The sequence below is a fragment of the Miniopterus natalensis genome, chromosome 4 (genome assembly GCF_054644295.1).
Source record: "Miniopterus natalensis isolate mMinNat1 chromosome 4, mMinNat1.hap1, whole genome shotgun sequence".
NCBI lineage: Eukaryota > Metazoa > Chordata > Mammalia > Chiroptera > Miniopteridae > Miniopterus > Miniopterus natalensis.
The window spans coordinates 7,112,456-7,184,396 of NC_142084.1; the positions used below are offsets into that span (position 1 = coordinate 7,112,456).

The 71,941-nt window shown below is 46.8% G+C and overlaps 1 protein-coding gene across 1 annotated transcript; it reads right to left on the bottom strand.

The window, feature by feature from the left end:
* Positions 1 to 9,843: 9,843 nt before the first annotated feature.
* Positions 9,844 to 37,156, bottom strand: QRFPR (pyroglutamylated RFamide peptide receptor). The gene is made up of 6 exons (XM_016201489.2): positions 36,817 to 37,156; positions 20,216 to 20,374; positions 17,559 to 17,620; positions 12,632 to 12,867; positions 11,099 to 11,196; positions 9,844 to 10,368 (listed from the first exon to the last, which is right to left on the bottom strand). The coding sequence occupies exons 1-6, from the start codon at positions 37,154 to 37,156 to the stop codon at positions 10,028 to 10,030; spliced, it is 1,236 nt and encodes a 411-aa protein (XP_016056975.2). The 3' UTR covers positions 9,844 to 10,027.
* Positions 37,157 to 71,941: the final 34,785 nt, after the last annotated feature.

Below are 71,941 nucleotides of genomic sequence, written 5' to 3' on the forward strand. Positions count from 1 at the left end.
TACAGGACAGTGTGTGAAGAATGACCCATGCCTGGGAGAGGAGCTCAGATTGGGGGACTGAGGGAACTAATGTAGTATTTTTGAAGTATAGACAGTGTATTTTCTGTGTGCATTTGGTAAGGTAGTACCATCTTTACATGTAAAGGGCAGCTTTGTATTTTTCGCTGTCCACAGTTTATTTTATTTAAAAATGAGAAAAAGAAGGCATACAGAAATAGAGAAAATAGTAAATTTGGAAGGAACAAATCAAATCCAGTAGTGCCTGCATCCTGATTATTAAAAAGGGGTCCAGCACCTTCCAGATTGTGGCTGTAGGAGCAGCTTCCAGTCATGTGGTCTCAGAAATCACACCTATGAGAATAATTCTGCAAACACAGCCCAAAGACTGCTCCTCCAACCCCTGCAGAAATGTTAGGAGTAACCCCAGAGTTAACCTCTTTTTGCCTAAACTGACTAAAGGGTAACCTGTTGCTTTCAACCTAACCCTCCTCCATAGATTGATGACATAGACGTGAAGTGGACTGATGGGAGGGGGCAGAGTCAGTGCTCCTGGGTCCTGTCTGCACTTCCCTGAAGAGGCAGCACCAGCAGCAAAGCAGGGCCTCCTCCTGAGATTCAATTATGCTCTTAAATGATTATAAAGTCACAGTTACTGAGTTAGATACATAGAGGTGGTAGGAGTATCTCTCGGATACCAGGCTGATGCTAGGTCAAGTGAGTCTGACCTCAAGGGCATCTGGAAATTTGAAGTATATGTTATTTGACAATGATTTCCAATGGGTATGCTGAGATTTCATTTGATGATAAACCCTGGGGCATAGTTTATAATAAAGCCACTATTGGCAGCAGTATAAAAAAATGCTAAAATCACTTTCATTCTTCAAGCTTTATGCTTATGATTTGTGTTTTCTTTATGCGTGGTATACTCCAATAAAAGTTTACAAAAAAAAGAGAAAACTTCCAAGAGATTTCATCCAAATAAACTTGGACGTGGATGGACTAAGAGGCAAAATATTTTTAGGGAAAGAATGGGCAGTGAACGTAGGTATTCAGGTAGAACAAAGGAAGATCAAGACAGCTGTGTTCTGGGACTCTCCATACACAGAACTGTCTTTCAAGTCTAAGAGTCTCTTATGTTGCACTATAATACAAACAGATTCAAGTCACAAGGAAAATTGTTGCAAATCGCCATTCAGGGTTCTAAATTGGCTATTTTCCCCGCTGATTTGAGTGGAGATTAAAGCTTTTTTATTATAGTGTTCAACCTTTGTCATATAATGTGTTTCTTTTCCTGTTGGCTTCAAGTAAATATTTGTGTCTATGGCATTATATCATCATAGTCACAGACATTTTAAATGTAGCTATTCTTTCAAAATACTTGGACAGTAGAAGTACTTTTCATCTCAGAGATGTGTACTGATGGTGGAGAGAGGAAATGGAAGTAAACTGTAACTCAGAAAACAAAATAGGCAGCCATTAGGTAGACATGAGGTATGTGAGGAAGAGTATAATGAACTCTCTAAAATAGATATAAAAGCTGAAAGGACACGTTTAATAAAGGTATTACTGGAGACAGAGGTGTTCATCTAAGAGAAAATTACTCTTAAAGTTTACATATATTTTTAAGTGGCTCAAGTTATGGTGACTAAAATAAATTATAACAAAACATTAGGAATCCTGAGTGTGTCCCAGCAGAAACAACTGGAAGTGAATGAAACAGGGTAGGTGACAACCTGCATTCCGCTGCTGGTAAGGGTGGCCACGAGGCGATGGCTTTTCTGGGGCAGCTGTGGCAGAGGCCCCAGTGACTCCCAGTCCTGATCACCAGTGAATCCACCAGGGCTTCCCCATCCCCTAGTTCTTCCCACATGCCCACTGTGTACGACAGCACTCACACTCTGACTCAGACCTTTTGTTCACCTCCCTTCCAACTTCCTACTCAGGCAAGCACACAGTTTCAGTAATACAAAGAACATCTGAGACCTCCCATCAGAAATTCCAGGAATTTCATGATCAAGAGACATGAAATGTTAAATAAGAGAGCTTATTATATAATTCTGGAAAGCAGTGTTTCAACATCATGGTTATGTCCTTCCAATCTTGTTCTGCTACAGTCTTAACTCTAAGTATTGCACGTACTTTAGAGCTGCTGTGTTTCTGCTGGGCCATGTGACTCAGTTATTTATGAATACAGGCTGAGAATAATGGGAATTAAATAAGGAAACATGTCAGTTCATCAGCAATAAATACTTCACTACAAAATACTGTGCTTTATGCACCATATACGTTTAGGGATGTAGGTACCTTACCCCTGAAAGAACCTGCAGATTAGTTGGCAAGATAAGGTATAAATGCAACTCGCTACATTGAGCATGAAATTGTTAAACGGCAATTTCCTAAGCTCTTTAGCAAAGAAAATATTTAATACTTTAACCAGTATATTCAACTGGATATTTGAGATCTCTTGTAAGTTTCAAAAAAAAAACGGAGCAACTCAACTTGTCTCCTCCAGGGCCTTTGGTCCCAGTAACCCAAACTTCATCTGCCTTATATCACACGGGAACCTGGGGTCCACCCCAACACACCCACTCCCATAGTCAAGGAATGGCAAACCCTGTCCATTCTAACTGCTAAGTATCTCTGCAGTCTCTCTAATTCTTCCCATCTTGATTTTGATGTGTGTCTCTTTTTAATAGTGTCTGGCCTCCCCAGTAGACATCAAGCTCCACTAATCAGGGACCTTTTTTTTCTTTTTTGCTCACTATTCTCAGAATCTAACAGAATTTCAGGTACAGAACATGCCCTCCATAAGTGGATTAAATAAATGAATGGGTAAACACACAGAAAATAGCAAGGATCCATTTCCATTCTGAACTCCAAGCACTCAGTAACATAGTCGTTCAGTGGTTTTTCAAAACTTATGTTCACGTAAAAACCTGCACACACGTTTAAAGCAGCATTATTTGTTCAATGGCTTATATTTTTTCAGTTGCAAGTGATAAAGAAAAAGAGAGAGAACTGCTAGTGGCTTCAGCAGAACTGAACTGACTGGCACACATATTTGAGCATCCTAGATCCTTTCCCTTGGTGAAGCTTCCCAGAGAAGCTCCATCCAGGGCCTGGTTTCTCTTTGTCCCTTTCATGCCTTAGTTTTTCAGAAGAGACCTTATTCTTAAGTCACCGTGTGGCATTTCTGCAAGACGGCTGCCTCAGCACTTGTCCTGAGACCAGGAAGAAAGTCAAAGCTTTTCTTTTCCGAAACTGTCCAAGATGTCCTGGGCCTGGCTCTCATTGGCCAGGACTAGGTCATGTGCCCACACCTGAACCAATCACTGCAGTGCACACTACTCGTGGAACACTCCTGGAGCTGGGAGGACAGACAGTTCAGTCCAGCACCCTAGTCTAAGTTGGGGAAGGAGCGAGTTCCAAGAGGAATATTTTGCCATTACACAGGATGAGAGTTTTCAGTATGGGAATAAAATAAAGCAACCTACCACAGATGCCTTCTGGCTGTTTATGTCACCATGCAGATAAATACTGATATCTACGGAAAAGTATGTAGAAATGGGGTACTCAGACCAGAGAGAAAGAACTAGAGCGCACACCACAGCCCTGCAATGGTGAGCAAAAGTTAAGAGGCCTGAAAGCTAGGCCAGTAAAACTATGTTTTCTAGAGCTTGTGGATTTGCCTGATTGTTATGACTTTATTTCCCCTATCCTCATTTCCCATCTGACCCTTGTCAGCCTCATCTGGTTCAGAGTAGAAGGGAATTTCTTGATCTTGAAATGGAGAAAGGAAGTGTAGGTCTGACACACAGTAGGAACTCTACAAACATTTGTTGAGTAAGTGAATGAGAACAACACACTGCCGGCCTACACTCCTTCCCTGGATGGGCCTGTTTTTGTTTGAACATCTTTTTTTTCTTTCTTTTTTTTTTTTAAATATATCTATTGATTTCAGAGAGAGGAAGGGAGAGGGAGAGAGAGATAGAAACATCAATGATGAGAGAGTCATTGATCGGCTGCCTCCTGCACGCCCCCAACTGGGGATCGAGCCCACAACCCGGGCCTGTGCCTCGACCGGGAATCGAACCTCGATCGCCTGGATCCTAGGTCGATGCTCAACCACTGAGCCACGCCCGGCTGGGCTGTTTGAACATCTTGAGGAACTCCTGTTTGCCTCATAAACCTACAAAAACTACATCTGAGAAGTAGGCAAACCGCTTACTTACTTGATACTGTATCAACAGCTTCTCAGCATTGTATTCAAAGAGGCTGCTGGTCTTACAGATAATGGGATTAAATGGCTCCTGGTTGAATTTTAGGGCAACAGAGCAGAAAATCCTGTTAAGGCTCTGCTGGTGAGTCCAGAATGTGAAAATAATTCTTTATGGAGGGATAAAGAAAGGAATTTTATTTTTACAGTCTACTGGAGGAGTGGGAAGGATCAGGTGGAGAATTAGGAGGAAATTTGTGGGTTTTATCAGCATTACTTCACCTGCCACACAGGCAATAAACATTCTTTGAAAATAAAGATCATATGTATGTAACATAATTTATTTGGTCATCCCTATTGCTAGGCACTCAGGTATGTTGTTTCTGTTTTCAAGTATTGTTTGTATTGATGAACGAGAGTACGCATCTTTTTTTTTAATCCTCACCTGGGGATATTTTTTCATTGCTCATCAGAGGGAGTGGAAAGGGGAAAAGAGAGAAACATTGATGTGAGAGAGACCTATCGATTGGTTGCTGCCCTCATCCCCGACCAGGGCTGGGGATCAAGTCTGCAACCAAGGTACGTGCCCTTGGCTGAAACAGAAACCAAGACTTCAGTCCGAGGGCCGACTCTCTAACCACTGAGCAAACTGGCTAGGGCAAGTATGCATCATTTTTAACTTTATTAAATATATTTAAAGAAGGTCTATTGATAATGCTTTTTTTCTTTGAAAACTTCCCTGTAGCTACTGAAAGTGAAAAGGAACATTTCATAATTATAAAATGGCCAATCACAAAGAAAGATAGAGTCCTAAATGTGCATGTACCTGGTAATGTAGCCTTAACATATCAGCAGAGGCCGATGTAAAAGGGGAAGTGGAAACATGCAGAATAGCAGCGGGAGAGTGGAACACAACTCTTAGTAACCGATGACCCACACAGATGTGAGACTATGGGCACAAGCTACAAGGAGACACTGCTGCGAGAGTGATGGGTGATAGGGAGGGAGTTGATACCTGTCTGTGTGGCTCATCTATGCCCTCTGGACCTGCTCTGACTGATCCATTTTATTATGAACTATGTCTGGGACTACTCAACCTATGACTCGGAGTATGTGTCAGTGCCTGGCTAGTATAGGTAGTTTTGGCCACAGTTTAAGGGAGCTGGATGGTGTGGCACATGGTCTCCCCTAGCGCCCAGTAGCATGGCAGGAACAACAACATTAATGGTTGTTTGCTGCAGTTGACACCGGCTTGCTCTGGAAATCGAGGGGTGAGTGCTGCAACTCTTTCACTGCAATTTTCCAGAGGCTCATGGGCATTTTTATGTAACACGGGTCCTTCTGGTGCTGCTGGGTTTTATGGGTCATATGATCCAGGTGACAGAACTTGTCATACTACAGTCTAGACCATTGGATCGTCTAGGTCATACCAGCACTGCTCTTAATGCTACAAAGACCTGCGGCAGAGCCCTTTTTGCTCCCGGGACCTACTCACAGCTGGAAGCCTACCACTTCACCAGTAGATGGGACAAAACAGCGTATACAGAGCAGGATATAATGCTCCCAAACCCAAAGATGCCTTTGCAGTATTGGGCTTCTTTGTTAGTGACAGGAGGGGCCAGGTACAAAAACCTATCATTTACTTTGAAAGTCAGGTCCTGGCCTTTCCCAGAACATAAGACTCCTAAAAACTTTGCCCACATGCCAGCCTCTAAATCTTTTTCAGCTTGGTCTGTTACCCCCTACCCTTGGGCACACGTGATTATGGAAGCAGAATCCTTGCCATTTTATTCTATTTTAATTTGTGCTCATCAGATCTAAGTGATACAATGTCATAAATAAAATGGACCAAAGTGATTTCCTAGAGGAACTCTAGACAGTTCATGTCCTTGTGGGCTGTGTTGTGAAGTAATAGACAGATTCACATAATCTTGATTAAAGCAGTGGCACATCCCATGTGAGTGCAGACTGCCTGATTCTCCTTTCAAGTAGGCATTGGAAATGGTGCATGGCTGGGCCCCAGCGCATGTAGTGACCCAAGGGTGTGTGCATCCACTCTAGCAGGTCCCACAACCCGCCCAGCAGAAGCACTTGGAGCTGCCACTGACGTTCACAGCCATCCACGGGCATTCGTTCTCTCTAGCCAGGCATGCAGGGTCCGACTGGTGAATTCAACGGGGATCTGATGGGGAATGTGCATCATTTACGCACTAAACTCTGTGTGCACCCTAGGAAGCAGTGTCTTTTTCGATTCGTTCTCTCGGTTATTGGTAGTGGTGGTGGTGGTTTCAAGGCTGCCATGAGGCTTTCCTACCGTGTATCCTATTCTGCAGGTCAAGGAACCAATATAAGGGCTTGACATTTTTGCACTGGAAAATGAAATTCCCTCATGTGCTTTTGTAAATTGAAGTATAATTTTCATACAACAAATTCCTCCTTTTAAGGTATACAACTTAATGAATTTTAACAAACATATAAAGTCCAGTAACCAGAATTGAGATGTGGAACATTCCTATCACTGAAAAAAGCCTCTCATGCCCTTCTGATTCAATTTCCAAACATCAGCTTAGCCCTTGCTTGTTTTCTGTACTGGAAGTTTTGCCTTTTCTGGAATTCCCTGTGAATGGAATCCTAGGGTGTAGAGTCTTTCTGCCTGGCTCCTTTCACTTAGCACACTACTTTTGAAATTAATCCCTGTTGTTGCAGCAGCTAATTCTTTTTATTGCGGAGTTACTGAGTAACTTTATAGTTGAATAGCTTTAACACAGTTTGTTCATTCACCGGTTGATAAACGGTTTGGATCCCCAGTATTTGCTTATTTTGAATTGAGCTGCTTTGAACTTTCATATGCAGGCTCTTTTTGTTTGCTGGGTTTTGTTTTTTTTTAATGGAACTCATTTTATCAATTCTTTGTCTTAGGCTTCCTTTTTTAAATGCCGTACGAAATCTTTGCCTCGCCTGATCCAGGGTACAAAAATTTTCTTCCCTGTTTCATTTTGGAGTTTTGCATATTTAGCTCTTGTATTTCAGTCTGTTATGCATTGTGAGTTATTTTTACATGCAGTACAAGGATCAAGGGCCCATTTTGGTACTTGGATGTCCACTTGTTCCAGAGCCATTTGGTTAAAGGTTTTCCTTTCCCCACTGAATTGTATTGCCACCTTGGTCAAAATAAGTTGACCATATATGTATGTTTCTAATTCTGGTATCTCTGTTCTTGTGCATTTACGTTTCTCCTTAGGGCAGTGCCACACTCTTGATTCTTGTAATTTATAATAGGTCTTCAAATAAGGCACATGAGCCCTGTACATAGGTCCTCCTTTTTAGAATTGTTTGGAACTTAAAATAGTCTGAAGTAGAACTGGGGCACATAGGCTGGGTCCTGACCGAAAGAGAACTGGGGGAGGGTGGGGGGGGTGCTTTGGTAGAGCGGGAAAGAAGACACCGAGCTCTTTTTTGGCAAAATGATCCATCACCAAATAAAGGGCTCAGGGGTTTGAGTACTGATACACATCTTTTCACTGATTTCGTCGTCATTTTACCTAAATGCTAATACGTGGTTTTCTTTCCTCACATCTACCCTACCGCCTGGATCTAGAGACCCTTTCAGTTCTCACTCCAAGCACCAGATAAGGGAAAACTGATGGAATAAAATGAGAGAGGAAAACAGAGGAAAGAGCAGATCCCTAGGTGCAAGACCAAGGGGTTCAAGGGACTCGAGGGAAGGGACTGTGACACCAGGAAAGAGAAAGAAAGGCCATAACCAGGGCTCCTTTTGCAAATTCAGGGGGACTCCCGATGGCCTCCCAGCTTTGTCCACCATCTTAAGACTCGCTTCTTTGGCTGGTAGTAGGAATTTCTCAGCAATGGAGTACACCAGCTTTCTCTTCCAGACTTTTCTAACAGAGCAGAGCTATGTTTCATGGAAAAGAAATATGCTATAATTATGTTTGTTTCTGAAACAGCATCAATGCAATATGAGCAAAAAAAGAAAAGTTCTCACTTTTGGAAAACTGTCTAGAAGTTTTGCAGTCACTCAAATTATTATATAATATCTCAAGGTTTTAGGTCAAGCTCCACAATGGTTAAGACTACCATCCTGATCGTTAGTGTTACTAACAATGCTGATTCATTTATTTTATATCAAGTTATATTTGGAGTGCGTGTACATTAAGTTTAGGAAGAGTCATACAGACATTTGCTAGTTAAATGAGAGTAACCAAAATCAGTGAGTCCGACTCATTTGTAAGGTTTAATGAGTTAGTGTTAATCATTGTTTGGCTACAGGGTAACTAGGCATCGAGGGAGGACAGCGTACATAAATAAATAAGCCATAATGAGTCTGTTTCAACACACACCGAATCATCAGCTCTCCTCTGACTTTGTTCATTTTCCTGTGTCACGTGGACATTTTTTCCTGACACCACACATTGTTTCATCTTTGTTTTCTTTAATTCACACTTACATTAACATGCATATAAAACAAAATGTTTGTTTTTTGGATGATGCCAACGGCCTGAGTTCTCTGGTTCCCACACCTTGAGGCTGTACAAGTGAACCAAGCTGAAATCCCTGGGAGGCCTTGCGCTCCCCTTCCTCTCTGGCACCTGCGGGAGGGGCCCATGCAGGACAGTGAAGCAGGGGAAGCGTCAGGCATAGGCTGTGGCTGTGGCTGCGGGAATCTCCGGTATTGCAGGGGAAGCAGCAGGCCCTGGGTCCCTGACATTTGGAAGGAAGAGAAGGAGACTAAGAACTGAAGAGTTGAGCTGAAGGGAGATTTAGGGGAGGCACACGAGTGGGGAGCCCTACTGGTCTGCCCTAGCCCTCTCATGGGGGCCAGTCTTGGGCACGGTGAATGCCATGGGCTTGGAGTTGATGCTCTCATCTACTAACTGCACTAACAGTCCTGTCATGTAGCAAGAAGTCTTTCATCCCACTGATGAGAGTGAAGGCTTAAAAATATAAATACTTGAGATAGATTGGTCTAAATATATAGCACTCAGGAGAGAATTTTTCTCCTTTCGAGTGGAGGAATCAGTTACAACATAGGTATAAGTGGAAAGTTGGGCAGGGCTGAGGACCAGTCTCAGGAGGGGAAGGGAAGAGAGGGGAGGCCTGGGAGTGAGGGGCTCTGTGACCGCGCTCAGAACTCGGGCCTGTGGTGTGAAAGCGCCCTCCTGCTCACACTCGTGTTCCGCAGCCATCCCCACAGGAAGGAGTGGGGCTTAGGGGGTAAAGGACATGCTCACTGGCACAGCAGTGGTATCTGGCGGGACCATAAAAAGCTCAAACCCAGGTGTCTGCCTCTAAATCTCATCTGTCATTTTGATGCTTCTCCATCTTCTTCAACATTATGATTATTGAACAGACCTAGTCTGCAAAAGATGGTGTTACCAAGTTTCACGTTCAGCAGTGCCCTAAAATTACAGAACAGTGTCAACTCGCACTCAAGGAGAAGGTACCATTCTTATTTTCTCATAAATTTAACATCACAGAAGCAGCCACGCGGCATTGACTGGGTGGGGGAAAACTACTAGCCCAGTGCATACGAGAGCTTTTAAAATGCACTTTTATGATCCACAAGGACGGGTCACTAATTTTTCAAAATTGTGTGTTCATGTATAATGTCAAATTTCTATGAAAAAGGGACTTAAGTTTCCTCCTTTTCTTCATTCTATGAAGGAAAAAAGTCTTTGACCTTTGCGCAAAATAACTTTCAGATTAAGATGTGAATGACATTAATCATGGAGACACTGTGAAAATGAATGCCCACAGCAGAATTCTCAGGAGTTCAGGACGAGATCGGGGAGCTCATTTGGGGTGCTGCTTCTCCTCTGGCAAGTTGCACATCTTGACTTCGATGTTGCCGTCGCTGAAAGCCTCTCCCTTGGTCTCCTCCACCGCGTTCTCTCTCTGGCCAAACACGGCTCTCTTCTGCGTCATGGCCATTACCAAGTTTCCACGTCTTCGTGCCGGAGAGAGGGCCTCCCTCACAGTGCAGTAACAAACGATGGATAAGAAGGTGCTTTTGAAGTTTTCATTCATAAACGCATAGACCATGGGGTTGCAGATGGAGTTGGCAAACCCAATTATCTGCACAGTGGCAAAAACCATCTTGATCGTGACCTCGTCATATTCCTGTTCAAAATTGCCTGAAATAAAAAGACGTACTTAAAAAGGCGTATTTGTTTTAATGACCCGAAAATAAAATTTCTGCATATCATCTGTCTTAACCCAACACACTTGGACAAGTGATCAAAGGTGTGGAAAATTCTTAAGGCCATTTTGGGGGGAGCCATGGGTGTCTGCAGGAAAACAGCTTCTGTGATAGGCCTTCACTGTTAGAGCATTGAGGCTAACAAGCGAAGCCCGGGGCCCAGCAGATATGGGGGGCCTGCTGCACTTCAACCGGATTCCAAGCTACAATTAAATTGGGAACAATAGTTGCTCTTCAAATGCTCACTGTATTACAGAAGCACAGTCATCTGAGGAGCATGTGAAGTCTAAGGTTATTACGGAGACTTCACGGAGGGGCGGTAACCCTACTTGGTATTGAATTCATGTGTGGCTCAAGTCAGGGTTCCAAACAGGGAACACATAGGCTAGCCCACCTCGCCCAACTTTTAAGTAACTCAGGGACAGCAGAAGGCATAGCGTGGAGGGAGGATCTCGGAAGCTTTTCTTGATCTAGTGTAATTTTTAAAGATTTGGTCATCGTCAAACAATTACCTACCATGTAATGGTTTGAAAACATGAAAGAAACTTATTAAATATTTAATACTTGATTGCCCACGTGAATAGCAACAAATTTTAATGATTCATTGTCCATTCTAGCAGGAAATGAAATAGAACTCTTGTCAAATGAGAATGACAAGCACTCACTGTACTCCATCATCATGTGCACGATGTGGAAAGGAGCCCAGCACAACGCGAAGAGGGCCACCACTGTCACCATCATGATGACAGCCCGCTTCTTCTTCCTGGACCCAAAAGGAGATACTGTATCGGTCAACCTCTCCCAGGCAGAGGTGTCAGATTGATAGCAAAGCTATTAAATCAGTCTGAGCCTAGACCTCTCAACCATAATTTCACTGATATTAATGAAGTTCACGACTGGTTAAAGGTGGGCTGTTTATCATCTTTCCCATTGCTATCACCCTCACCCCGATATTTCTCACATTATAAACATCTTTGTGACATGTATGCATGAGGGGTCTAGCTGCCTGCTGGCTGCTTGGCATGGATTATGCCATTAATCTCCCCAACAAGCTTTTGACACATGAAGAAACTGAGGCACAGAGAAGGCTAAGTAACCTGCAAAATCAGATAGGCAAGTAAGGGATTTAAACTAATAAGGGCTCATTTGGATGTAAACTTAGGCAGTCTGACTTCAGGGCCTAAGCTCTTACTTTATATTGAAGACTGCTCATCCCTATGATAGAAAAATATAAATGTTTATGAACTATGGGAAGCCCTAAGGACATAATTAAAATATAAACCTTTATTATATCTCTAAATAACATGATTAGGATTTCAAACTACTTTTCTTCATTACTCCTGTAGAGAAGATAAACACGTGCAAGAAATCTACACATTTGCATAGTGCTTTACATTTATAAAAAGTCATAGTCATTATTTCTCATTTCCACATGGTAGCTCGCTCTTTGGAGGAGGTGGGAGAGCTGATTCTGCAGTAAGTGCCAAAATGTACCCCTAGGGGGAGGATGTCTTAATACAAACTGGGCACTAGAGGGCGCTGCACACATTAAAAAAAATGCTAACATCTCAAACCACTAGACTTCTTAACAGGTTTTGTTTATTTTTGTTTTTAATGGCCATTCAGTGTACAATATAAAATGAACCATATAGACTACAAGTACCATAGCAGTAAGTTGCATTTTAAATTTCCTACTAATGAATGCAATCATAAAGCTTAGGTAAAAAGAAAATATATCAATAATTAAAGTAAATAGCATGCTCTGGTTTCCAAAGGATTTTCATAAGTATCATCTCACGTATTTCAGCTTTATGCTTGGGTGGGAGGCAGAAAGGGCTGAACTTGTGCTTCCTGGGACACGTGAGGAAGGCAGGGCCGAGAGGAAGGAGACTTACCCACGTCCTGGGGCTGGTGAGTGGCAGAGAGGGTGTCATACTGAAATATTGATGAAAATAGAACACTGTCTAAGTTCCAAGAAAGTTCTTGTCTGTAACGGTGGATTTGGGAGCTGGTGAGCTTGCTCTTTCTTCCTGCCACACATAGAATCTCAAAAGTTTAAAGACAGCTCATGCCCTACAGGTGCATGACAAATGACACGGACTAATCACCCAGGGATTCTGAGGTCCCTGCTAACCGTCCCGTCCAGCACAGCTAATGAAAAATATCTGGAACTGAGATAAGAATTTCATTAAACCGACCTGCCTATTTTTGACACCTCTTTCCCATGGATGGTTCGAAGCGCCGAGCTATCCCCCACTCTCCTATTGACCCAGAGTTCATAGCCGATTTTGCTGTATAGGCTGAGCATCACCAGCAGAGGCAGGAGAAAGAGGGTGACAAGGATGAAGGTGGTGTACACTTTCCGGTGCACAGGGCTGGCCCACTCTTCCAAGCAGCACACGTGGTGTTTTTCGTATAAGAAGTCATACTTGATCTTTGAAATGAGAGCGATTGTGTTAGGAGAGCCAGTGGTAAGCGTCATGGTACAGAAAGCAGACAAGGATTATTGGCATGCAGCATGTTCCAGACCCTTACGTGGTTACCATGGGTACATGCGATTTGGATTGTTTTGTTCTGAAGTGTGGGTCTTTTCCCACATCACTGCTTAAATTCTTCAGTTTTATACTCTCTTTTCTAATTTAAATGAAATTGAGGTCCAAAGTCTGCTCACTTTTAATTTTTCTCAACTTTTTACTCTAGTCATAAGGTTTCAGTGGGGTGCAAGAGCACTTGCTTCAGTGACCAGAGTGTGGATAGAAATAATGCTCTGCACTGCGTGCCAGCTAGTTTTACGTTACGTCTTCACTTCCTCAGTTGCTGAGACAAATTTGGACACAGCATCGCACTTCTCCCAGATGCTAAGAACCAGCTTCCAGATTTTGTCAGTGCTATTTCAGATTGCAAGGATCAGGTGGCTCAAATGGATTTTAGAAAGGTAACTGATAGCTTTTAGATCCTGAGATGCATGAGAAACTGGGATCCAAACTATTGCTAATCTATAAATATTCAGACTCAATTCTAAGTCTTTGAGGGGTGTATTTTATAGAAAGTCATTATCTGTTATTAATACCATTTCTGACATTCATGAGTTCAAGTGTATTACTAATAACAAAATTAATAAAAATAGCAAATGCTAAAGAGATAAACTAAACATTTAATGTATGTTCGAAAGTCATGTATCTGGAAAATAGGAATAAAAGTTAGAGAATTTATCCAAACGATTGTCATTTTACCCACTCTAGCCCTTTCCAGATGAAAAATGTTTAGGTCTTAGACATATTTCTGCTTCCATTCCCAGCAAATTTTATCACCAATCCTCAGTGCCCATTGAATGAGGAAAAGCTTTTCTGTATACTCACCAAAGATAAACTTCAGGTTCTGATCTAGGTGTTATTTACAAACACAACTAACTAGGAATGAAAACACTCAGTGAATCGTAATTTCAAGACCCAAACTCCCTTGGGAACAGGACATTAAAATGAAACCTATCTGACTCCTTGCAGATAGCCCCACCAGGGCCAGCCATGGGACTGCTTACTGACGGGTCCCAACAAAGCACAAGGTGGCCGACCCGAACAGGTGCGCGCTGTCAGGGACAGCAAAGGCTCTCCGAGAGCACGCTCAAGGGTTTTGTGAAAACCAGTGTCAGACTTCTATTTCCAAACATACACTTCTCTAAACCCCGCTTCCTTAGAGCCTGGCTCAGGCTGGCGTGTCCTGCCAGGTCCATACTCCTATTTCCTCTCTCATTGCCACCCTTCTCCCAATCTGCACAAGTCCTCTCACCCACCCCACACCTCACTCTGGAGCACCAAAACGCTGTTCACATTACTGATGTCAGGGGAGCCACCATGATCAGGCCCCATCAATCCACGATAGAAGAGCTGTGTGCTTTCCCCGTATTAAATCTGTTTCTGTTCGGGGTAAAGCTTGACATTAGAAAAGGGGGTTTCAACAGGTGCTGAGATGTTGTGCTTTCACATTTTCACACGAAGGGGCAGAAGCAATGACTTTTAATTTTACCACCTGATTGCTTCCACCGCGACAATTGTCAGATAATCAGTCCTGAGAGGGAGCCCCACGAGAGTAAAGCAAAGAGGCCATGGTGGAGACGGGAGGTCGGTGGTACTCTGTGTCACCAAGTGGGGCAGTCCAGGCCTTGGCCATACTTGCACGCACCATCTCTAATTGAATTTAGGAAAGAGAAAGAGGCCTTGGATGCATATAAATACATTTATTTGCTTTGAAAATGAACTTATACTTCATCCTGAGAGAAAGCAAATCCAGTTTGGCTCCTCTGTCCGACAGCAAGGGCTGTCTTTGTCAATTAGATCATATGCATTTTCTACAAACTAAATGAGCTATATATATTGAGCATGTGATAAAATAATTTTATTTAGAAAATGGACAAATCTCCCTGAATTCTGTGGGCACGAAATGGACCCCACAAGTGAGAAGGGGGTTGGGCTAGTTCTAAAAAGGCCTGTCATTGTGGGTTTCCCTCTGGAGAAAAGGCCTCGGAGTAGGAGCTGGTCACAGAGTGTCGGGGGGAGCTGATGGGTTCCATGAGCAGCCAGCCAGAGTAGGGAACAGCAGCTGGAACCTCAGTGGTGTTCTCTTTGAAACATCCATGAAGTAAAGACTCAGTCACAAGCAACAGTCACACTCAGAGGACACCTGCCCCATCTCTCCCCACTCTGCTCCCCAGCTCCCAGGGAGCCAGAGGCAGCCAGTTGGCTGTGGGGAGAGAAAGAGAAGCAGGTGAGGAAGCAGAGAAGGGGCTCATATCCCCTCTCCATAGGGCTGGATTCTGGACCTGAAACGGCTCACGCTGGCAGAAGGGAGACGGTTTAAATTCACTGAGAATTCAGACTGATGGGACTGTGACACTGGACTAGACATTTTAGTAACAAAACTAACACTGTTCTTGTGGCTGAGCATGACCAGAGGAATTTTGTTATCTGAATGACTGGAGGAGCTATAGGGCCTTCTCAAGGCTTCATCTATAGCATTTTTAATAAGTAGCAAGGAAAGAATGAAACTGCTTTCTGCCCTCGCCTGTGGAGTCCAGCTCATTCAGTATACCCCTTATATCAAAAATCATGCACATTTTCCTGGCCAGATATATGCAAAAAATGAAACTGGATCCTTCTCTTACACCATATACCAAAAAACAACAACTCAAAATGGGTTAAAGATTTAAATGTGAGGCCTGAAACCATAAAACTCCTAAAAGAAAACATAGGAATTAAACTCTCCAACATCAACCTGAGTAACATCTTTTTGGACACATCCCCTCAAGCAAGAGAAACAGAATAAAACATCAAATGAAACTACATCAAACTAAAAAGTTTTGCACAGTGAAGGAAGCCATCAACAAAATGGAAAGACAACCTAGTGACTGGGAGAAGATACTCACAAATGATATATCCAACAAGGGGTTGATATACAAAATATAAGAGAAACTCATACAACTCAATAACAAAAAAATTAACAATCTGATTGAAAAATGGACAGAGGACACAAACAGACATTTCTCCAAAGAAGACACACAGATGGCCAACAGACATATGAAAAGATGCTCAACATCACTAATCATCAGAGTGATGCAAATAAAAACCACATTGAGGTATCACCTCACACCTGCCAGAATGGTTATTGTCAGAAAGTTAACAAACAACAAGTGCTGGTAAGGATGTGGAGAAAAGGGAGTCCCCTGCACTATTGGTGGGAATGGAGATTGGTGTAGCCACTGTGGAAAGCAGGATGGAGGTTCCTTAAGATACTAAAAATAAAATTACCATATGATCCAGAAATTTCACTTCTGGGTATTTACTCAAAAGAAATGAGAACACTATTTATATGCACCCCTATGTTCATGGCAGCATTATTTACAACAGCCAAGATATGTAAGCAACCTAGGTGTCCATCGATAGATGAATGGATAAAGAAGATGTGGTGCATATGTACAATGGAATACTACTCAGCCATAAAAAAGAATTAAATCTTGCCATTTGTGATAGCATGGATGGATCTGGAGGGTATTTTGCCAAGTTAAATAATATTAGGCAAAGAAATACAAGTACTGTATGGTTTCACTTACAGATAGAATCTAAAAACAAAACAAAAAACAAGCAAAACATAAACAGACTCATAGATACAGAGACCAAAGGGAGGGTTTCCAGAAGGGAGGGGGTGGGGATGGGTGAACAGAGGGAGGAGAACCTAGTCAACAATATTGGATAAGTTTGCATGGTGACAGATGATGACTAGAATTAGTGGGGTGATCACATTGCAGGGTATAAAAATGTCGAATCACTCTAGTGTACACCTGAAACTAATAAAACCAATATTAGATTGAATACCAACTGTACTTTAAAGAAATTTTTAAAAATAAATAAATGTCGTTTTAAGTAGATCCTTGCTGATGGACAGCATGCCTGTGTTGATTTCAAAAGGTACAAAAGGATACACAGTTTAAAAATTGTCTCAGGGAGCCATGTGGGACCCAGGCCTGTGTTTGAAGATGACTATCTGCATGGACACCCCCCCAGTGCAAGACATCCCCCAGATGGACGGGCCACTCACTGGAAATGCACGGTGCTGCCCTCACTGTGGCTCCCCAGGCAGGGCTGGGCCCAGCTGACAAAGTGAGGGGGAAGGAGAGAGGCTAGCTGAGATGGTCCCCTCACGTTTCCAATTCAAACTACAATCTGTTACTGAATCGGAGGCATGTCAGAAAGGACTTATGACAGAGAATCAACTAGTAAGTAGATGATTACAAATTTCTTATATGACTTCAAAATAAAAAATATATATATTGGGAGTGACCACTGGACTCTCGCAACATAACTAGACACCGCAGGACACTAGGAAAGCCATGTTCAGCTGACGGGAAAATGGAGAAAGTGACCCTGGTAAGTCTTACCGATATAAGATCAAGGAAGAGCTAGATAAAATGGGAGGAAAAATCTTAAAACATTGAGTCCACTTGAAAAACCTCCAGTGCAATAATTGAGATATGCAAATTCGCTGTAAATCTCTTGCATGAAGGAAAATGACTGTAATCAAGAGGGTGGGAGAATATTTGCATAGTATAATTAACGATCCCAGCCCTGGACCTACCTCAAGTCGCTGCACGTGCCACATGGGGTATCCAACGATGATGGCCACCAGCCAGACGACACCTGTAAAAATGTTACAACCATCAGAATACGACTCAGCTAAGCAAAATGCATCCTGCTTAATTCTCTAACCATAAAGACTCCCTAGACCCAGTGCACCTCATCACCTCCACCCTGGAGCCGTGCATTGGTCTCCTCACTTGTCACCTCCACTCTCTTGCTACCCTCAGAATTGCTACTGGAAGAGTCTTCCTAAAGCATGTCTTATATGTTTAAAAGTCTTTATTAGTGTTCCATTGCCTCTAAGACAAAACCCGACTCCCCAGCACAGCCCCCAATGTTCTCCGCAATATCACTTGCCTCCCTCTTTCCTCTTACATTTCAGTTCATGTTCTTCACCCCTGAGTCCTCTACTGAGACTTCACAAAGTTGGTTTCAGTCCCCACACTCCAGAAGGCATTGTGCTCCTCCTTGCCTCCATGCTGTCACCGTGGATTGGCGCCCTATCCCCTGTCTACCTGTGTGCTCCTTTTCCAGGACTTGACTCAAAGTTATATACTCTTAGCAAAGCTTTGAAGGCCACCACCCTTTCCAGGTAGAACTGGCCACCTGGATTTTCCCAGGAAAGTTCCCTCCATAGGTGCTTGATCAGCAAAAATGCTTTTGTTGAATGAATGAAAAACTTAAACGTGATACAGGTCACCCTCTAAAATTTCTTCTTAGAATTCAAAGTACATTTACTTTCATCATCCTAATGTGGGCATTCTTATTTATACAACAAACACAACATCGGAACCAGAGAGTCTGTTGAGAGAATAGCTTTAATGATGTGTCCTTAGCAAGAAGCAAAAGAGAATTGCAACAGTCTAGGACAGAGCGGGAACCAAGAGCCCCGACATCAATTTTGAGGAAAAATTCCCAGCTCAAACTCTGCTTGTTCTTTCTATATTGAGTAGGACCATTAGGAAAACCATGTACTGTATTGTCTTGGGTTTCAAGGAACTGAGACTCCCCTAACCCACAATGGGGTTTATTATAAAGACACTCATCACCTGACATGCTGAGTATAGAGAGACTTTATGATTCAAGACAGCCCTGCTCACAAACGTCTCTGTGTCTGTCTCTCTCTGTGTGTCTGTCGCTCTGTGTCTGTCTCTGTGTCTGTCTATCTCTCTGTGTCTCTCTGTGTGTCTGTGTGTGTTGGTCTCTATGTTGGTCTGTCTCTGTGTCTCTGTCTCTGTGTTGGTCTCTCTGTGTGTCTCTCTCTGTCTCTCTGTGTCTGTCTGTCTGTCTCTGTCTCTCTGTCTCTCTCTGCACATGACCATACACATCCATTCTACACCACTACTCATATTATGTAACCTTGTGTCCAGGCATTTTTCCAGCCTTTAGTGGGATTTGGGGCAGAGTTGAGTCTAATTGGCTTAGCTCCGTGCCAATCCCGGGTCTAGGTCGTGCTTAGGATAGAGACCTAGGGCTGGGTGAACAGTTCTGCTCCGATCTGTGAGCAGGGCTGAGCTGGCAAGTCTCGCATCTGCCCGGCTGTGGCACAGGGGCACACATTGGTGGCTGGAGGTGGCAAGACAGACATGCTGTGTCAGAGTGTCACAGAAGCCCCCTGGGAGAGGAGTCCTGTGGCTTTTTCGAGAAGGAACTTCCTGGCTGCCTATTATCAACTTTCCTTTCAGGGGTTGAGCCTCCCTCTATGCCTCTTTCTTTTTTTAATAACTCCCTTCCACCAAGTACCTCACCCTCTGTCCACACCTACCCGTTGTTTTTAAGTGCTCTGATGGTGGCAAGTTTTCAATTATTAAAAGCCAAGAGGTCTTTGAGTTCTTTGTGGGAAGGATGCAACATAAATTTGGAACTAAGTAAAACTAACAATTTTGTCCCTACTGGTTTGTCTGTTCATTTCAAACTGCTTAGGACGAGCGTGCGTCACAGGGCTCCGGGAGCCTTTCTGCCCTGCGATCCCATGCTGGCTGAGCTCTCCTGGCCCAGAAAGTTCTGCTCCCTGCTCTCAAGCGAGGAGTTAGTGAAAATTGCTCTCTTTGATGACTGCTTTAGCTGCTCTCCACAAGCTCTAGCTATTTCACCGGAATACACTACAACCACTGCGAGGGGCATTAAGGCTTATAAATGGCTCAGTGATAATTATCAAACAGAGTTATTTCCTCTAGGACATTTCTCACGAGGTCCCTGTTCACCAGCCTTGCTGACACAGGAAGCAAACTGTGAAGTGGCTGAATCTTTGTCAGGTGTTGCCAGCACCCAGTGTCCCCATGGACTCCACTGCGTCCAGGGCAGCACCCGTTCTCTGCTTATCTAAAACCACCTCTCCTGCCCCCCGTGAAAATCAACCTGCCCTAAGAAGGGCATCTTAGTGACCTCTTACATCAGGATGGCAACTTCCTAATCTAATGACTGTTCCTGCGGCCACACCACTGATGGGCAGCTTAGGTCAGCCGCAAGTCGGCTGGGAGGGTTGAGCCCTAAACTGAAGGAGTACATCTGAAATGAGAGAGGGCCTTGCTGGGTAGGCCCAGAGGAGCAATGGGTGAGGGTGGGGTAGGCGGGGAGAGGACTGGAGCCCAGGGATCAATATCCTCCAGGCTACACATGGGCTTGCAGGCGTCAGGGGGCCCTGCCCTCCCTCACCTAGCATGGTGAACGCCCTGCGGTTGGTGTACCCCCACTTCATGCGGAAGGGGTGCACAAGCCCATGGTGCCGCTCCACGGCGATGCAGGTCATGGTAAGGATCTCAGTCACCACAGCTGTGGACTGGGCGAATGGCACCATCTTGCAGACAAATGCACCTGCAGCAGGAGACAGTGAAACATGAAAGAGGAGAAAAGTTGTGTCTGTCTCTTTGTAACACAATTCATTAATTCTGAGCCTCCGTTCAACAGTTTTATGTGTACAGTTACACGATGGGCCTGACACAACCGAGAAAGGTCGCATTCGCGGGTATTGTCTCTCCCTAATTGGACTCTGAGCTCCTAAGCTGAATGCAGTTGTGTGATAGAGCAATGGCAGGGCCAGCTAGTCTCTGGCCTTGGAAAATAGGCAGGAAAAATTGCTGTGACCTTTGCTTCAGAAAGAGCATAAGGGTGAGTAGTCTCCTGGGTTCCACACACAGCATAGTCTTTGGTCCTTTCTTCCCTTTTGGTTCCCTCTCAAATCCCAATGAAGGAGTAATTCTCAAAGACGCCCACATTTCTTCTCTCTTCTCTCCTTTGACTTCCTGACCAAGACTTCCTGTCTGGATGACACCGTTTCCCCCTCAACTGATTTCACTTCCTCTGATGCAAAGGTCTCAAGCCGGTGACCCCTGGGCAGAGTTTGGTCTGCAGACATGGTTGATGTAATATTTTTTTTAAATACTTGAATTCACTGCAACATTTTATGTGTCTGGCGTCTCCACAGTCTGTGTGTGTGAGGCCTGGCCTGACATCTCCGCTTGTGAATACCTCTTGTTCATTGCTACCAAATTAATTGCCCTGAACAGTCAGAGTGATGATCAGCTCAGGAACATAGAACATTTGCTGAGACCTCAGAAGTCCCGTCGTCCAAGCTGTCCGCCCGCGGAAGTCCTTTCCTCACCTCACACAAATGCCCTGCCAAGCTCTGCAGGGCAGGCTTCTTGCTGGCACACATATGGCTTTTCCTTCTGCTTGGATTGATCTTCCCCAAGTAACCCCCTCATATCCTGCCCTGAAGTCTTTGCTCAGATGTCACCTTCTCAGTCCAGCTGACCTGCTTGACACCCATATATGTAACTGCCACCTGTCCCTTTGCCCCTCCTTTCATCCTACTCTTACCCCCAATTCTTTCACCTGCCAGCATACCCTCTAATTGACTGCCGTGTTTGCTTTATTGTTTACTGACAGTCCCCCACACCCTAGAATGTACACACTCCAAGAGCAAAGATTGTTGCCTGTTTCCTCCACTGGTGTGTCCCAGGCACTCTGTGCACGGGAGGCTCTCAGCAGACGTGCTGCGCGGTGCCCGCCTGGGAGGCTCGCGCCCACTGGGGCACCTGCGTTCCCCTCCAGAGAGGCTCTCATGGGGAAAGCACTTCTCAGTGATTCTGCCACTTCTACTTTTGCTTTCAGAGAGTTCAGAATTCACCCGCAGCTTTTCCAAACAGCAGCTCTTCATGTATTTGAAGGACGCTTTTCTGTCATTGCCGAGTGTTTCCCAGCTGCCCCGGCTGTTCCTCAGTGGCCCAGAGGGGACCCCGAGCTCAAGGTGTGGGCTGGCCAAGGCAGAAACTGTAGGACTCGCCTGTCCCCCTGGGTGTAAGCACCCTCTTCTGTGACTGTCACTGAAATTTACACCGCCTTTTGTGCTAGAATTTTCAAATGGTTGGTTTCCATTGAACTTGAAATCAACTTGAAATGAACTGGGTCTACATAATAGACAATTTCTGTTAATCTGAGATTCCTGTGACTAAGGGAAAATGTATTTAGACATTGTTCTAGGTCCTCCCGTTCCAGTCCTTCTGGGAAGCTCCAAATGGTGACCCACGAGCCAGTCATCCCCCAACCTTGGTTCCAGTTCCCCAAATCCTCACGCCGTTCAGAGTTAAGGCCCTTTCTTGTCCAGCAAGATGGTTTAGATGTGAAGTGTAGGAATTTACTTTCAATACTAATATATTTTGCTGTTTGAGTACTGATCATAGCATGAATAAACTAGCTTACTTCCAATCTTGCTTTGTGTGCAATACTTGCATAAATGAACATGTGAATACATCCTTTATCTGGATCATTCTTTCTTTGAAATATTGACAAGAATTTCTTCTATTCTTTCAACCAAATTGTGTGTTTAAAAAAAAAAGTTGGACAGGCCGAGGTTAAATGAACAGCAGAAGAAAATTTCCATGAAATAGACATGGATCCACTATCAGTACACCTTCGGCATAACTATCCCAAAGAAATGAGTTATTACTGTAGTACCATCTTACTGTAGTGCCATCCATCTTGCCCATGATAACAGCATGACCTCGAGCACCTGGTTTCCTGATACCATATGATTCATCTGGTCGCTTTGTTAGATGCTCTGAGTCTCAAAGTCATCCTTTGTGAAAAGGGATCAGTAATATCCACCTGTCCTGTGGATACAACTCGAGTACTTCATACAGTGACATAAGCACCCAGTACAGGACATGTTTTGTAATAAACAGCAGCTTTTTTATCATCAGGCAGCCAGATTAAAAGGATTGAGGTAAATTTGGTACATTGGAAGCTGATAGATTGTGGCTCACCTGCCCATTAAAGGACATCTAGTTCTATGACCTTATTTCCCAGATGACAATACTGCAGCTCAGAGGAGTTAAGTGACTTGCTCAGGTTCACACAGCTGTGTGCTGACCGAATGAGGACATGGGCCCCTGCATGGATTCCAGTTCCTTCCATTATCTCACCCTCCCCTGTCTTAGTGCACCACGCCCTGTGGCAGCTCTCTCATCTACGTGCTCACAAGTCACCAATTTAATAGTCAGCTGGGTTTTGCACCAAGCTCTAGTTCTAGCGTCTGTCATCTTACCCTTTTTATGAATCCAGACAGTATTTGCCCAGCTCATTCCTTCTGATGTTTCTACAGGCAACTTGCTAAAAAATTGCTAACAGTGTTTTCTTGATCACATCTCCAAATTTCATCAATGTCTTGGCATGTAATTTACACTGAAGATTTGAGTTCTTTTAAAATATAGGTAGATGCTTTTTGCTACCTACTCATTTATCTTGATCTTTATTTCCATTCTAGCCATCTTTGCTTTGCCCTTTTTATTCAGAGATCATTTTTCAAGGTCTAGAAGCCTGAAGCAAAATAGGTATTGAAGACTTTGGTTGTTTCTGCCCTTTATTAAATGTCAACCACTGACCCGCCTTCATTTTTAGCTCCTATTTCTGGTGGCTCTTCAGTGGGCTCCTTCTACACTTTAGCCTTCCCATAGTCTAAGGTATTTTGCAAGAATATGTCTTTTGTAACATTTCTTCCCATAAATGGCAACTTTAAACTGGGATAGCCCTGGCTGGGTGGCTCAGCTGGTTGAGTGTTGTCCCATACACCAAATAGCTGCGGGTTCCATCCCCGGTCAGGGTGCTTATGGGAGGCAACCAATCAGTGTTTCTCCCCCCCCTCCCTCTCTCCTCTCCTTCTCTCTCCCCCGTCCCTCTCTCTTTGCCCCCTTCCTCTCTCTAAAAATCAGTAAACACATATCCTCAGGTGAGGATTAAAAAATAATAAAAATAAACTGAGATAATCATAGAATTTCCTGTGTAGGACTGTCCTTTCCATTTTTCCTTCTGGCATCCTCTGGTTTTAAATCAGAGTTGTGTTTCTCAGAGCCTGCCTGGAATAGCTATTTCTCACATTTTGACTGTCCATCTACCTGCATTTCCTAATAGCAACACAATTTTTTCTGGTATATGAACTCTGCTCCATGTGGGCAGGTGAGGTAGGAGCCGCTCCTGGGGAAGACAGGCAGAAACAGGGCCAGATCCTCCCAGTGTTGTAAAAGCCAGTGAAGACTGATAGGAGGTTGGAGGTATGTGGTCCAGTGCTCACCAGGTCATGATCAACAACAGACCACAGCTTAGTTACTGCACCAACCTCTGAGCGCCCTTGGCTCCCGCCTGTTCCTCCAGCTTCACACGATCCTGTGAGCCTCCAACATTCTTCTAGTACAATCCCTTCTCTTAGGCTACTTAGTGATCAACTGTTCTCATAACCAAGGAGGCTGTTTAACAGCCTTCTCTTCTCATTTACTACCTTTTCTCTGGGAGGTACATTCCCTAAAATGTAGAATATGCTGGTCAATGCCTTCTGTGTGTGTTGTCAGTGCTAAGATAGCACAGTCCAAATCCTACTATTACAGTTTGCCTTCATTGTTGCTTCCATTTCTACTATGTCTGACTCTTGCATAAAAAACTGCAGTAATTCCCCGTTGCCTGGTGGATTAGAAATGAATGCTTTGGTTTAATATTTATTGCTTTTATTTCCCTTCTTACCTTGCTGATATAGTTTTATTACCAGAGTGTGAGCTCTTTGCTCTGGACGTGAATGGTGTCCACTGTCCTATACCCATGCCCACCCTCACCTCCCATCACACACAGTGCTGGTCTCAATGGTTCAAATAGAAATAAGACTCATTATTTCTAAAAATGAGCTTGAAAATAAAAAATAATTTGGCCAGTATTTGTTTTCACCTCAGGGTAACAGTGACTTTCAAAAGGATCCAAGTGAGAAGAACAGTAGATAAGATTAAAATTACTCTTTGATTAATTTAGAAAATGGTATAATGAGCTATAATTGCATGAAAATATCTAATGATGATAACCACTCTGAAGAATTTGTTCCAAGGTTGGTTAAAATACAACAACGTGAGTTTCTTTTGTTCTTTTTTCCTAGTTCTTTAACATGTAATGTTAGGTTCATTACTTGAGATTTAAGGAAATAATAAAAAATAGAGCAGAATTGAATGAATAGGAAACAAAAAGACTAGACAAAAAAAATAATGCAACAAAGAGCTGGTTCTTTGAAAAGATTAACAAAATTGACAAATCCCTGGCCAGACTCACTAAGGAAAAAGAAAAGATGCACATAAACAAAATCAGAAATGAAAGAGAATTCACCACAGACATCACAGACATACAAAGGATCACACTAGAATACTATGAAAGACTATATGCCACCAAATGCAACAACCTAGAAGAAATGGATAAGTTCCTCGAAATGTATAACCTCCCTAGACTGAATCATGAAGAAATGGAAAATCTAAATAGACTGATCAACAGTGAGGAAATTGAAACAACCATCAGAAACCTCCCCCAAAATAAAAAAGTCCAGGACCAGGTGGCTTCACCAGTGAATTCTACCAAACATTCAAACTTTTCCAAAAAATTGAAGAAGAGGCAATACTTCCTAACACATTTTATGAAGTCAACATGATCCTGATACCAAAACCTGGCAAGGACAACACAAAAAAGAAAACTACAGATCAGTATCTTTGATGAATACAGATGGAAAAATCCTAGACAAAGTATTAGCAAATCAAATACAACAATATATTTTTTAAAAATACATCACGATCCAGTGGGATTCATTCAGGGTACAAGGATGGTTCAGCATATGCAAACCAATCAGTGTAATACACCACATTAACAAAAGAAAGGATAAAGATCACATGATCTTATCAATTGATGTAGAAAAAGCATTTGATAAGATACAACATCCATTTCTTATTAAGACACTCAATAAAATGGGTATAGAAGGAAAGTACCTCAACATAATAAAGACCATATAATGACAAACCCTCAGCCAATATTATACTCCGGTGAAAAACTAAAAGCTTTCCTCTAAAGTCAGGAAAAAGACAAGGATGCCCACTCTCACCACTCTTACTCAACATAGTTCTGGAGGTCCTAGCCAGAGCAGTAAAGCAAGAGAAAGAAATAAGAGGCATCCAAATTGGGAAGGAAGAAGTAAAAGTGTCACTCTTTGCAGATGATAGGATTTTGTACATAGAAAACCCTAAAGACTCCATCAAAAAACCATTAGAAACAATAAGCAAATATAGTAAAGTTGCAGGATACAAAACCAGTGTACAAAAATCCACTGCCTTCCTGCGTACTAACAATGAAACTTCAGAAAAAGAAATGAAAAAAGCAATCCCTTTCACAGTTGCAACCAAAAGAATAAAATACTTTGGAACAAACTTAACAAAGGAAGTGAAAGACCTATACACTGAAAACTACAAAGCATTATTAAAAGAGATTGAAACAGACACAACAAAATGGAAAAATATCCCATGTTCATGGATTGGAAGAGTCAACCTAGTTAAAATGTCCATATTACCCAAAGCAATACACAGGTTTAATGCATCCCTATCAAAATACCAATGTCATCAGATTTGCATGGAGCCACAAAAGACGCCGAATAGCCTAAGCAATTCTGAGGGGGAAAAAGGAAGCAAAGGTACCACACTACCTAACTTCAAGTTATACTGCAGAGCTACGATAATCAAAACAGCATGGTATTACAGAAAAATAGGCACAAAGATCAATGGAACAGAATTGAGAGCGCAGAAATAAAACCACATGTATATGGGCAAATAATTTTTGACAAAGGAGCCAAAAACACACAATGGAAAAAAGAAAGAAATGGCTCTGGGAAAATTGGAAAGCCACATGCAAAAGAATAAAACTAAATATGTTGAGGGTGGAATAGACTATTTGCTACTTCTCTAGTTCTCTCCAGAGTGCATCCCTCGGTTACTTTGGAAGAACCTCCTGACTATGTTTGTGCCAAAAACTGAGATTGAAGTTATGTCCTTCCTGGTATTTTCTCCTAGTCTGCATTATTCTAATAGCTACAAATACTACTTTAGAAAAATAACTGAATTAGTTTTTTACTCTCCACTAATGGCAATAGTTATACTTAAAAAAAAAAAAAAAAGGAATAAAATGAGCCCATGTTAAACATTGGGGCAAGATGTTTAAAATGTTAAAATAAATCACTGCCAAATAATAAAGGAGGAATTTTTTTTTTTTGTATACTAGGGAATTAATGTAGAAAGTCAGGTTAGACATTAGAAAAAAATTCTTGAATGTGAAAGTTATCAGGCAAAAAAAAAAAAAAAGCACAATCAGGCATCCTTCCCCAGAAATAATGCAATTTTTGGAATATTTATGTAATTTTTGTACTCAGCTGCTCACCAAACATATAACAACCTGAAATTAGTATAAATGGATGTAAAAATAGCAGAATGGCCAAATAAATTATTTGTGTCAACATAATGTAAAGTATTAAGTAATCTTGGAATGGATGTTTTAAAATGAAACAGAAAACCAACTGAGGTCAAGCAGTAAACAAATGACACGTCTGTATACACACACATCCACACATACCAGACACTAAAAGGTTTCGGTGTTGCTAAAAATGTAAGCAGGAAAAAGGTAAAATGTAACACAGTAAGATAACGACCATAGTTTTCTCTGGATGTTGGAATAAATTTTTATTTTTATTTGTTCCTTATATTAACTAGGCTGTTTTGGACATTCATGAATTCTTCATGCTCAGCTCCACGCAGCTGCTGCTTTGAGACCTGCCTGTTACTGTCCTTAAATTCAAGAGAACCCCCTTCTCCTTTGTGGCAACAAAATAGCCTTCCTGTAGCTCCAATTATTTGAAGTAAACCTGAGTCTTCATTCCTTGCAACCAACAATATAGGCAGAAGATAAAAACAATCCCATTCTTCTGCACATCAAAAATATATATTCAACCTGTTCATTAAAAACCTCATATGCTGTGACAGTGACAAATAACATGCAGTCCATTAATTCATTTAAGTATACTTACTGGGCACCTCCTATGTGTTGTCAGAGTCATAAAATTCAGCATCAGCTCCTCAGCACTGAAAATCTCATCTGAATAATGTACTCCAGGACTTAGCCAGCTGTTTTAGCATCGTGCAAAGACAGCGAGAATGAAGATCTGTGTTTTCTACCTAGATTCTATTTACAGGTAACATAACATTTGCACAGGCTCTACACTTTGCCCACAGTGTTGTCTTATTTCATTAAGCCCTCAGTTTGTTTTGAGCACTAGACCAGAGCACATTTCCAAGGCTCCATCGCTTGGCTCCTTAAAGAAGTAAAACTGTTCTTTTAAAATTGATTGTTACTATGTTTTCCTTAGAACCCACCAAGGAAATCACCGCTTGGATCAGGGTCCTATGGATACTTAGATTTCAATCCAATAAAATTCCTCCTCATAAAAAAAACCCTTTCTTGTCGGTGGACATTGCCGTGAAGGGAAACAGTTAAAAAGCGAAGCGCGACAGCCCCTTCCCCACTGCTGTGTGGGCTTCGCCGAGCCTGTGTTAGGGGACAGCGCTGCTGAGTCCACGTTCCTGAAGGTGTCTGGGGAAAGCTGCGGCCAGTTCTTCATTCAGAAATGTGTCCTCCAGGCTGCAAGCTAGTACCTGAGGCCTAGGGGTGGGACGGTGTGGGCGACGCTGCACAGGCGGGGCGGGAGCGGGGCTCCCGGTGCCTCCGTTTCCTCCTCTGTAAAGGGGTGAGAATGGGCTTCCCACATAGTAACTGTGTCACAGTTTGGTGTTCGTGTCCTTACTACTATTCCCACTTCTCTCGGGGGCAGAGCAAGGCTCTAGTACCCAGAATTGCCCAGATCCCAGCAAGTGGTGTGAGCAACATGGGAAGGTCAAAGGGCAGCAGTCATGGAAACAATGTCACTCCCAGTGGCCCCGATGACCGACAGCATGCACCACGGATCACTCAGGGAGGACGAGCCCCCTTAAACTATAGCCGAGCAATTTTACAGATTTACACAAAAGCCAGTGGTTGGGCTGTAAGTCAGAGCCCTGCACTCACCTGAAACTGAAAGAGCGAGATGAAGGAGAACAGCCAGTCTCCCCAAGACCTGATGGAAATGCCTTGGCCGGCACTCACCTGGTGTCTCTCTCCTGCTGCAGGGTCTCACCAAGGCTCAGGCCACACTGGTGAAGCACTGCCTATGTGGCCCACGTGGCCTACATGGAAATGGGCAAGGTTGCCAGAATGCCAAGGTGGAGCCATCCCCCAAATTTCTCTACAGCGATTCTACTCCAGTCAAGTCATCCAGGTGGGGATGGCCCAGCACCCTTCCCTCTACCGCTCCATCAGTTCAGGCCACAGTGATTAGTTATGTGGGTAACAGAATGATGCCAAGCTGGCAGAATCCTCCAGAATTTTCTGTAGCTACCAGGAAGGATCCTTTCTCACCTTCTGAGATTGGAAGTTTTCTCTATTTTTATTATTTTATTGTGGTAAAATATATAACAAAACTTGCAATTTTAACCATTTTAAAATATACAGTTCAGTGGCATTCATTACTTTCACGATATTGTACAACCATCACCCCAAACAGAAACCTGAACCCATTAAGAAACCACTCCTCATTCCTCTTGCCTTTCAGCACCTAGTAATGTCTAATCCACTTTCTCTCAATGAATTTGCCTATTCTAGATAGTTCAAGTAACTGGAACCATATGAAATTTGTCTTTTTTGTATCTGGCTTATTTCACTTAGCATAATGCTCAGTGTCAGAACTTTATTCTTTTTTATGGCTGAATAATATTCTATTATATATCTACCACGTTTTGCTTATCCATTCATCTGTCGATAGACACCTGAGTTGAGATAGGGAGACTTAAAGAAAATGTGAGCCTGTAGCTCTGGGAGCATCTCTCACACCACCTGGCAAAAGACAGCCCAAGAAGGAAACTGTGTATAGGACATGAAGTGGGGAAAGAGGAAGGAAGGCGAAGCCCTGGAGTCATTGTTGGAGCACCTAGATCCAGCTGTGCCTGAAGCCAGCCCTAACCCTGAGCTTTTCCATTCCTTATGGGAGAATATTCCCCCCTTTCTTGAATTAGTTTAAGTTGGGCTTCTCTGCCTCAAACACAAATCCTGCTAAACTGACCACCAGTTAAAAACATGCCAAGCTATGTTCTGGAAAAGCAAATTTAAAAGGGGCATTCTTTTTGTGCTTGAGCACACAATGAAGATTTTCAAACATTGCTACATCCATTCTTGTTTTTATCTTAACTATAAAATGCTGTTGTCCTAAGTAGAGAATCTTTTCTATAAATCCTGTTGCTGCTACTTTGTACTCTTCTGGACCTACAGCATCTCCTCAAAGTGTTCACATGACTGATTCTGGGGCAGATTGCCCAAAGGCTAACCCCATGATACAATTTTAATTTTTCTTCCAAACCATTGTTGTCCTTGAGGTCCCCTTTGTGTTCTTTTATTTTTTTTATACTTCTCTGCTTTAATGAGACTTTTTTGCCACTAGCTTTCATCATTCCTGTTAAAAGATTTTTTTAAAGCCCCACAGTACTATTGGTTTTTTCATTAATTTCACTATATTTAAGTTGTCCCAGGATCCCTAATGTTTCTGAAATGGTATTGAAAAGGGAAAAGCATTATTACAAGTGGCATTTTCTAACCACTAATCAAGTAATAAAAAAGAACTCAAGAGGCTGCAGTCTAATCCCTCTGCTCTGAACCGGCCCAAAGAATTCAGGTCTTTCCACCAAATAGCAGTTCAGCAACTTCCTCTAAAAACTTATTTCAGCGTGTCCACTGGAAATCTCTCAGACCCGCCGACAGTCTCCGTGCCGGATACAGCGATGCCCTTTCTTCTCCCCCCTCGCTCTGGCCCGCCCTGTAATGTCCTTTATCTCCCTGTGGGCGCTCCGGGAGCCTGAGCTGGGAGCTGCCCTGGAGCTCGGACCTCGCCTGCTCCTGGCCCACCCACCGGGCCCCTCGGCGCTGGGTGAGACCTTGTTGTGGTCTGTGCCAATTTAGAACAGTTCCTCTTTCTCCATGTCTCCTTTCCCCACATTTTCATTATTTTAGCTTCTCTGCAAGTCCATCTTGAAGGACTCCAGCGAGGCGAAGGGCTTCAGTAAAGATGTGACTGGTCACGTGCAACACGCTCCGAGTTCCGTGCGGGACTCCACTGTGTGCAGCCCGCTTCTGCGTGTCCCGAGCATCGGGCCCGCAACTGCTGTTTTTATAAACGGTAACAGCTGCACTTCACTGGCACCGGTGGCGGCACTGTGCTGTCGGAGCGTTCACATGCATGGCTCTCAGCCCTCACCGCCCAGGCCTCTGTCGGCCTTGTCTCCCGGGTTCTCCACCTTGGCTGCAAGCTAGAATCCTTTCCACTGGGAACTTCTGAAAGCCCAGAGCCAGGTATCACACTCAGACCAGTTAAATCAGAGTATCTCGGGGTAGGGACCAGGCATGTATGTAAGACTCCCAGGTGCGCCCGGCCAGGCGTTGAGCATCGACAAGGATCCTAGGAGATCTCTGCTCGATTCCCATTCGGGGCACGTGCCTGGGTTGCGGGCTCGATCCCCAGTAGGGGGCGTGCAGGAGGCAGCTGATCGATGATGACTTTCTCCATGTTTCTCTCTCCCTCTCCCTTCCTCTCTCTGAGGTCAATATATATTTAAAAAAAAAAAAAAAAAAAAAAAGACTCCCAGGTGATTCCAAGTGTCACCAAGACTGGGACTCCCTGCTCTAGAGGAATTCTCACATCAGCTGCATAGAAAACTGATTTTTACATTTTCTTACCCAAGCAATCTGTCTTCATGCATAGTAAGTATGCGTGGATGTGAATTTCCCCGGTGAGGCTGCCATTGCTTAGGGTATTTTTGGAAGTCCTTTCTTAGAATTGCTTTTAGTCCATTTGCCAGCCACCATTAGAAATCCCTCTCGTTGCTCACAGCAGGACTGCAGGGAGAGCCACAGAGCTGTGTGTGCACGTGGCAGAGCATCCTGTCCCTGGGCTGAGACTGCACCCACTGCAGGATGGAGGTGGGCCCTGCATGGCTGTCACTCTGCCCCTTGCCCTCAGACACCCCCTCCTCACCTCATTAATGCTGAGACCTGTAAATGAGGCTGGGGTAGAACTGACCTCCCACCTCCTGGGAGCTCTTCAGAATAAATCTTCCCAGCTAAGTTCACATGACCTCAATCACCATGAGTCTTGTTCTCCCAGACCGTCCCTCGTCCTGGACATCTAGGACCTGAGCATCCCCCAACCTGACCCAAGGCCGCCACTTCCCAACAGTCCCATTGTGCTTTCCCCATGTGCATCTGGAACCCCGACGTCAACAGTCCTAGGCATCTCCCACCCTTTCATTGAACACTTCCTTCCCCTTCCCGCTCTCAGTGAGGCCTGGATCTTCCACAGGACACCATTCTCAACACCTACAGGACCCCATGTACTCAGTAGAGAGCCAGGACATGCTGGATACGAGTGACTCCCAGGACCATTAATAATAGGGTAGCCCTGGGCAGAGGTGAGAACATGGGATGCCGGTAAGAGATCCGTGTGTCGTGTCCACAGATCAGGGGAGAGCCTGTGGCTTCCAATGATGGTTAGATGCTGATTTCAGAATCATCGCCAAAGAAACGGGAGTCCTGACAACAGCTGCCGTGGAGAAATAAATGAGGAAAGAGGAGAGACTCAAGTAGGAGGAAGGGTAAGAACCTTCCAAAGGCAGAACATAAGGAGACAGAGACATAAAGAAAATAGAGAAAGAAGGAAACGCGGCATTTATGGAATCCTCCAGAAGAGAGCAAAGTGTCAGAATTTACCTGGGAAATTCTATTGCATATACCTGGATAAAACAGAACATGATTTTTCTGAAATTAACTGGAAAAAACAACATGTGCACTCAGCAAATGTGAAGGAACTGTTAGATATTGTGAAGGAAGGGGTAAGAGACCAAGTGAGGAGGAACAGGCCGCGGGAAGGACAGGTCAGTTCCATGGACCACGAGCCCAGTGGGCAGGTTCCCCGCTGGAGTCCGACCAAACAGAGAAGGGAGCAGACGGGAGTCAGAACTTCCAGCGCCCGACTCCTAATTGCTATGGCAACACAACCCCATTCTCACACTGGTCATAACAGGAAAGTCATAAGCAAATCCCACTTATTATTCTGGGGGGAAAGAGGCCCACTCCTGCTCGCCCCGTGTTGGAAGAGTTCTGGGAGAGTGGGAGTGACAGCTGGTGGTCACCGATGCTGGGACGCTAACACAGGTACATAAAAGGGATTGTCGGGCAGCTCGCCTCTGTGCCAGTGCCGGGCACTACTGGGATGCTGAGCATCCGATGGACCACCTTCTGGTGACTGCCATTGGATAGAAACCCAATGGGTTTTTTTGTGTTTTTATTTTGGTTTGTTTAAGTATGTGTTTATTGATTTCAGAGAGAGGAAAGGAGAAAGAGAGAGAAACATCAATGATGACAGAGTCTTTGATCGGCTGCCTCCTGCACGCCCCCCCCCCCCCCCCCCCCCCGTCGGGCATGTGCCCTGACCAGGAATCGAACCTCGATCTCCTGGATCATAGGTTGACACTCAACTGCTGAGCCACGCCGGCCAGGCAAAACCCAATGTTTTTGGATGCACTTGCCTCACACGGTGCCATCGCAGTACAAAGGGAAGCTCGAGGCCTTTGCTCAATGGTTTGCTGGAAACAACCGTTTGGGGTTTTTTTTAGAGGTTTCATTTATAGCCGCCGGTTTCCATAGTGGGAATCTTCCGCCGTAACCTGTTCAAGCAGCAGCGTGGCGTCCTTGAATGGGGCCCTGGGCAGATATGTGCAGGGCGGGTGCAGTGCAGGCTGGCTCCCGGGTCAGAACCATTGGTTGTCTCCTGTACATGCCCCAACTCAGGATCGAACAACCACCCTTTGGTGCATGGGACAACTGTCCAACCATCTGAGCCACCGGCCAGGGCTTACAGATCAACTTCATAGGCTCTGGGGAGGGTCTCTGTGCAGCCAGGTGAGAGCCCTGGTTGAGAATTCTGCGTCCCTGCCTTTTGTGCGAACCACCTGGGGATCTTGACAAAATTCGGGCTGTGTTGGTCCCCAGCAAGGGACAAAAAACGACCCACCCAGTGGGTCATTACCAGCCCCACCGTGGTCAGAAGGTTGGCGAGAGGCTTTGCAGGAAGTCACAAACTAGAGGTCCATGAGTTAGTTGGGGCAAAACCCAGAGAAAAGTTTTCTTTCACCCAAGTGCATTTTACTTTTTAAATGAACTAAATGCCAGCATCATCAAAATCTGTATTCTCAGCTTCTCTGGAAAAAATAATAAAAGCAATGACAACAATAAAGGAAGATAGGACAATACTGGGCCCCCGCCTCCTCCCTGCACCAGGAGCAGCAATCCTGGGCCGGGATGGGGGGGAGGAGTCCTCCGTCCTCCACTGTCAGCCCTGGTGGTCTTCCACCTGCTGTGCTTGGTCCCCCACCTCCCCTGGGGCGTTTGAGACGCAGTCATAGTTCAGGTTTATACAACTTCCAGTCTACCCCCAGTGGCACTGCCTACCTGTCTCATTCCCACACGTACACTAAACTCTTGAGCCTCACGCGGTGTTCTCGGAGTACTTCGCCGCCTTTCCTCCGAGCTCGGGGTCGATCCTGGTCCCTAGAGCACACCCCACCCTTCCTCTGTGGAAACAGCTGAGCCGTCCTCCAGGCCACCTTGAACAGCCCCCTTGGCGAGGCTTCCCGACTCCTCAGCTCCCACAGCAGCCTGCGCCTCCTCTGTCCAATCCTAGTTTTGTTCATTTCGGGGTGTTTCCTGTTCTCTGAGGCCCACAAAGGCATAGGCGAGCTTTACTCATTTCCGAATAAACCAATGCTTTGCCAATAGCTTCATGAAATACTAAGTGCTGAGTTCATTTTCAACTCTTAAACTCCCCTACCTTGGACTTTCTCTTGTTACTCGATCCTGGGAGTTCTGTAATTTTATCTCATCCTACCCAGTAAAACCTCATTTTCTTGGCCTCACTATCCCCAGTAACTCTGCAAGCTCTCCCCTTTCCCTGAACTTCAATTTCTGTGTTGCCTACTTGGGTTATAAGAACATTTATTCTATAAGCCTGGCCCCAGATAAACATAGGCCACCTCCAATTAAACACTCCTTAACAGAATTACTACTTCACATTTTCATGGAATAGCTACTTTTTCAAAGCACTTTTACTAACACGCTGTATCCTCACACTGACCCTGTGAATACATAAGCAGTGTGTTGCCCGTAGGCATTTAGAAGCTGAGGGACAGGCCCTCCCTGAACGAGGGCCCAATGAAGCAAGAAGCCTAAAAAAGCCGGCGCTGTGCCCACCCACGTCCTCGGGTGGGAAGGTCTGCGAGCAGTCCCCAGGTGTCACCACGAGTCTCGGGACTAACGTCTGCCACATCCTCCTTCCCAGCTTCTAGAATCCCGAACATTTTATTGAAAAGCCGAGGCCCAGACACATAGAATTAACCTGTCTTAGAGCCAGAGTAGGCATCCGGGTTTTTGATTCTCAATAGAAAACCCCACTTTGCTCAATAATGTTGTTTTAAAGGAGCTACAGGCACTCAGCAATACACGTATGCTGCCTAAATCTGTCTTCACAAACACTTAGAAACAAAAGCTCCTGTGCCTTTTCCTCAAAATAATAAATTCTATAGGATGATGAAAAGGTTCCATGTGAACTTGGAGTTAGTTGCACTGGGCAACTTTAAAATACTCCCGGGCAATGATTTCACGGAGTGCGAGAGAGAAAGCCTAGCTCATAAGTCAATTTGCAACTCTCCGCATAGCATCTCCCTTTCAAGCCAGTGCTCTGCACGCGTTTAGGGAGATAGCTACATTATAGGTGAGGGGGGATCAAACATTTCAGCATCCTGACCCACTGCAGTAAACCTGGTGGGAATTAGTGGGGGGAAAGCAAGGCCAGGGAGAGAAACTGACCACCTCACATTGGTGATGGTGGGATGCAAGGAACACCCTCCAGGAGGCTGAAGGGGAGAAGCAAAGGGGTGGGAATGCGGGGCTTGAAGCATAACGACCCGTTTCTCTCACGCTCTCCCTCTGTCTCCAACCCCTTGGTAAGGATTTTGATGTGGCCACAAGGATACGCTGACGCATGAAAATATGGGTACATCAAGGCTTCCTCTCCCAGGTGCAGCACGGGGACTGGCGGGGATGCTTCGGGGGACAAGGACAGGCTCTCTGGCTGCGTCTGGAGGGACTGGATTGCTCGGGGAAGTGCAGTGTCTGTTTTCCCACCTCCACGCAGGGCTGGGGATCCAGGGACTCCAAGGTCGTCACCGTTTCCGCTCCCCTACTGAGGAGGAAAGGAGCTTCTCTCTCCTGTCGGGAGGCAGAGGTTCTCTGTCCCCTCCCCTGCCTGGCTCTGTTAATCCATTTTTCTGCAAATGCACTATATTTGTTTTAGAAAAGTTTTAAGTCCATATGTTTGCTTGGGCTGCAAAAAATGGCCTGGCACCCACACTGGCACCTTGGGGAGTGAGCCCAGAGGTTGCGGATGTGGGGATGTTGGGGCTTTTATTATTTGCAATATCTTTATCTTTTATTAAAAATTAAAAGGAAACCTTGGTGATTACGAGGAGGGGAGGTGAAATGACTGGAGAGCGGCACACTCCCCCTCTCTGCCCTGGATCCTTCTTTCCCAAGCGGCTCCCTGACCCGCGGCTCTGTAACCGACCAGGAGAGAAACCCGGACAGAATCACAGGGGGTGAAAAACTTTTCTGCGAGTGAGTTCAGGCGAGGAAGTTGTAAGAAAGGCCTGGACTCCTTGCCGGAGAGAAAGGTCAGGAGATCGGAGGAGCGGGGTGTGCATGGAGGCGGGGCCCCGGGACGGCGGCGGACTCACCCCCCAGCCAGGTGTCCGAGACGTTCTGGAGCATGGTGACCGGGATGCAGAAGAAGGCGATGAGCAGGTCGCTGAGCGCCAGGGAGCAGATGAAGATGTTGGTGACGGTGCGCAGGGCGCGGCTGCGGGCCACCACGTAGACCACCAGCGCGTTGCCCAGGAGCGCGAGCGCGAAGATGAGCCCGCCGGCCAGCACCAGGGCCAGCTTGGCGCGCGCCGGCAGCTCGGGGACCGAGACGAGCGGCCGCAGCCCGTACAGCGCGATGAACCGCTCGCGGGTCAGGTTGTGGTCCCGCAGCAGCCGGGAGAACTGCTCCGGGGTGATGTTGAGGGACCGCATCGCGCCGCCCGCCACGTGCCGAGACGGCCTGCGGTCCGCTGGGGCGCCCGCAGGACACCCGGCTGACCCGGCGGCTCGGCCGCGGGGAAGCGCTGCGGGCAGCGCCCCGCCCGCTCCGGCTCCGCCCGCGCCGCGCGCCCGCACCTCCCGGCGGCCGAAGGTGGGGCTCCCCCTCCGCGCGCCCGCAGGTGGGGCTCCCCCTCCCCGCGCCCGCACCTCCCGGCGGCCGAAGGTGGGGCTCCCCCTCCGCGCACCCGCACCTCCGGGCCGAGGGAGGCGCCCGCCGCGCTCCGCCCCGCGACCTTGGGGGGGGAGGGGTGTAGAGCCCTACGGGCGTTTCCACCTTCGCAGGCTTTCTCCTCTGATGAAACAATGTGGCCCACAGTTCTTTCTGTTAGTTAAAAAATCATCAGAACAGAGAGGTCCCGTGTGTCCCTCACCTGGTTTCTCCCACGGATTCCATCAAGTGCGGGGCAGTGTAGAGCCAGGAACTTGACCCTGGTACAGGGTGCACGTGTGTGGGGTGGGGGGTTGGGGGGGTGAGGGGTGTCTGTGTCATTTTATCCCAAGTGGAGATTCCTGGAACCACCACCAAAATCAAGGTAGAACCCAGGAAGACCTCCCTCCTGCCTCCCCCCGTCCTTCCCTAGCCCCCCAACCCCTTCCACTCACCAAACTGTCCCCCAGCTCTACTTTTGACAGGTTTTGTACAGGGAACCATACAGTAGATCACATTTGGATACTGGCTTTTTTCCACTCAGCATAATGCCCTTCAGGTCCATCCAAGTCGTTAGATGTATCCATAGTTCCCTCTTTTCTTGCTGAGGATGAACTGTAGCCATTCACGGATAGCAGGACAGGTTGGGGGTTTCCAGTTTGAGGCTATTACAAATAAAGCTGCTATGAAGAATCATGTCCAGGTTTTTTGAGTAGACATAAGTTTTCATTTTTCTGGGAAATACCAAGAAGTTTGGTTGTCGAGTCTATGGTTTGTATATTTAGGTTTTTAAGAAAGTGCCAAATCACTTTGCAGAGCGGCTGTACCGTTTTACATTCCCACCAGGGACGTATGAGATTTTCTCCACAGCCTTGCCAGCCTCTCATGTTGCCATTGTTTCTGTTTCAGCTGTTCCAAGTGTGTAGTGATCTCCCGTTGAATCTTAATTTGCCTTTGCCTCATAGCAATGGTGTCGCACATCTCGAGTGCTCATTTGCCGTCCCGGGTGTCTTGGGTGTATTTTGCCTGTATTCAAATTGAATCGTTTGGTTTATTTGCTCTTAAGTTTTGAGGGTTCCTTTTATAGGCTAGATATCAGTCCTTTGTCAGATCAGTGGTTTACAAATATTTTCTTCCGTTACCTTATTTATCCTCTTAACAGTCTCATAGACCAAAGTTTTTAATTTCAATGAAGTCCTACTTATCAGTTTTTCCTTTTATCAATTATACTTTTGAGTCTAACTTTTTCACCAAGTCCGATGTTCCCCAAATTTTCTCCTATGTCTTTTTCTAAATGTTTTATGGTTTTACGTTTGACATCTTGGGCTCTCTTTTCTGCTCCACTGACCTGTGCTTCTGCCCTCCAACACCACACGGTCTTCAACACTGTCACCCAAACCCAGTAGAGATGTTGCTCCCACCTCTTTTTCAAGATTAGACATTTTAGAGCCTGGGCCTATTTGTATAAGTTTTACAAAACAACAACAAATAAACAAATAAAACAAAAAAACACATGCCTGTCTACAAAAAGCCTTGCTGGGATTGTGATGGGAATGGACATCTTCCCTATGCTGAGCCTTCCAATCTGTGAATCTATTTAGATCTCTGAATTCTTTCATCCGCATCTTATAGTTTTCAGCATACGAGTCCTATATGTTTTGTTAGATTTGCACTTAAGTATTACTCTTGTGGTCATTGCTAGTGTGTAGAAATGTGATTTATTTTGTGTGCTGATCTTAAAACCTACCATGTGGTTAAATTCCCTTATTAGTTTTAGGAAAAGCTTGGTTTTGGGGGTTTTTAAATAAATTTCTTGGGATTTTCTCCATAGACAATCATGTCATTGGAGAAGAGGCAGCTTTACACAGCAGCTCTGCCCATAAGCGGTACCCGATAGCACCCCGAGGCCTGTACAAAAGGATATACAAGCACAGCCCCACCTTTGGGCAGCTCACAATGGCCCTCAGGGGCCAGCAAACCACAGCCTGGCCAGGGAGGGCCCAGCACTTGTTTTTGTACAGCCCGTGAGCAAAGAATAGTTTTTACATTTTCAAATGATTGAAAAACAATCATAAGGAGAATATATTTCATGACCTACGGAAATTTTATGGAATTCAAATTTCATTGTCTATAACAATAAAGAGTTTGAGAGAAACATGGCCCTGCCTGTTGGTTAACACAGTGCCTGTGGCTTCCTGCTCCAGTGACCGAGCAACATGTCTGTGACAGAGACCAGGTGGCCCTCACAGCGGAAAATATTTACTACCTGACCCTTTGCAGGGACAGTTTGCCAACCCCCAACCTAGTCAGAGGGGCAGGTGCACACAAATATCCATAGCCCAGCGCACGGTGGGAAGGGCCACATCCGTGCACAGAAAAGGCATGTTCTGGAAACGTGAGCCCAGCCAGGTCACAGAGGCTGCAGAGAGAGCGGGCTCAGGATGGGTGCGGATGTAGAAATGGCTCTCTGGGGATGGGGACCCGGGTTGGCGTCTGATGCTTGTGGCCAATATTCATGACTGGAGGCGCGCAGGGGAAAAGGGCCCCTTTTGCTAAAGAAACAGGCTGAGGCGCACCCCACCCTCCAGGGCTGAGGGAGGACAGATTTGCGTGACCGGAAAGGAAGAGGCTGTACAGGGTGTCCCAGCGTCTGCTCTGCTGGGGTGCGGAGTCTTCGATTACGAAGTGGTCAGAGAAGGGGGTCGACTGGACCCTGGCCGAAGGTATACGCGACCTAAAAGCATAATGTACGGGAGACGGTTTCTTCGCTTTGCTGAGAAGTCTGTCCCGGGGCGGAGGAAGTACCTGGCGGAGGGGGAATTGCTTTCAGTCGTGGCCCGTGTGGGAAGAGCCGAGGCCAAGGTGGGAGTGACAGAGCACGAGGGAAGGCTGCTGTCGGCTCCCCGTGCGAGGTGAGGCGGGAGCCGCTCCGCGCTGTCAGGGACTTGAGCTGCGAGGACGGGGGCTGATGATGTTTAAGGCCCATCTGACCTCTCGCCTGAGCTCCTGAAACAGAAACTGCCTGCGGAGGGTGGGGACGCCCTAAACTTGAAATTCCTCGCAGCCTAGCGGCAGAGTCTCACAGCGAGAACACAGCAGCGGGCCCGGAACACGGGAGGACGCGGGCCCACGGGCACCCACGCGCCCGGCCGCGCGCCTCTCAAAGGCCACTTGCCATCAGCGGCCGGGTGGGCGAGCAGATGAGCAAAATGCGCTCTAGACGCCTGGAACGCTATTCAGCCTTCCAAAGGAAGGAACTGCGGACACAACGTGGATGAGCCCTGAGGACACAGTGACCTCAGCCACTCACAAAACCCCACGCGGAGCAGCTCCGCTGCCCTGAGGCACCTGGAGTCGCAGGTTCTGGAGGCAGAAGTGGAATGTGGCTGCCGGGCTGCAGGGAGCAGGGCCTGGGGTGCTGCTGTCTCCGGGGCAGAGCTGCGGATCTGCAAGGGCGGAGTTCCCCACAACCACGTGAACATACTCACCACTGAACTGCACACTTAAAAATGGTGAAGGTGGTAAATGTTATGTTCTGTATGTTTTACCACAATTTCTTCAAAAAGGAAAGGATTGCAATGACGATATCTTTGAACCATGCGTCACTGGCATTCTTTTCTTTCATTTTCACGTGAACATCGAAGGCAGGTGCTTTCATTGTCCTTTCTATATATAGGAAAAGGGGAGGCAGGGAGAATATGACACTCACTCAGGTCAAAATTCCAGGCCATCAGACTCTTAAGCCCATGCTGTCCTTATTACAAAGCAAAGAGCGTAAACCCGTGGGACAAGTCAAACAGGAGGAGGGGCCGTGGAGGCAGGAGGCTGATAATGAAGGCCCCGGGGGCAGGTGTTCTGTCCCAGCGAACCTGGGTTACAGACGGGGTGGCTTATCCAACTACCGGCTTCCTGACAACTAGGGAGTCGGGGCCGAAAGAAAAATATCGAGGAGCAGCGCAGTCCTCGTGAGCTGGAACAGAGAGGGAGCAAACTGGTGTGTCAGCAGAGGCCAGCTCTTTCCGGCTCGGACTCGAGGAGGAATTTAGCGCCTTCATTTTACTATAAGAACTGCCGAAGTACGCAATGCGTGACGTGTTCAGTAGCAGTGAGCATTCTGCACGTGCAGCTCACAACAGAAAGCCTGGAGCTGGCTGATGGCATCATTCCAGTGCAGCTCTGTGTAATGATCTGTACAAAGAGCCAGAAGAATGAGACATAGGTGTGCTACTTTCCCGTGATTCGACTCAGTGGGAGAAAGCTTAGGATGTTATCACCATTTGTGTCTCACAAAGACCAGCCCTCCACCTCATTGTCAGGCTTTGGGCAGGGGGCTATAGCAGATACGGCTCCACATTGGGATAAATGAGGTCATCTCCGCAGTTGATTGATAAGAGATCACATGTCCTGGACACGTCCACCCACCAGTTAGTGGATTTGTCACTCCAAACGTTAAGGGGCTCAGCTGCATGGTCTGCTGTTCAGGTGGACCCTTCCAATTCCGACGAGTTCAGCAACAGACTGTGTAACTGTCCAGCCCGAGAATTAGCTTAACTGACGTGGCCGAAGAGCTGCCCCTGAAAATCTTTAGGAAATCAGAAGACAGAGAGAAACAGTGTGGGCTAGATGTGGGTAAATTGTCAATTTCCCCAAGAAGGCAAATGTGGGTTTCAGACCACACACGGGGGTGGGGGTGTAAGACCAGTACAATTCCAGAGGGACTTCATAAGGAGAGGGAGGTTGTCGGCACAGGTTCCTAGTGAGAAGTGGCAAGGCACATTGTTTACAGATGTTGCTGGACCGACAGGGTCCCAGCTGGCTGTCTTTGCCCTCTAGGCTGCCGTTTCAGTAACTACCTGATGTTAATGGTTCTATTGTAAGCAATTAAAAGAAAATCAAGTAAATTGTTTAGCACCATGCCCAACAAAAAGTGGTTGATAAACTTTAGCTGTTGTGATTTCCTGGGGTGGAAACAGCAAGCATGGGTTTAAAAGCCTGTTAGGAGTCTTACCTCTGAAACCCTCAGGAAACATGCTCATTTCCATTAAACTTTTTTTTGTCCCTACACGTAGCCACTGGAGAGTAATTTTCCCTCTTTCACAGCCTCCTGAGGTTCATCGTTCGAAACACAAGTGTTATTTAAGGATTCACACACAAAGGTGATTCTGGAGCTGAGAATTAGAGAGGCCTTTGGGAGCGTTCACACTTCAGTTTTACCCTCCCTAATGTTAGCTGACTTGTCCACAAGTTGTGTTAATAAAACTAAGGTTTCACACAGCCTATTGCCTCCCGAGCGAATAAGGTATGCTTGAATTGAACGCGTGCGAGGGTGCACGTGCGGAGCACACGGGCCGATGGTAGGGGGTAAACGGGTTATTTCCGGGTGGCATAAGAACAGACTTTTTTACTTACTTTCTTTTGGTTATAAGCAGTTTTTGGTTTTCCTACAAGGAATATATATAAACGAGGAAGATATATTCTGAATTTAAAAAATAGAGCAACCAGGAATGTCAAGATCCAAAGTTCGTATGATTGGATATGAACACACATGGAATGTATTTGTTGAAATTTTTTAGCCTCCAGCCTTAGGAAAAAGACTATCAGAACATCCATCCATTTACTCCTCAAACAGTGTTCCCGGAATGTGCTACATACTGTGTGATGTTCCAGGAATAAAATGATAGCTGAGAGACATTGTAAACCTGGTGCCAGAGACTCTTAGCCTTCATATAAAGAGAACAGAAACCCAATTTCCCCAGGTCAGAAGTTCTCGGGCTTCCAGGCACATTAGATTCACCTGCCCAGGGCCCCGTGCAGATCAGATCCTGATTTAATTAAAAGGTGATTCAGGTGACGCTCAGAGGCAGCTACAGCCTGAAGAGGGGGTGGGGAATCTGCTGGATGAGGGGTGTGAAGAGGGTAGTGCAGGGGTGAAGGGAGGAGCCTGCGTGGAGGCTGGACAGAGATGACCGGAGCAGCTGGGAGGAGGGAGCCCCAGTGGTGCCCTAAGAAACGACTGTGCACCCGCTTTGGGGTGTGCCCTGTGTCAAGGTGGGTTTTCAATGTTTTACTAAGAAGGACCTGGACCCTTTAACAAGGAGCGATCTGTGCCAGCCATCCTGAGACATTGCTTGGTAAAAACAAGTGCATATATGTAGGTAATTCATCACAAACCCCAGCTCCAGTGGAGCGAAGGCTGCCAGACCTCGGGCTCAGATGGCACTTGGGACAGGTCAGGCTACGAAAGACCAGTGAGCAGAAACACCCCACAACCCAGGGCCAGAGAAGGTCCTGGGACAAGTCTCAGCAGTTAGTAATAAAGGAGAAAACATCGGGGAGGTTGCACCTTGATTCCAAGAGGTGTGTCAACAGGCCTGGGGTCACAAGAGCTGTGGTGTCCGTAAGACCTGGGGGGCAGGTGGATGGACCGCCGCATCCCACAGGGTGAAAGGAAATTGGAAATGGCCACTTTCTCAGGTTGGCCTGCTTCCGAGGCTGGGATGGGAAGGTAAGTGAGAAGGGAAAGACAGACCCAGTTCTTAAAACTAACGTTTAAGAGGGATGTGCTCACGGACATGCATCCACAGCCTGATAGCTGACTAAAGGTCCGACTGTGATGGTGACTGTGTTCTCTGACTTCACAGCAGGATTGCTGACGCCCCTCGAGGAGGTGCGGCCAGGCCTCGTCAGCAGCTGCAGGTAAGTGGCTGGATCTGCAGGGCCCGCCCGAGGGCCCCCACCAGCCGGCCGGCGGTCATCACCGGGCAGCGTGGACAGTCCAAGCAGGAGGAAGCAGCCAGATGCCCGGCTGGGAGAGCCCCCACCTCTGGCCACACCTCAGGAACAAAGGTAGGTTCTCCCTCTACGTCTTGTGGACTCGGGAGTACCTTGTTTCTTTGCTGAGCTGAGGTCAAGAAAGCCGAAAGGGGGTAAATCAGGAATGTTTTGGAAGACAGCATGGGGTCTGAGCAGCTGCTGGAAGGAGAGGGCTGGGGGCTCTCACAGGGTCCCTGGCAGTGGGCAGCAGGGAGGCCCGAGGAGGCTTGTTGGCTTGTTTGGGGGAGATTCGCTTGTTTGTTTAAGAGAGTGAGAGGCAGGGCGGTTATATGAACGAGAGTTCCACAGCTGTGCACACTGTCGGTGTTAAATGGTTGTAAGTTCAATCCCCAGTATGTAGTATGTGGTTTAACTTCAGGTGCAGAAGCACTGGGAGAAGAGCTTGGTCCAGAGACGCGAGCAATAAAAATCGAAATTAGATCCAGCAGTGACTGGTCGGAGCGGCGATTATTCGGGAACCTGCGTTCTATCGGTGTGTTTGTGAGTGAAGCACTTTCAGCTGCCCCGCCTCAACTATTCCATTTAAAAGCAAAAACACAGTGAGAGGCAGAATAATATGAGGGTTAAGAGCCAAACTGACGGAGCAGAAATCCTGACTCTGCCACGTACAACAGGGTGACTTGGAAGTCACTTCATTTCTGTCCCTTATTCCCATGGATTGTGACACAGCGGTAAGGACACAGCCATAGGGCGTGGGGAGGACTCAATGACTGAGTATGGAGCAGGCACACTACAGTGAGTGTTCCCTCTGTGAGTCAGCGGCTTCAGACTCAGATGGGGGACCTTACGACGTAGGACCCCTGGGACCCGTGATGTAACTGACTTGGGTGCAGCATGGCGTCCGGTGTAAAAGCTCCCTGGGAGAGTCTAAGTCGGAACCGAGTCTGAGAATCCTTACTGTAAAGAACAACTGCCCCACGTTAATTAGGGAGTTTCATTTACTTAAATAGATCATCTTAATGTAAGTCAGATCTCCCCACTAATGACACTCATCAAACTGCAGATGCAAAGCCCACTAGGAAGAGTTGGCCCGGTGACCCCAACGTGGGAAGTGGCAGCTCCGCGTCCATACTGCTGGTTTTGATTCTCGTATGTGCGGGTGACTGTGAAAATCGTGCAGAGCAGTAATCGCCAAGTCGCTGGAGCGAGGGATCGGCTGAGCGACTCTGTGGGGAGCCCCACCCACAGGGGGCAGGTCCTCTCGACTCAGTTGTGGGTGAGCCCCAGCTGTCCTGTCCTGGGTTGGTTGATGACCGAGGTCACACACAGTTGCTGACGCCCCCGTGACCGTGGAGCCTGCGTGCTGCTGGTTTACACAGGTTCTCCCCAGGGCACGTGTGTGTTAGTTACTGAGGCTGCACCTTCCAGGAGACGCTAGAGGGTCGCGCAGTGGGAAACCTGGCTTCACCTCAGAGTCTGAGGAACAAATAGTTCTTTTGGCCAAAGGGAGAGTAGTGTGTGTTGCTCGTTAGCTCAGGAGAATCTGATGACTGCAGGGCGGCCACAGCCACCAGGTAGCACGCGACACGGTGTTGGGTGAGAGCGCCGAGGTGGGCGAGCGGGCGGCAAGCAGGGTTCCCTGCAGCGGCCTGGAAGGAAGCGGCATGTTCTGAAGGGAAGAAACGGACTGCACGCTGCCTCGCGATCGCGTGCGGGGATGAACAGCGCGGGGAAGTTCTCGGCGATCTGTGCGGGCTCCGCGGGCAGGGCCAGGCGCCGCGCGGGGAAGACCCTTCAGTGGCATCGGTCAGAGCTGGGCCAGCTCCTTGGCGAGCAGGTGGGGGCCATCCACACCTGCCTGTGACCTCATGTGTCACGTCGCTGAGGAGACGTGTGGTCCCACCACAGAGTCACTGATGTCACTATGGGCAGCACAGCGCGGCCGATGCAGCGTGCCCAGGACTGAGTCCTGCCTCTGCCAGGTACCTGCTAGGGGCACTCGGCGCTTTCTTTATAAAAAAACAGCACCAAAGTACCTTCTCTCAAATCTGTATTTGTAAGCCAGCCAGAAGGTTGCCTTCACGCTGCTGCAGAAACGTGTCTTCAATAAGGGGGTCTGTGATGCTGTGCGGTCCCTGAGCGGGAGCACCCTGTCTGGTCACTGGCATCCCAGCTCCGGCCTCCGAGGTGGAGGGAAGGAGACCAGCGGGGCTTCCTCTGAAGCACGTTTGCCAGGATCTTTCTGCCTGACCGAGGAGGCTGCCACAGGAGCCACTCTGAGGGGGATGGGTTGGCAGGGAGGCAGTTTAAGCATCTGAGGGCGCCGTGTGCCCGGGACTCTCATATCGGGAAACAGGCTGTAAGTCGACGCTCTTGGGCTTCTAGAAGAGCCAAGAGCAGTTGGGATTCATCCTTCCACCCTCGGCGCCCCTGGCGTTTGCTGGCAGGTTTGCCAGTTTGCTTGAGGTTCTGTGTTCGGCTGTTTCACAGGCTGCCGAGGCAGCAAATCGCAGGAGCCCAAGCTTCTCTCAGTTTTTTGGGGTTAACAATGCTCAGGGTGGAGATGACTTTTTCAATTATGGGTCCTGGTCAGTGTCCACTAAGGAAAATCCGTGTGACTAGGGCCTCACTGTCACAGGGGGACAGTTTTTCTATACCGAATAGATGCAGAAACCCAAATTCTCCTGGGTCTGCAGCTCAGCTGTGGGGTTCATGGAGCTGGGACATCCTGCTCCCCCACCCTCGAGGGCCCTAGTTACCTGGCTACAGAGACTGTCTCAGTGGGTTTAGTACACTGCTGACACCCCCTCTTAGAAAACGGCTAAGGATCCTCATGGGGGTGCGCCTGTCTGCAGAGCTGGGGAGGGGACTCAGGCAGCACCATGGGTTCTGGTGTCATAAGCAAGGGACACCCTCCCACTGAGGGCTTTTTAACATGTGCAATACCAGTGTCATTAGACGCCGAGTCCACACAGATCCCAGGATTTCTAGGGACTTTTCCAGAGCAGCTTTTGGCCTGGAGCTCCACCCCACCAGACTGGACTCCCTTTCTCCCTCTGCTCTTCTCTTTCCAGCTACACTTGCAGGGTGGATTTGAATTAAAAGTCAGTGCCCTGCCAGCATGGTTCAGTGGTTAGAGTGCTGGCCCACGCACCAAAGGGTCAAGAGTTCAATTCTCCATCAAGGGCACGTACCTGGGTTGCAGGTTCATTCCCCAGCCTATTGGGACACGTGCAGCAGGCAGGCAACCAAGCAATGTGTCTCTCTCACATCGATGTTTCTCCCCCCCCTTCCACTCTCTTGAGGATAAAAAACCAATAAAAAAGTCACCTAGAAAATGGAGATTGCATTAATAAAACACATGGTACCTTACTGAAACAACCCATGACTCCCGGGCCCGAGCCGGCTTCAGGGTGGCCACGCGATGGTAGCCGAGTTTATCCCGAAGGGGACTGAGGTGGGTGCAGTCGGGCCTGTTGGAGGTACGTGACACTTCGATCGCCTAACCCATCCATTAAATGTTACTGTCTACATGCAAAATGTCCCATTTAGATCTTTATCCATTGTCCATTTTCTTGCTGTGGGAATGACTGGAGGAACAACGGGAAGGGGACATAGTCTTGTTTGTGTCATGCTCGTGGCTCTGCTTCCAAATCCCAAAGAAACCGACTGTCCTCACCCGAAAGGACAGATCCCCATTTTTCTTAGAGAATGATCATCTGTATGGACTGAAATAACACAGTGGAGAATATCTGCACCAGAGCATGTTTTCATCCAAATTTTATGTTTCACTTAATTTTACAAAGCAGCTAATATTATCAAATGTATCTAAAAGCACACTGCAAGCTTGTGTGGATGTATTAGCTTCTAGGCTTTATGCACATACTTATATTAAAATATATGTATATCAGCTTAATTTTAAAATATGCCTTGCCCTGGCCGGGTGGCTCAGGTACTTGGAGCATCCCATACACCAAAAGGCTGCAGGTTCAATTCCCGGTCAGGGCACATACAGGAGGCAACTGATGTTTCTCTCTCAGTTGACACCTCTCTCTCCCCCCCCCCCTCCTCCCTCTCTCTCTCTCCCCTTCCCCCCCTCCCCTGCCTCCCTTACTACATACCCTCTGGTGAGGATTTTAAAAATATGCCTCGATTCTCAAAGGGTATTTTGGAACACAGTGATCAAACTCTGCTCTCCAGCACTCACTGACATTTTCCAGCTCCTGCGTATGTCCACCCAGCATCTTCTGCAGTACCTGAATTGTTTGAATTCAGTGTTGGAACTGCTTTCACATGCACTGTTCTTTTTGTCTTCATATCTGTTCTGGAAGGAGGCTGTCAGGCACTCTCTGCCTTTTCATGCATAGTCATAAAGGGTGTGAAGTCCCATCACCTGGGATCAGATCTCGGCTGCCACTTATTTACTGTGACATTTGAGCAGATTGTTATCTATCTCTGTCTCTCCTCATCACAGAATAGAAATTACTAGTACCTGCCTCACAGGATACAGTTATTTCATATAGTCTTTGTGCAAGTGTTAGCTGCTATTATGTAAAATTATGGAAATTAAGACCCAGAGACTGACTGACTAGAAATGGCAGTAATTACTGGAAATGGGTCTCAACACAAGTTGACAGTACCTCTCCCAATTTCATCATTTGAGTTCCCAAATGCTAATTTCTTTCTTTATATATGCATGGATACTCTTGTTTTGTTTTTAAAATTTTTATTTATTGATTTGAGAGAAATGTTGATTTGCTATTCCACTTATTTATGCATCATTGGTTGATTCTTGCATGTGCCCTGACCAGGTATAGAACCCACAACCTTGGCCTATCGGGATGACACTAACCAGCTGAGCTACCTGGCCAGGGCCTGGATATATTTGTTTTTAAAGATGATTTTCTACTTACAAAGTACAGAGTTAATTCGGTAATTTTCAAACACTTCTTTTCTCAGTTCTAGCTGTAGTATATTTTTGTTTAAATTTTAATGTTTACTTTTAATTGCTTTATATAAAAATTAGCAATTATTGCTCCTATGTGGGAATGAGGAAAAGGTAAAGAAAAGCTTTTACTTGAGATTGTATACTTCTATATAAAGTTTGAATTTCCATTATAATCTTAAAATTACAAATATTAAGAATCCAATTAAGTTAAACACAAAATATTAACTCTGCCATTCTTCAAGCTGGGCAACCAAGCAAATCATTCTGGAAGGCTGAAGCCGTATCCCCAGGCCAGCCAAGCCAGTGAGTCTTCCTATGGGTTGGCTCTCGCCAAGATACGTCTGCGCTGGTTGGGGTTCAGGTCAGGGGGTCTCCAAGGTGAACAAATCAGTAGAAAAAGTCACATTTCATGATGTCCACGCTGGAACAGTCAAGGCATGGCAGTTTCAGATCCTTAAAACCTTCCTGTGGGTGCACACACACACGTGTGCACACGCTCACCCACAAAATTAGCAGACTTTTGAGCTCCTTTTTGGGGAAAACTCAGAGAAAAGTGACCTTGGTTTCTGTTATAGTACAATTGATTCCTGCTACTCCAGTTATTTTACTGGTTTTGTAGGTGTTCTTAGTGTCTGGTGTTCAGTCCTGGGGCCTGCAGACCTCCAACCACTGAGGATGCCCAGGAGGCCCCTTTGTGGCTGGGAGTCAAAACTTTAGGGTTTACCTGCAAACAGTAAAACTGCTGAACCCAGTAAGGGCGCGACCTGGGGGTGAGAGGCCGAGCTGGGAGCCGGCGGCGAGCAGCGCGGGGGGGCCAGGTCCGCCGCTCCGTCTGCACACAGGCCTCCGAGCTGCCCGGGGCCGACGCTTCCATCCTGAGTGGGCTTCGGGGGCCTGTCGTGAGCTTGTGGGCCTGAACACTGCCCGTTTCCCGAACAGTCCCTCTGGACTTCAAGTTTCTTTCATATCAGATTTCCAACATGACCTCTGAGAACCAGCGTCATTGGCAGCGACACTGCTCCCACGGGCTGGCGGCTAGCACAGGCCCCCCCTTGGTCGGAACCCCCACATTGCTCCGTAAGAAACTACTTCAGGCGCGGCCCTTCCTCCGCCCTGACTTCAGGCTGCAGCCTCGTGGGAATGTTCTCCTGGCTGTGCCGCTCCGAGCCCAGCGGCCGGAATGGCAGCTGATGCCTCGCCTGCTGGCGCCCCCGATGCCACGCTGCTCCTCGGTGCCCGCAGGGGCTGGTGGCCTTCTGCTGAGGGGCCCCGTCCTTAACCCTGAACTTTTCAGGGACCGTGTGGTAACGCGTGCCTTAGGTGACGACGGGGAAAGCGTCGTTCGGTTTCAAACCCTTTTTTTCTGAGGAAGGATGAGGACTCCCAGCTCGGGACACACGTTGACCGACACCCAGGAGCCAGGCCGCTCCGGAGGCGGCCGGGCACGCGCTCCTGGCGGAGAATCGCGGTAACAGGCCCTCCGTGTGGTTTGCTAACCAGCTGCTAGGAGCTCTGCGTCTGTTCATCAGGGCTCCTGGTTTCCCTCCCTTTGCAGAGTCCTTGGCTTTGGTGCCAGGGCGGCGCTGGCACTGCCGAGTGAGTGGAAGGGGCCCCTTCTCTTCAGATTTTTGGAAGTTTGAGAAGGACTGGCATGGATGCTCTAAGTGTTGGGTAGCATTTGCCAGTGAAGCCAGCTGGTGCTGGGGTTTTCTGTGTCTGGAGGTTGTTGGTTAAGGGTCGATCTCGGTGCTCATTATTGGTCTGTTAGGATTTTTTTATTTCCTCAGAACTCAGTATTGGAATATTACGTGTTCCTGGGAACTCATCTCTTTCTTCTAGAGTCCCTAGTACGTTGGCATGTAATTGTTCACTGTACATAGTTTCTTATGGCCCTGTGTATTCCTGTCATATCAGTTGTAATATCTTCTGTTTATTACTAATTTTGAATTTTCTCTTTTTTTCTTAGTCTAACTACACGTTTGTCAGTTTTATCTTTTTAAAAATCCACCCCTTAAGTTTTTGACCTATTGCTTTTCTGGCCTTTCATTTGTATCCGATTTTTTCCCCTTCTTTCTGCTAACTTGGTGTTAATTTGCTCTTTTCCTAGTTCCTTAAGGTGTACAGTTGGGTTCCATATTTGGGATCCTTCCTAGTTCTTAACGTGCAGCTATCGCTATGAACGCTCCCCTTCAGAACTGCATGGGATTTGACATGGTCGTTTCCATTTTCCTTTGTTCTGAGACATTTTTTTCCCCTTTTGATTTCGTCTTTGACATGATGGCTGTTCAGAAGTGTGCTTTTTAGTTTCCATGCATTTAGAGGTTTTCCAGCTTTCCTCTTTTTGTTGGTTTTTAGTTTCCACCAATGTGGTTAGAAAAGGTATCAGTCTTAAATTTGCTAAGACTTGCTTTGTCACCTATCGTCTGATCTATCCTGGAGTGTTCTGTGCACTTGAAGAAAGTGTGTTCTGTTGCTGTTGGATAGGATGTCCTTGTGTGTGTGTGTGTGTGTGTGTGTGTACATATATATATGTATATATACACACGTATATATACAATATATACATATATATAAATGCCAAGTCCATTTGGTCTAAAATATGGTTCAGTTCCAACTTTTCCTTGATTTTCTGTATAGATGATCTATCCACTGCTCACAATGGGATATTAAAGTCCCCTACTATTTTTGCATTATCTATTTCTCCATTCATATCTGTTAGTATTTGCTTAAAATATTTAGATTCTCCAATGTTAGGTGTGTGCAAATTGACAACTGTTAAATCTTTTTGATGTATTGACCCCTTTATCATTATATAATGACCCTTCTTCTCTTATTACCACCTGCTTTTTTTTTTTTTTTTTTTTTGCTTTCCACTTGCCTGGAATATCTACTTTTATATTTTCACTCTGAGCCTATGTGTGTCTTTGGAGCTAAAATGAGTGTTTCCTGTAGGCAGCAATATAGCTGGGTCTTTTTTGTTTTGTTTTGAATCCATCCAGCCACTCTGTGACTTTTGATTGGTGAACTTAACCCTTTAACATTTAGAGTGACTTTTAAAATATTTTTATACATATATATTTTTTATTTTTATTGTTGACACTATTACAGATGTCCCCCTCTTCCTCTCCCCCTTTCCCACCTCCCCCCAGCCCTCCCTCTGGCCCGCACCACAGTTGTCCGTGTCCGTGGGCTATGCATAGATGTTCTTTCGGTAATCTCTTCACTTTCTTTCACCCAGCCCCCGCCCCCCATTGTTGATATGTAAGGACTTGCTACTCACATCTTATTGTCTGCCTATCAGTTGTTTTATATCTCCCGTTTTTCCCCTCTATTCCCACCTACCTTGTAAATTGGTTATCTTTCCCTGGGGGTATGCTTAGTCTCCCCCTTTTTTATGTTTTGTGAATCTACACTAGATTTTTGATTTCTGGTAACCATGAGGCTTATATAAAACATCTCAGATAGGAAAAGTCAGTTTTATGCTGATAGCAACTTCTCTTCATTTCCCTATAAAAGGCTCCACCCTTTTATTCTTCCCTGTTTATAGTTTTGATATCACAATTTATTTTTCTTTATGTTGCATATTTCACAAATTATAGTAGCTCTACTTGTTTTTACTACTTTTGACACCATTCTAATATAGAGGCACTGATGTCTAACTGTTTCACCTTTACCGCAGAGTTGTGTGCTTCCCTGTGTTTTCTTGTCGCTGGTTAGCGTCTCTTCATTTCAGCTTGAAGAAATCCACTCAGCATGTCTTGCAAAGCAGGTCTAGTGGTGGTGGACTCCCCTGGCTTTTGTCTGGGAAAGCCTATTTCTCCTTGCTATCTGAAGGATAGCCTTGCTGGAGTAAGTATTCTTGGCCTGTGTGTTTCTTTCAACATTCTGAATGTCATTTCTCACTCCCCTGGACTGTAGTTTCTGGTGAGAAATAAGCTGACAGCCCAGTTGGGAGTTCCTTTGTAAGTACTTCCCTTTTCCTGGTTGCCTTTAAGATGCTTTATCATTAATTTTTGAGTTTTATTATAATGTGTCTTGGAGAAGGTCTTTTGTGCTGTGAGATACTAGGGTGTACTATTAGCCGCACGGACTTGTATGTCTCTTTCCCCAGGTTTGGAAAGTTCTCAGCTATTGTTTCTTTAAATAGGTTCTCTGCCCCCTTCTTCTCTTCACCTTCTGGTACAACACTTATTCTTATATTTGCCTTTCCGGTTGAATCTAATAGCTCTCAGGGTTTCTTCATGTTTTAAAAATCTTAGTTCTCTCTCCTCTTCTAATTGAATTATTTCTATGTTCCTGTCCCCCAAGTCACTTGCTCTTTCTTCCATCTGGTCTTCCTGTTACCCATGTTTTCTATTGGATTCTTCATCTCATTCACTGAATTCTTCACCAGAATCTCTGTTTGGTTCTTTTCATAATTTGTCTCTTTGGTAAAGAACACCTTCTGTTCACTAATTTCATTCCTGAGCTCACTGACTTTGCCTCTCTGTGTTTTCTTGTAGCTCAATGAATTTCTTCACTGCAGCTATTCTGAATTCTTTACCAGGCAGATCGCAGCATTTCATGCCTTGGAGTTCGGTTGCTGGAGAATTATCATTTTCTTTTCCTGATACCATGTTCCCTTGATTTTTTTTGGTGTTCAGAGGTATATGCTTCTGCTTTTGCACCTGAAGTAGCAGGCACCTCTTTAATTAAGGTCTTACATCTTTTGGTTCTTAGAATGCAGTGTGCTATTAGAAACTTTTCTTTTATACTCCAGAAGTAGCTCTAAAGCTTGAGTTTGTGGTTTCTCCTCCCAGAGCTGCTCTTGGGAGTATACTTGGGAATGCACACAAGGACCCGGCAGCAGAAAGGGGGAGATGTGGGCTCAGCACCTGGGGCTTTCGGGGTGCCAATGGGCCCAGCAGGGGCTCCTACTGTGGGGCACTCCCAGAGGTCCTGAAGCAGACAACAGGAATCGTGTTATATCCTTGGATATTCTTATCTGCCTCCTTCCCTCTCCCCTCCCTCCCCTCAGTCAGGGAGGCCCCTCTGCAGAAACCCAGGTGCAGCTGGAGAGAGAAAACAGGTCTCTCCCACCATAACTTGCACAACTGGGAAGCCAGGCAGTCACTTACCACATTCATTTTCTATTTCTCTGCCAGAGAGATGGCTGCCAAAAGTCCTGCACATGGCAGTGTGGCCTTGGGCGGGGGCCTCCTTGGCGAGCTCTTCCCTCTCTGTGTCTGATGTGTCTAAACTTGTCTCTGTCCTACTGGACTCTCCCTGCAGGCAGAGGCTGGACCTCTAAACATCTCTCTTGCCCATAGGTATCCATCCAGTTTTCCACTCTTCAGGTTCCCTTCTCCCATCACAGCGAGGGGGGAGGGGCAGGCTCCTGACTCCCTGGGCCAGCAGCCCCCACCAAGGGTCTGGCCACCCTTTCAGACTCACACGTGAGTAGGAGGCTCCGGGTGTCCTGTTTAACACACAGACCCATTCTTGTTCAACTGTGGGTGTCCGACTAGTGGTTATAAAAGGGGAAAATAAGAGGCACAACTCACACTGCCAGGACACTGACGTCTCTCCCCTAAGTCAACTTTTCTAGCTCCAGAAAAAATGCTTGTTGCTATTTGTATAATTCTGGTAAATTTATGTGTTGAGAATTGGCATGCTGTTGAGCAAGCCTAAAAATCCTTTTTAATTTTTAAATTTGTTTCATGCCTTCACCTTTTTTCACCCAGCCCGAGCCCCACACCCACTCCCCCTTCTGTGTATCCCCTACGTGCCTTCACTGGGTTCTCACCTCCAGAGCCAATTCCACTGCGCATGGACAACTGTTTCCCCTTTGAAAATAAAGTTTATAGCACGTGTTTCCTTACTTATGCTGCAAGTGACCTAGTTTGAGGCTATAGGCTATTGTCTGAGAGAGGAGAGAGAAAGGAAGATTCAAATGTAGGCATCTACCATTAATCCTGTTTTATCTTATAGTAAGGCCCTCATAGTCACAAATCTGAGATAGAAATGATACAATTCTATGTCTTTATGTATTTTTGATATTTAAGTGCTATCTTAAACAGTCTTATATATTGGAAATATATTTTAAAACTCTTACATTTAAGCCCTGGCCATTTTGGTTCAGTGGTTAGAGCGTCGGCCTGTGGGCTGAAGGGTCCTGGGTTCGATTCCAGCCAAGAGGCACATACCTGGGTTGCAGGCTCGATCGCCAGCACCCGGTCAGGGCGCGTGTGGGAGGCAACCAATCGATGTGTCTCTCACACCAATGTTTCTCTGTCTGTCTCCCTTCCACTCTCTGAAAAGCAGTGGAAAAAATAACCTTTGGTGAGAGGGAAAAAACCTCATATTTAAGAACCAGGAAAAATTATGTTCCCAGAATATCTTTGGGTTAGATGCCTCCCAGGGAAATTTTTTTAAATTAGAGGAAATTAAGACAGAAGTGAGAGAGACATATATTTCCCCTGAATGTTGTCTGGGTTTCTGTTCATTGTACAGATACATTGTTGCATTTCACTGAGCAGCACAAAATGCCTTGGTCAGTCCCCTCCTAGAAGCCCCAGGGTGAAGAAACCTGCCCCTTTCCTGAGCAAGGCTGTCATTTGTCAGGATAACCTAGCGAAACAGCATGGTCTTAAAAGCATTATAGTATTCAGGTAAACTTAAAAACTTCACTTATGCCTTTTCCAAGATTAAAACTGAGAAACATGTATTACCTAGTGTCTATCACAGAACACTGTAAATTTTTAAATTTCAAATCCTTTTTACTCATAAAACTTTATGAGTAACCCTAATCCAAGATTTTAAAAAATTTCTAAACTGAACTGATTGCTCTTATTCCAAAGAGGAAAATGGGGTGGGCGCGGAAATGAGAGGGGCCGGGCCGGGCCCTAGAGAAAGAGCGGCCCTGCGGGAGTCCCGGGCTTGCAGCACCCGGTCCTCCTCCGTGGCCGGCCCGCTGCCTCGGGAGCCAAGGGAGCTCGCTCAGCCTGTCTGCAGGGAGGGTGTTTGTCACGCCCGCCGTTGGGTAAATGCAACGGCCCTGACTGTCAGCGGTGACTTACTGTCCTCCGTTGGGATGAAGCCCCTCGTCACTCACACTGCGGTCTGTGCATGCAGCTCTGACGCCCCCCGGAGCTTGTTAGAAATGCAGACTCAAGCCCCGCAGAATCAGAACCTGCGCTTTAACAAGATCCATTGTGGATTCCTGGGCCACGCAAACCTGAGAGGCACTAGGTGCCGCCTGTTCTTGAAACAGCTGACTCTGGTCAACCCCGTAAGAAAGGTGCACGGTTACTTAAGAGCCAGAATTTCTTTTCAGAATCACGGAGTCTACAAATTGAGTGTCATTTAAATGAAAGACATCGTTACCGACAATATACAAATATCAAGAAAATAGGCTTTGCCTCTGAAGGACATTACGAACCAGAAAAGAGATTTAAAAACAAAAAAACCACAGACAATGCCAGTCTGGGCACTTAGGATGACTCCTGTAAGAGGGTGACGCACCGTGGAGGGAGGCCAGGGCTGAGAGGACAAGACCATGGGCAGGAGTTGACACTTACACTGGGTTTTCAAGAACAAACAGAATTTTAAAACAAAGGGAATGACGGTAAGCAAAGCATAACAGGCAGGAAAATGTAAGGCATTTGTCTAAATCGAGGGCACATGTAAGGGAGCATGTACGTAAGCTAGGAAGGTGGGACGAGGCCTGTACAGGATGCGTTCCCTTCCCAGTCGGCGCCCTCTCCATGGAAACAAGCAGTGTCCCCATGTGTAGGGTGCGTAAGTAGTTCGTGGTAAAGGGGATGGATTTACAACTAGCCCACAGTGGATTCAGATCTCAGTCTTGCCTATTAGACATGGGTCCTTGAGCAAAATCACTCCGACACTCCAGGCCCCACGGAGCACTGGTTATATTCGCACATGTAAAATGTCTTGCACAGTGTCTGGTACGTGATAATCAGTCCGAAACGTTACTTTCTCCTTGTGGGTTTTAGCATCTTGTCAGGGTGCCGCCTGCCAAGTAGAGCCGCACAAATGTCAGGCGCACCTTGAATTTCAATGCCTTTGCTCTGGAGTTACAGAAATCCAGTGGAGATGGGGAAAGTAAAGTCTGTCTGTCTCTGTCTCTCTGTCTCTCCCTCTCCAGCAAAAGATCCTGTAACAATGTCCTAACCAAAAGTAACCCAGAGCACCTCAGATCTTAGGGAATTGTTTGATGATAGAGGTTCTGATTATAATTTTTTCTCTTTTAAAAAATGAGAATAAAACCTACTGCTCAAACTTGATGGAATAATAAAATTACGTACATATATTTTTTTATCATTTAATCAGGGGTTAGCATTCAGTAAAGGGCAGTGATGACGACGATGCCCGCAGACTGGATAAGGAACTTTACCCCACCTCCCCTGTGCGCACCCCCCTTTTAAAGCTGCAGGACAAAGCACATGGGAGCCCACGCTCAATGTTCCTGTCTCTTTGAGCCCCGCAACGCCTTCAGCTGGACGACCGTGGGAGTCTCTAAAATGCTTTTCTGTCTCACCACTGAGACCAGCGTCCATCGTCAAGACCACAAGTGCCTGCACCTCAGCAGACAATGGTCCAGTCCCTGTCCCCGTCTCACTCAGCGTTCCCGCAGGGCTCTCAAGGCTGCTGCGCGCGCTCTCCGGCGCTTTCCTGAGCGTCAGGGACATGCTCCTGCTTGGTCCCTCGCGTGCACACTGGCGGGGCGGCTGTCCTGCAGTCCGGTTGGAGCTCCTGCAGCGGCCGCCGCCCTGGCCTCGCCCCCGAGCGCCGCGGAATCCGCATCTGCTTCCCGGCCTGTGAGGCCGCTGGGCCCTCTCCACAGGCCTGGTCGCCTAAACCAGCAGGCACCGCATCTCGGGTCTGGAGGCCGCAAGTCTGAATCCTCCCTCGTCTCTCCGGCTCCTGTGGAGCCCAGCTCTCTCCTTGGCCGTGGCTGTGGCTCTGCATCTCCAGTGTCGCCTCCTGCTTCTGTCCTCACACCCGTCTCTTCTCTCGTGTCTGTGTCGTCTGTCCCTTAGAAGTTCACGTCACTGGATTTAGGACACACCCGGGCAATCCAGAGTGATCTCATCTACGGATCCTTAACCAGATACACCTGCAGAGATCCTGCTCCAAACCAGGTCACAGTCACAGGTCACAGGGGTTAGGAGGTAGACGTATCTTTATAGGGGCCACCATTTGACCCTCTACACAACTCATCTGTGGGCTCTACACTCAAATACCTCCCAAATCCAGCCACTTCTCACCATCAACACAGCTTCCATCCCAAATCCAGCCACTTCCCACCATCGACACAGTTTCCATCCCAAATCCAGCCACTTCCCACCATCGACACAGCTTCCATCCCAAATCCAGCCACTTCCCACCATCGTCACAGCTTCCATCCCAAATCCAGCCACTTCCCACCATCTTCACAGCTTCCAGTCCCAAATCCAGCCACTTCCCACCATCTTCACAGCTTCCATCCCAAATCCAGCCACTTCCCACCATTGACACAGCTTCCAGTCCCGTTCCAGCTACCACCTTATCTAGACTCTGCACACCTACTTCATGTTCTCCCTTCTCCAGTCTCCAAAAAGTGATCATCTCAAATGTAAATATGACCACATCCCCCCCCCCCCAAATTTCTCCAAAACTTTCCCATCAGACCTAAAACAAAATCCAAAGTCCTCACCAAAAACCACTAAGGCAAAGGGCCTGGCCCCCCTCCACCCCCAAGCTGATCTCCTGCCACCGGCTCCCTGGTCCCTCCGCATCAGTCACAGGGCTTCCTTTCCCTTCCTGACTGCACCAGGTGCATCCCTGGGGCCAGGAACATCCTTCCTCCAGACGTGCCCCAGGTTCTCTCCTATCAGGTTGCTGCTCAAATAGCACGTCCTTCCATTTATTTTTATATCATAGCCCCAGGACTTACAACTGGAAACTTGGACTGGAAACTTCACCCATTTTGCCCACCCTCTACCCTCCCCCCACCTCTGGCAACCCTCTATGAATTCAGTGGGTTCTTTTTTAAGATTCTACATAAAAGTGAGATCATATAGTATTTATCTTTCTCTGTCTGACTTATTTCACTTAGCATAATGCCCTCAAGGTCCATCCATGTGTCACAAATGGCAGAATTTCCTTTTTTGCAAACAAATAGCGTTCCATTGTACATTACACACCACATCTCCTCTCCAGTCACCTGCCATGGGCACGGAGGTGGTCGCCACGTCTCGGCCACTGGGAAGAGTGCTTCAGTGAACATGGGTGTATGTATCTTTTCCAGAGAGTGTTGTTTTTTCAAGTAGATCACCAGAAGTGGGGTAGCTGGGTTCTATGGAAGATCTATTTCTGAGTTTTTGAGGAACCTTTTTCCACAGTGACTGCACCAACTTACATTCCCACCAGGAAAGCACAAGCGACCCCTCTCCTCCACAGCACGCCAACACTTGTTATTTCTTGTCTTTTGATAACAGCCCTTCTGACAGGCGGGAGGAGGTGTCTCACTGTGGCTCTGATTTGCATTTCCCTGAGGATTCGTGATGCTGAGCGCTTTTCCAGACCTGTTGGCCACCTGTATGTCTTTGGGAAAATGTCTATTCAGATCATCTGGCCCATTTTAAAATCCGATTTTTTGGGGGGTTTTGCTAGAGTTGTAGGAGTTCTTCATATATTTTGAACATCAGCCCTTTACCAGATGTGATTTTCAAATATTTTCCCTCATTCCGTAGGTTGCCATTTCATTGTATCAATGGTTTCCTTTGCCGTACACAGCTTTTTAGTTTGATGTAGTCACACTCGTTTATTCTTGCGTTCACTGCCTTAGTTTTGGGGTCAAATCCGTGAAATCATTGCCAAGACTGATGTCAAGGACAGCATGTCTTAAGGAGGCGCTGGCCTCTCTAAACAGCCCTGCCGGGACTCCGTCACCTTGTCCTGCCTTGCTTTTCTCCACAGCACTGATCACTACCTGGTGGCGTACGCGCCCTTTCCTGCCCTGGTAGGTTCACTTCTTGAGGGGCCGGGGTTTTGTCTTACACACCTGTTTCTCCAGTACCTACAGCAGTGTCTGAAAGATCATAAAAACTTCAAAATGACTTGTTCAATAAATTAATGAAAGAATGGCTTCCTGAGAAAGACAGAGGCAAGAGATTTAGGGGTAGCAATGGAGGCATGCTAATCTAGGAAATACTCTTCTTTACTTGTCTGTTAATTTAATCTTGAACTTGCCAGGCAAATAAATAGGCAATTTCCCCCCTCATTTCCCCTTCTCTTTTTTTTTGTCAATAAGACATTTGGTGGTGATCTGAAAAATGAAGTGAAATGAAAACTTGAGGTTATTATATAATTCAAAATGCAGGTGTATTTGTCATTTCAACTATCTGGGCATCCAAAATATTTTAGGGAGGCTTGAAATATTTCAGTGGTGACTCTGGTTGCCCCGTAAGTTCTGCCTCGGAAAAGAGAACATGTGTTCACTAATAAGCTCTCGTCAATCCCCCCTTTTTATGTCTTTTACCAGTTTCCTTTCTCCTGGGATTCAGTCGAAAAACAGAGACTCCTCCCTATTTGGAAGAGTTTATGTTTCATTCCTACTAAAAATGGAGGTGCCGAGGTTACATAATGAGTCATTTCAAAACTGGGTGAACACAGGGATGCCGGCAACTTAGTGTTTAACCTGAGCCCGACATTTATAAAAGTTCATTTTTAATTTTCCCTGCTCGCAGCAATTAATCTGTCACAGAGCTGCCAGTATTCTCACTGCCGGTGAGTTAAAATGTTCTCTATCCTTGCCTTGGCCTGTTTGCTCAGTGAGAATGTCAGCCCGCAGACTGAAGGGTCCTGGGTTCGATTCCAGCCAAGGTCACATACTTTGGTTGCCTGCTCAATCCCTGGCCCCAGTAGGGGAATGTGTGGGAGGCAACGAATCGATGTCTCTCTCTCTCTCTCTCCCCCCCCCTTCCCCCTCTCTCTCCCTGCCCCTACCTTCCACTCTCTCTGAAAAGCAATGGAAAAATATCCTTGGGTGAGGATTTAAAAAAAGAAATGTCCTTTGTCCTCAATGGGGTATTCTGCTGGTGGGTCTGGCCGTAAGCCAGGGTCAGGCTGGCGTATCCGAGGCCGAGGCCGAGCCCGCCCTCCCACCACCCACAGATGAACAGGTCTAGGCGGGGTGCACAGCCAGCTGAACCCTGTTCCACCTGTGGGGGATTTTTTTCCTGGTGATAACTAATTGAAAAATTTTATAAGAAGTTTTTACTTAATTCCTGAACATGGGGTCAGATTTCAAAGATTCCGTGCGCCTGTAACGAACCTCAGACGACGCAGACCGGGGCTCAGTGTCGTCTCCTCTCCTCTCCTCTGCGGGAAGGAGGGTTTCCATGGAGACGCTGCGCAGCCTGGGAGGCACCACTGAGCAGAATTAGTACTTAATTTTCACTCTGAAGTGGTTCTTCCACTCAAAGCTTTGAGTTCGTGTTTACAGAAAGTTATAAAATAACCCACCTGCTACCTGTAAACTGAGAGCAGTTAAAATGAGAACCAGTGATGTTCAAGCGAGAGCCTGGAGACACGGGAGCCTGGGCTGGCCGGGAGGTCCCCACTCGGCGCCCCTTTAGAATCGCGTCCTCAACGCGCTGGACGAAGGGGCTTCCAGCGCCTGCTGGACGTGGGCGCTTCCTCGATGTAAAGAAATGATTGTCAGAGCATAAAATGGCTGGAGTTTTAACTTTTTTCAATCATTTTTTAATAAACTTTTGGTCAAGTTATAATTTCTTTATCAAGTGTTTATCCTAGGACTAATAGAATGGATGCACAAAATTACTTTTAGAGGCTGTGATTTACTAAATAACCCAATTATAAATGATAACCCATTTGTTCGATGGGATTGAAGATCCAAGTTCCACAAAATTACACTGATTTCCAGTCACTGTTGTCGGGACAAGTATGAGAACAACTTATCAAGTCCAGCGATATTGTTTTCTGATTAAATCCAGACATCACACAGAAATAAGGTCACGGGGGAGAAAGGTCACCTCATAGTAATAGGTTTCTTTCACTGCACTTGATTTTTTCGTGAACTACAAGAGATTTTTGTTTCTTGAGCTAAATGTCAGACTTACAGTGCACGACAGCCCAATATGAACAGAAAAAGGGAAAAAGCACGCCCAGTGTCGCCGGCCTTCGGAAGCAGCTGTGCTCTCTGCAGAATCCCTAGGAGAAACGGGGGAGCAGTTTAGACCTGGCAGCCCAGGAGTAAGAGTAAAAATAAAGCAGGCAGAGCCAGCCCTGGCACAAGACGAACACGCCCCCGCTCGCGAGTCCCCCCACGTGCCGTGACACTGGCTGAAGGAGCGAGTCATCAGGCCGCCAGGGGCGAGGGGAGGCGAAACACGCAGCTCCCCACCGACTCCTCCGTCTTCTCAAGGCAGAGAAGTGGGCCTTGGATCCTCAAGGCGGCGGAGGATGTCTGTGTGGGGCTTGGTGGGGTCAGAGAGGGACTACAGCCACCTCCCCCTTGATCTCTCTGGAATGTTCCTCCAGCAGCTAAAGCGGAAAAGAACCTGCGGTGGACAGGACCGTGCAGGTCCCGGCCCCGGCTCCGGCCCCTGCTCAGTCGGGCCGGCCGGCAGCTGGCTCTGGAAGTGCCGGCAGCTCGGCTCCTTGGCCTGCGTCTCTACATCGGGGGAAACGTGTCGTTAAAACACCCCTTCGCCCTGGCTGGTTTGGCTCCGTGGGCAGCGCATCGACCCGTGGACTGAAGGGTCTTGGGTTCGATTCTGGTCAAGGGCACTTACATCGGTTGCAGGCTCGATCCCCTGCCCAGGTCTGGGCGAGTGCAGGAGGCAACTAGATGTGTCTCTCTCACATCAATGTTTCTTCTCTCCCCCCACCTCACTCTCTCTGAAGACCAATGGAAAAAATGTCCTCCAGTGAGGATTTAAAAAAACAACAAAAAAGCCATCCCCTTAAGCTCTACAATCTAGAACCTCTTCTCATCTCTCTTCCTAAAAGATACTTTGTCATCTTTTTGCGGCTCAGGACAGCAAGATCTGTTGTTTGCAGAATTCAGATAATTGACAGATGTTTTAGGATAGTGAGTACATTTGTGCCTCTATTCATGAAAAAGATAACCCCAAAGATATATTTATCGATCAGAAATTTAACTACTAGGGGTAAAATACTACTGGGTTATACTGCATTCTAGGGGTCCAGAAAAGGTGCATAAATACTAAATTAATGTCAAGTGTGTTGGGAAACAGAAAATGTGAGCTGGTGACCTTGGGGCAATAGATGCGTCACAGAAAGGGCTGTCTGTATCATGTATAATGTTTATTGTAACATGTCAGAGGCCTTTCATACATTCCCCATGTCTCAAGTCACAAAGGGTTGTTTTCCTTCCAACTGAGAAAACCAGTCTCATGACCCAGCGCAAGCCCAGGTCTGTGTGGCCCCAGACCCCTTCCTGCCCCACCCCACTGCCCCCCTGCTCGGAGGTGAGTCGGGAAGGCCTTGGGAGGTCACCTAGGAGGAAGGGGGAAAGAGCCTTCAAATCCCAAAGGGGCAGAGCTTTGCTCCCTGGCCCCTGTACTTGGTCCCTAACAGTACAAATGTGATACCCTGGGTCTCGCCCGCCCCAGCAAAAACCATCCTGCTTGCAGGTGCCAACACACGTGTAGAATTAGAAAGCAAAGGGAAATCAAGGCCTGTGTTTGAATGACTGCTGTCAGAACCTTCCCGATTTTACCGCAGGAAAGTTGAGGAAATCAAACCAGGCAATGAATTTTTTTAAAATTTGAGACAAGAAAATGTACAAACAGAAGATATAAAATGTGAAAATTACAGCTGCATCTAGCTCACATGTGTGAGGCCCATTCAGGCCTGCAGACTCTGCAACTGTGCCTAAGTGGCGGATTAATCTTGAGTTGAACTGTTTTTTAAACTTTTTCGATAAATGACTTTCATTCCTAAAGAAGCTGCTAATCAGAGTTACACTGTATTTCCAGTATTCTTGAAACGGTGGGGAATATTGAAAGAGCAATCAGAAATTAAATCCAGGGCCTCTTCCACTCCGTGGGAAGAAATTAACTGCCACGAGTACATCATCTCTGATTTTTCAACAAATGGGGCTCAGGTTTGATAAAATTCTGATTAACAGTTCAGCATGTCTGAGGATCCAAAGACACAATCCTAAAATGAGCCTCTCAAAACGGAACACCCTCTCCCTGGCTTACTCAATTCACTTCTATGAGGCTCAAGACCAAAGGCAAACTGATGGCTCATTAATTCACTTTTGTACACTTTGGTGAGAAACTCATTTTTTTGACTCAGTGGCATGCATTGCTTTAAAGACATAAAAATTTTTAAAAGTCAAAGTAAAAACATCTTTAAAGCAACCTTTCATTCCTCAGTTTTTATTTTTGTACTAAAAACAGCAATAATTATATATCCCTACTCTCTGTCTGATCTGTTTAGAATGCTCCATAAATATCAGAAGTGTCCGAGTTTGTGATTTAAACTCAGAAAGATTTCAGTATTTTTGCCTCGAAGAAAATACACAACCACACTCCATCTTGCTCGCAGCTTATCAGTGTGGTCATTTCTGACAGTCTCACTGTTTACTGAGCTAATAAGCAGCGCTGGGAGGTGGAAGAGGGGACTCCCAACCCCGGGCTTTCTGGGGTGAAGCAACGATGACATGTTCCTGCTTCTCCACTTAGGAGCAGAGATCCTAAGCTATTCGCAGTTATTTAATGCCTGTGTGACCGGTAGGGGTTGGTCAGCAGCCAGCTAAGAGCAGGCCAGGGGGCCAGAGACTGAGCCCAAGCATGTGTGAGGACAGCTCTTCAGAGGGACCGTGACGGAAGATGACAGAGCAGAAACTCAGGAGGCATCTGGCTGTTTTACTCCATGATGTTTTCAGGAATAGCGGCTTCGTGGATCTAACACATGGAGCAAGACTGTTTTCCTCCCACGGGATACTTACTGAGCACTGCTCGTGTCCGACCCTGCTCGAGCCTTCAAGTGCACTATCTCGTTGAACTCTTACGACAGGAAATATCTGAACACGCATTCAGGCAACAGGGGCTTCCTCGAAAAGGAGAGTGGGGTAAAATGCAAGCAGGTGAGGAACTGGATCGTTTCTTAAAGCCAGAAGGTGCGAGGGAGACCGCCAGCCCCAGCAGCGGCTGCGGGCTGCAAAGCAGGGACAGGAGATGCAGGGGCGCGAGGCCCTCGTCCTAGAGGGCGCTCCGCCTGAGCTGGGAGCAGCCCGACACATGGGGGGAGCTGGCTCCAGGAAGGACCCCCCCACTGTTACTCCATGGGAGGACATGCATGCGAATGGCCGGGTAGACGGGGGATGCACAGTTTAGGTGTGGGTGCCAGCAGACCAGCACCAGGAGCCCCGAGAGAAGCAAGCCGTGCGGCCCCTTTTGGCCAAGGGTAGGCGGCCCGCCCGGCCGGTTCCATCTCTGTCGGGCGGTCCTGTCTGTCTCAACACGCCAGATCCCTGCCCGGGGTTTTCTTTTGGACCTTTGTGGCCCGTCGGGGTTTTGAACTCGGTGTTCAGGAGGGTTTCCGTAGAGGAAGCGCGCTTACTGGACGTACACGATAAACTGGGGTGGCCACGGGCGAGGGAAGGACGAGGGGGGGTGCACACAGGCTGAGCCGCACCGTGTGCGCTGCGCTGACCACTCCTCTCAAGGTCGTTACCGCCTTGTCCCCTGCCCAGGTCATACCACTAGTGACATGGCAGGAATCTGAACCAGGTCCATGTATCTCGAAAGCCCCAACCTGTTCTGATTTCCACTTTTCCTGGGCAGGTAGAGACCAGCGGAGAAATGACTTCAACAGGAAGGGACTGGGGTCTGCTTGGGGACAGGAGGCAGCCTGGATACAGAGAAAGGAGATGTGTGAAGCTAACCCTCACTGCCTCCCAAGCTGGCCTAAGCAGCCTCCACTGTTAACAGTGACCCCAAGTGACACCTTTGGGACAGACTGTGCTCTGAGTGGGTTTTCTACACATAAAATACCAACAAAGAGGGGGGTATGCTATCCCCTCAACCACTATATCCTCAAAAACCACACAATAAGCTATTATAATCATGCATTTTTTTGCTTCTTGGCAGGTCAAATCAGAGGCATGTGTTTAATCACAGTAATAATTACAGTGGTATTAAGTAGATATTTGCAGTTATATTTTCGTACTATCACAGTTTAAGATGGGAAAACGCCCACACCAGTAAAGGCCTTTTAAAATATTAAACTTAGATTTCAAATTTCCATACGCAGAGAAAATTTAAGATAAGACCGTGACATAAAAGGAACATACCAAAGATTTTCTCTAACTCATCAAATAAAGAGGGAACCAGACCCACGTTGCTGATTGTACAAGGGAGAAACCAAAGAACCGTTAATATTTGTTTACCCTCACCTGAGGGTATGTCTATTGATTTTAGAGAGCGAGGAAGGGAGAAAGAGAGAAACATGCGAGAAAGACCAATCAGCTGCCTCCCACACGCCCGACTGGGATCGAACCTGTAACCTAGGAATGTGCCCTGACTGGGAATTGAACCTGCAACCTTTTGGATGACGCTCCAACTCACTGAGCCGCCCAGCCAGGGCAGAACCATTCATTTATATAGAGTAAGGGAATGAGTTCACAGGTGGACTTGAAGTGGCTCTGTCCATCGGAGAGAACTACCAGAGCTCCCTATTGCTGTTGGCTGTCTGCACTGTCAAGGGCTATAAATGGTTCCAAGGCAAGGAAAGGGGGGCCCTTTACAGGATCAGGTAACGCCCTGGAGGTTCCCCAGGGCACAGAAAGGACATCTAGTACTGGCTAGTGTATTCTGAGGTCTTCAACTTTATTTTTTTATCAAAAATACCTGATAATTACTATAAAACCTATTTTCTAAAATAGCAATTTTTAAAAAGAAGGGCAATCCTGAAAAGAATATCCTATTTCTGCCTATCCCTGTTGCCGTATCGCTTGGTGTCCTCTAGCAGCTGGCAAATGTGCTAAATAACTAGAACGTGTCTGTGGAGAGGACGTGTTTAGGGCCTAGTGAAGACGCAGCGTTCAGTCTGTTACGGCCGTTCCTGCTGTCACACAGTGAGGGGGGACAGACGGGCACAGGGCGGGCGCGGCTGCTGGAAGAGCCACCTGGGGGGGGCAAGAACAAGGTTCCGAGTGCACATGTGACAAACTCCCGGGAAAGACACAAGCTAAGAGATGTGCGAGTCAATAAATACGGTGGTGTTTCCCACAGAACTGTTAGGGAACATCCACTTTTTGGGGTGAGTGAGATGATTTGGGGGTATGCAGACATCTGCAGCCTCAAAACACTGCTTCTCACAGTGATTTGGTTCCAGGAAACCTTTGGAAATTAAATCATATTAGATTCCTGCCAGAAAAAAGTCCAAGTGACAGGGTTGATGTTGAGGATGAAACAGGGTTGGGTGGATAGGTTTGGGGATCCAGTGACAGGCAGTGTGCTGTGGAGAGGGGATGGTGTGTTTGTCATACGGTCATATGTATGTGCATTTATGTGCATGACGGGGGTGTGGAGGGACAGGGAGAGGGAGAAGCAGGACTTTGCGATGCAAACCCATGGCCTGACTGCTTCTCCACAACAGACAAAAACTCCTCTCACCCTTGAAGTTGTCTTGTCGTCCCCCGACACAATGGGTGCACCCACAGAATCTACCAGCCAGTCAGAGCGGTGGGGCTGTGCAAGAGGCAGGAGCACAGGGGCACCGGATTCATAGGCCCATTTTTAGAGAAGCTTCAAAAATCAAGACGCAGAGCTATTTCAAAATGGCACAGCAGTTATATTTTACCATGTGGCTTTTTTGTTCAACATTACCCCTTTTTTTGGACCTATGCCTTTGAGTAATTCTACTCACCTCTATAGGTTTCTGGGGCGGTTTCCACTGACTCTAACACGGCGCACTCTTGGATGATTCGTCTTCCTGAAGAATTCTCAGCAGCAGGGGTATGCAATTTACTGTCACCCCCCAACGTGGGCACCTGCTGCGCTGTCCCTCTGCTCTCGAGTTGTGTCTGTGAGTGCCATGTTTGGCAGACTGGTCTTAGCTTCGTTTGTCTAAAATAATCGGTGAGTGACAATAGAATTTCCCCACAATGCTAATTTTAATATAGCAGAGATTTGAAGAATAAACATATAGAGGTGAAATCTAGACCGTAATATTTAGACTTTCAAAATTGGATGAGTTTCCCTAATTAAGGTCTTCTTTGGGATGTTTTCATCATGAATTCTCATTGTCAGAACGAAACAGAACGAAAGAAACAGATGAGTACTTTTCTAAATGCTGGGATGTTAACAGCAGAGCCCAGTGGCTCTGTCTGCTGTCATTTCCACCAAGCGTTTGGGACAATGGTCCAGAAGAGGAAACAATGACATCATGATGTCTGTAGTCCAGGAAAGGAAAGGCCTAGGCAGTGCCAAACAGGCAGACCACAAAGCCAGGTGAACCTTTATGGGCCAGGGCGTCTGGGAAATTTTTGGTTTAGGCGTCATTCTAAATGCTAGACACACGAAACAGTAGCCGATGTTATTATCTGTAAATTCACAGCAACCCACTGTCCCTGCCTAATGTCCTCGCAGTAAGTGGTGGCTGTAACGGCGTGCTCTGGGATTGCAGGTGACGGTCAGGCTTCCTGGTAGTTCAGGGGCATCCACCATGGTACCTATGACCCCCCTCCTTCCCTGGAAGGAGATCCAAAGGCAGAATGGCCAGTACTATGGTTCAAAAGGAGCAAGTAGATGAAATCATTAGAAGATTCATATTAAAGATTGGAAGGGAAAATATCTAAGTCTCGAAAAACAACAAAAAGGAAGCTTCTAATTAAAATATATGCAGTAAAGGCCCTAGCCGGTGTGGTTCAGTGATTAGAGTGTCGGCCCACGCACCAAAGGGTCTCGGGTTGGATTCCCAGTCAAGGGCACATACCTGGGTTGCAGGTTTGTTATTGGCCCCGTTGAGGTGAGTGCCGGACACACCCAAATGATGCATCTCTCTCACATTGATGCTTCTCTTCCCTCCCTCCCTCCCTTCCACTATCTCTAAAAATCAATGGAGCCTGGCCGGTGTGGCTCAGCAGTTGAGTGTCTACCTATGAACCAGGAGGTCGTGGTTCGATTCCAGTCAGGGCACGTGCCCGGGGTGCGGGCTCAAACCCCAGTGGGGGGCGTGCAGGAGGCAGCCGAGCAATGACTCTCTCATCATTGATGTTTCTGTCTCTCCCTCTCCTTTCCTCTCTCTGAAATCAACAAAAATTTTTAAAAAATCAACAGAAAACTGTCCTTGGGTAAGGATTAACAAGAATAAAATATGTACAGCCCAAGTGAGCTCTGAGTCAACCCATGGCACCCGAAGGACACAGCACGGAGGAAAGCGCCGTCCGAAGGGAGATGACTGGCGTTGCGAGGGACAGGCACGACACTGCGGCGCCTGTGTGGCTCCTGGCTGTTTGCAGCACGCTGGAAGCACGGGAGACGCTGCGTGATCTCCGAATACTTTAGGACAGAGTGAAAGCAAGAGGCCAGCATAGTTTTAGCTTTGTAACTTGCCCAATATCAAAGAAACAGGAGGAAGCTTCGTGGACAGCTGTAGGGGCCGCGAGACCACCAGGAAGCACGGCTTCCAGCCCCGGCCAGGGGCCCGGTTGGTTGAGTGTCGGCCCGAGCACAGAAAGGTCGCAGGTTCAATCCCCACTCAGGGCACATACCCAGGTTGTGGGTTGATTCCCGGCCCTGGTCAGGGCACATGCAGGAGGCAACTGATGGATGTTTCTGTCATCAATGCTTCTCTCTCTCTCCCCTCCTCCCTCTGTAAAATCAATAAAAACATATCCTCAGGTGAAAATTTTTTTAAAAATTGGCTCCCCAACCACAGTGTGCCCAAATGGCTGGCTCAGCGGGCAGCCTCGCTCCTTAGTCCTCTCCTGGCAGAACCAGCCTCCCTCTTTTCTCCAGAGAAGCTCCCACAAGGCTGGCTCTCCTCCGATTGCTGGGCTGTGGGCTGCAGCCGTCTTGTCATATAATCTCTAGAAACACTCGAGGGAGAGAAACCTTGGTTCCGTTTGCCCCTTCAGAAGGATGATGGAGGCTTTTCCCCATGTCCCTGCCCTGGCCTGTCGCCTGAGTCACACTGCACTGCTTTCTTCCCACCGCTGCTCACTCCAGCTCATTCCAGGGAGGCTCTTCGCCTTCACATCATAAGCTTTTCCTGCAGGTTTGCCAAAGGCAACTTGTCACCTTCACCTTCCAAATCTCGCCCAGCTGCGTCTGCTTTGTGAAATTACCTTGGATGGCAGCTTCCAAGGAGGACGCGGAGGTTCTGACTTTTGAATTCCAGCAGAGGAATCGGGGGTGGGGTGGGGTGTCAGGTCACCGTGTCATCCCAGGGCTCCTGAAGTCACATTACCCTTCAGGGGCCGTCCGCACTCGCCAGACTTTGGGTGCTGGCCACACATGCTGAGGCCGGATGGCTCAGGATTCAGCTTTCCTTACGGATTTCAGCAGCACCCCACAGCTGAGCATCTGGACTATTGGGATACGTAAAGATTTTTAAAGTTTCAATCCATTCATTGGGCTTTGCTTACAAATGTATTTGCATGAAACTTCAAAACAAAAACACTTGTTTTCAGAGCCTCTGAGACTTGGAATTTCGAGTCTGCACCAAACACTATGACAGTTCCCAAGCCTCCACTTCCCACCCTTCTCCCACATAAACCTCGGCGTCTGTCACACTGAACGCAACTCCCTCTCCTCTGTGTGTCCTCACTCAACAGGAGGCATCAAGCTCGACCTGTTTGCTGAAGCCAGAAACGCATGTGTCATCCAAGATATTCCTGTCCCTGGTCTACAGGCAGAATCGTCATGAAGCCCCATCCCCCACTGCTTCCCACACCGCCGCCAGCAGATCTTAGGTTATTTAACACAGCTGGAAACCCCACCTGCAACATCCATTCTCAGCCTGGCACTGCCCACTCACAGCCCCTCTGTCCCCACGAGACTGTTCCCCAAGACGAATTCCCACCTCGGACCATTGTTCACGGGCCCTCCCTGGCGTCCCACTCCACCCACTACCTGCACCCACACCTGGCTCGCCCTTCAGAAATGGGACTCATCCCGCTGTCCCTCATATCAAATCTCTTTCTCTAGGGACAGGCCCTTTGACTTGGTCACACTGACTCCTGCTCTGCTGTCGGGTCCCCAGTTAGATGTCACGCCCAGTGAGCAGACTTCTCTGACTTCCAGAGCCTGTGTTCTCTGTCCATGTGAAACCACCCAAACCTATAGAGAATTTTCATAAAAATGTATTTGAGTCAAAGAGAGGGTACGCTTGGAAGCGAGGCCTCCACAGACGCAGAGAAATGTTTGGCAGGATGACAGTGCTGCGGTTCCTTTTGTGTGTTTGAAATAGGAACGACGGTAAGGAAGAGTCCCTGAAGGTGGGAGAGAGCGAGGTTACAGGATGGTTGAGATTCTGAGCCCTCTTGAGGGTGGTTAGGGCTTGTCTCAAAGGTGTGCTAACCCACACGCACAGAAACAATGGGCAGGGCTTGCTTAAGGCAAAGATAAGCCTTTCACGAAAGGTTCCGGGCTGGGATGTGACTGCCCACCTTGCCCTGCCCAGTTAGGAATTTATGATCCGATCGCCCTGGGAGGCTACTTTCCCCAGAACTCCTTTTCTGGATCTTAAAGCAACGATGCATCCGTTTCCTACCCAGGACCTAGGCTGTGTTCCGTGATGTGTGCCCCGTCCCCACCTCAGGGTGTATTTCTGGGACAGCAAGGACCATACCTCC

Excerpts from the sequence above, each read along its gene's own strand:
- QRFPR (XM_016201489.2), bottom strand. The coding sequence starts at position 37,156 with ATGCGGTCCCTCAACATCACCCCGGAGCAGTTCTCCCGGCTGCTGCGG. Across the intron at positions 12,868-17,558 it reads GGCACGTGCAGCGACTTGAG|ATCAAGTATGACTTCTTATA; the intron begins GTAGGTCCAGGG and ends CTCATTTCAAAG. Across the intron at positions 10,369-11,098 it reads GCACATGATGATGGAGTACA|GCAATTTTGAACAGGAATAT; the intron begins GTGAGTGCTTGT and ends TTTTTATTTCAG.